At 32.5% G+C, this 72089-nt stretch overlaps 5 protein-coding genes across 7 annotated transcripts; all 5 read right to left on the bottom strand.

The window, feature by feature from the left end:
• Positions 1-92: 92 nt before the first annotated feature.
• LOC135130009 (phospholipase A2-like) lies at positions 93-1342 on the bottom strand. Its single transcript, XM_064057299.1, has 4 exons — positions 1028-1342; positions 691-966; positions 316-628; positions 93-262 (listed from the first exon to the last, which is right to left on the bottom strand). The coding sequence occupies exons 1-4, from the start codon at positions 1116-1118 to the stop codon at positions 187-189; spliced, it is 756 nt and encodes a 251-aa protein (XP_063913369.1). The 5' UTR covers positions 1119-1342; the 3' UTR covers positions 93-186.
• An 11474-nt stretch (positions 1343-12816) lies between these two features.
• Positions 12817-14106, bottom strand: LOC135130010 (phospholipase A2-like). Its single transcript, XM_064057300.1, has 4 exons — positions 13753-14106; positions 13423-13692; positions 13057-13369; positions 12817-13004 (listed from the first exon to the last, which is right to left on the bottom strand). The coding sequence occupies exons 1-4, from the start codon at positions 13841-13843 to the stop codon at positions 12929-12931; spliced, it is 750 nt and encodes a 249-aa protein (XP_063913370.1). The 5' UTR covers positions 13844-14106; the 3' UTR covers positions 12817-12928.
• A 6536-nt stretch (positions 14107-20642) lies between these two features.
• Positions 20643-21485, bottom strand: LOC135130625 (phospholipase A2-like). The gene is made up of 4 exons (XM_064058026.1): positions 21411-21485; positions 21144-21359; positions 20784-21096; positions 20643-20732 (listed from the first exon to the last, which is right to left on the bottom strand). The coding sequence occupies exons 2-4, from the start codon at positions 21181-21183 to the stop codon at positions 20657-20659; spliced, it is 429 nt and encodes a 142-aa protein (XP_063914096.1). The 5' UTR covers positions 21184-21359; positions 21411-21485; the 3' UTR covers positions 20643-20656.
• A 6222-nt stretch (positions 21486-27707) lies between these two features.
• Positions 27708-29002, bottom strand: LOC135130385 (phospholipase A2-like). Of its 3 annotated transcripts, XM_064057757.1 has the most exons (5): positions 28900-29002; positions 28500-28633; positions 28228-28443; positions 27865-28177; positions 27708-27812 (listed from the first exon to the last, which is right to left on the bottom strand). In XM_064057757.1, the coding sequence occupies exons 2-5, from the start codon at positions 28567-28569 to the stop codon at positions 27737-27739; spliced, it is 675 nt and encodes a 224-aa protein (XP_063913827.1). In that variant the 5' UTR covers positions 28570-28633; positions 28900-29002; the 3' UTR covers positions 27708-27736. The 3 variants fall into 3 exon arrangements, with proteins under 3 accessions (XP_063913827.1, XP_063913829.1, XP_063913828.1); XM_064057759.1 differs by having other exon boundaries at positions 28228-28532; positions 28896-29002; XM_064057758.1 differs by having other exon boundaries at positions 28228-28532.
• A 4869-nt stretch (positions 29003-33871) lies between these two features.
• On the bottom strand, positions 33872-65921 carry LOC135130621 (uncharacterized). Its single transcript, XM_064058022.1, has 3 exons — positions 65813-65921; positions 34375-35149; positions 33872-34315 (listed from the first exon to the last, which is right to left on the bottom strand). Exons 1-3 carry the CDS (start codon positions 65822-65824, stop codon positions 34170-34172), a joined length of 933 nt encoding a protein of 310 aa, XP_063914092.1. The 5' UTR covers positions 65825-65921; the 3' UTR covers positions 33872-34169.
• Positions 65922-72089: the final 6168 nt, after the last annotated feature.

Genomic DNA, 72089 nt, shown 5'->3' with positions numbered 1-72089 from the left:
TTAGAGATTAAATTTAAAAAATTTTTCAAGATAGGAGTACCGATTTCAGGTATAGAAGTATATTCATTCAATAAATATATATCACTATCACATCTTTATTTATAAAATAAAAACAATCACAAAATGTCAATGTTCACTGTACACAAATTATAATCGAACACATATCTATATACATTTTAACAAATATTAATATACAGGGCTGTCAAACCACTGATAGATTTTCTCTCCATCGGTATCTGTCAAATATTCTTCACACTTCCCTCTACAAATTAAACATAAATACCACAGACTAAATGTATTCATGATATTACTTACCGCCTTTCTTCCAGGCAGTCGATTACAGGATAATCTTGCTTAAAACACTGCGGCCCCAAAATCGTAAAATACGTATACCCAATACTATTAGCAACAAAACTATCGGCATTTTTCAAACACTCGTAAAACCTCTTATCACAATCACAGTGTGATCTTGTAAAAAGCCCCGTATTCATTAAACCGTATTTGGTCGAATCAGCATCCATATTTTCCGGACAGATATCATGCTCCCTGCAACAACTATCAGCTTTGGAATGCTTCCCCAAATCGTCGAAAGATTTTGAAATGTTGCCATCACCACACCATTTTGTACCTACACAGAAATATTGCTTTAGCAACGCAAATTTACGAACCCGAATTGTATATAATACACACCTGGATATATGGCAGCGATGTTAGTTTTAAAACTTTGGGTACTTCCACCGGCCAGAGTTTTGTTACAATCAAGTCCTTTAGTTTCACTCGAAAACGTTTTTCGAATTTTTTCTTTAATTTTTTTGTATGTTCTAGACACCCCTCGTACTATATCGCGACCTATGAAATCGAGAGTTCCGTGTTCTTTTTGTTCCGACGTAGGGTTGTTGTTGTCATTTTCGGTATCACGAAAGCTGTGCTCTGCCGGTACTTCGGGTTCGCCCCAGTCTTCAGAAGCTATAGTAGACACCCATAATTAATTACATTAAGACAACTAAAATGGTTCAAGCTAACATACCTCGAATTTCAAAGCAATGGTACTGATGAACCAGAAACGCTAAAGCACACACAATTAGCAGCGTAGCTGAGGAAATACGACAAGTCTTCATTGTTAGTTAATTAAAATTTGTGTTTGAATAAGTGCCACTGTTGACCACAAACGTATGAATAAAAATGATTGTGTTTACTATAATTCGCGACGTTTTAAATACAAAGCGTTTCGTTGAGAGTTTTCCCCATTTTATCAGATTATTAACCGGTTTTGGGAAACGTTTTTATCTATTAATTGTTCTAAATGGAAATCGCAAGAATTCAAACCGCAAAACCTGTTGGTTACTCGCTACGTTAATGGCAAATTTAACCTTCAAAGAAATATATAAATGATATGGGAACCTTGGCGTTAAATCCGCCCACTCTGATGATACATAATCGGGGATCTTGTGGTGGGAAATACTGTCGCCTTGTCTAAAAGAAAAAAGCCACTTCCGTTAGTTCAATTTTCATAAAATTTTAACTTATTTTTTTTATTATTATCTGTAATTAGCACAAAGCAACAGAATCGTGTAACATTCAACGATCATTGACATTTAAAAGATCAACTGGTAAATGAAAAAGGTAAACAATCCGATTATTAGAATTAAATGTTAATTAGCGTATAAATTGTCACAATGGATTAAGTTGAAAATGAAAACAAGGCAAGCAGATGCATGTCATGAAATCGTATTAATTGATGAAAATATGATTAAAACGACTATTAAATCATGATACAAAAAAATGTAGCATAAAGAAACTCGTCAGTCGTGTATTAATTACGGTAATAATATTGTCTGTTTAACTTGAGCTTTAACCATCCTTCGGTCAACTAAAGAAATCAGAATAATTAGACGCAATTTTTTAATAAAGCAAACAAATGTTTTAATTTTGTCAGCATAGATAATTAATTTGTCATTGTGACAGATTCACAAATCATTGCGACATTATTTAAAAAGAAAATGCCTAAAATATATAATATAATAATAATAATAAATCTTTATTTGTGCTAATAAAAAATTTTACACACGTCAGAAGAAGCTAGTAAATACATCGAACATAATTTTGTAAAAATAAATAACAATTTTTAAAAGAAACAAATTAGAATTAACTCTATAAATATATATGATCTACTATATAATAAATTAAGCACCACTAGATAGTAACACCAGGTCTTTAAAATTATTATTTAGGTATTCATCTAATGAATAAAATGCCCTTCGTATCGAAGGGCACATTTTTTAGAAAATCATGACTGTTGTATCTACGTACTTCGTCAGGCAAAGTGTTCAAAAATTGTATGCAAAAATAATTAATAGCATCCCTCGATTTAGTGAGACGCAAGTTTCTGAAACAAATATCCTCGTGTCTAGTCCTGTAGTTGTGATAGAGGTTGACTTCGGGATATAATTCTGTATGCCGAGTAATAAATTCCAAACATCGATAAATATAAAGCGAAGGAAGTGTAAGTATTTTTAGTGACTTGAAGTACGCTCTACAATCTTCTCTGTATCCTATATTAGCTATTATTCTGATTGATCTTCGTTGTAGTTTAAAGAGTCGTGATAAAGATGATGAGTGCCCCCAGACTAAAATGGAATAATTGACAAGAGGGTGTATCAGAGCATAATAGGCCATACATAAACAGTGTAAAGAAAGATTATTAGCCAAATTTCTTAAAAGGAAGGTATTTTTTGAAATTTTATCTGACATATAATTACCGTGTTGACACCAAGTAAGTTCCTTATCGATAATGACTCCTAAGTACTTTGTATATTCCGCACATTCGATGGAACATTCGCAGGGTCTTAATGTGAAGAGCATTGAGACACATTTTGTTTTATTTAAATGGAGTCTATTTGCACTGAACCACTCTGCGGCTTTCTTCATAGAATTTTGATTGGCGTTGAAGGCAAGGTCGGCAGTTACTCCTGCTGTACCAATGCAAGTATCATCAGCGTAGAGAGTTACATCAACTTCTTTAAGGTAGTCTGGAAGATCATTTGTATATAGCAAGAACAATATTGGTCCCAAAATGGACCCTTGAGGAACCCCATAATTAACAGAATAAGTACAAGATGATCTGTTTTCAATGGATACGCTTTGCGTTCTATTTTTAAGGTAACTCATAATCAGATTTATACTCGGTGGTTGGAAATTATAGTAATATAATTTTCTTAACAGAATATCATGAGTTACGCAATCAAAAGCCTTACTGAGATCTAAGAAATGGGTTGAGTAATATTCTTTACGTTCAAAGCTCTGGATTATCTTATCGACTAGTGCACTGATGGCTGTAGAAGTAGAGAGGCCTTTACGGAAACCAAATTGTTGTAATGTCAGAAGGTTATATTGGTTTAGATATTCCGTAATCTGCTGTAGCATTAGTTTCTCAAAAATTTTCGAAAAAATTGGTAATAATGATATTGGCCTGTAATTGCCAATGTCATCAAGATCGCCTTTTTTGTATATAGGAACCACACTGGCTCGTTTGAGACAATCAGGGAATAAATTCACTTCAATGCAGGAGTTTATCAGATTGGTAAGCGGTTGTATTAATATGTCTTTAAGGGATTTAATAAGTGGTACTGTAAATCCATAAATGTCTTTCGAATTATTATTTCGTAAGCTAACAAAAGCATCTCGTACTTGGATATAAGTTACTTGTTGAAAATTAAATGAGGTATTTATATTAGGTATATTTGTCATTAAGCTAATGGGATCAAATTTTGGGGGAGCCAAGGTTGAAATGATGTCTGTAGCAATATTTGTAAAAAAGGCATTCAATTCATCAGGTGTTATGGCAAAAGTTTGTTTAGGTTGTTTTTTGGGATTTTTACATTTGATCAATTTCCACATTGCTTTAGGACTATTTTTGTTTAATCCAATATATCTATCATTAGCTTGTATTTTTGAATTTTTAATAGCTATATTGTATTTACGTCTAAATTCCAGTAACAACGATTTGAGTTCTAAAGTTCCATGCAATTTATAAGCTTCGGAAAGCAATTTTAATGTTTCTCTCATCTTTTGAAGTTCTGTTGAAAATCAATTATTACTTGGAATTTTGCTTCTATTATAACAGACTATAGTTTTTACAGGAAATGCAGTATAATAGTTATATAAGATGGTATTAATGAACATGTTAAACTTATTGTTAATATAAATATCAGATTTTACAAAGTCCCAATTAACTGCACTTAATAGATTGAAAAAAATTAATTTACCATGATTCGTGAGGGGTCTTGTAAGTTTGAATTGTTTTTCTTGTGTTTTAAAAATTTGAGAAATATTAATAGCTACTCCTCTATGATCTGACAGATGGGTCTCAAAAGCACTCACCTTAATGTTTTCACTTGAGAAATTGCAAAAGACATTGTCAATACAGGAACTTCCCCTTGTTGGAAAAGTCACTAAAGGTTGGAAACCATAACTAAGTAAGAAATCACAAAATATTTGCGCCTTTACGTCGTTTACATTAAAATGAAGGTTAAAGTCACCCCCAATTAGTATATGTTTCTGTTTATAATTAATGATATTAAGTAACTTAACTAAAGTTTCAATAAAGACATCATAATCACCACTGGGTGATCTATACAATGATATTAACAATACATCAAATTTATGTACATATATGCCGATTAATTCACAATTAATTTCTTTGGATATATTATGTAGTTGTGGTAGGTCTTCATACTGTAGGGAAGGATCTATGCATTGAACCACGCCACCATGAGTGTGAATCACTCTCGAAAAGGAATCAGCCACTCTAAAATTATTAATTGTAACGCATTCTGTTTCATCACTGGTTAACCAGTGCTCACTTATGCACAAGACACTAAAATTATGATTATGTAAAATAGCTTCTAGCAGATTAATTTTATTCCTGATGGACTGTATATTTAAAGACAAAATTCTCAAGTCAGATATTTCTTGATTTTGGTGTGATTGCTATATATTGTTATATTTTGTTTTAGCCTGGGCGCGTTGCACTTGTTTTTTAAGTACTTCACATTTTGGGTCAAAACGTGAGTGATTAATGTCTAAGTCTAATTTCAAATTCTTATTTGCTCTGATGCAATTAATACACGACGTTTCTCCCTTTTCACATTCAATTTCGACGTGTTCACGACTGTCACAGTTTAGACAAATCTTTGTCCCTTCTTTACAATATTTCGCTGTATGATTGTAACCACCGCAATTGTAGCATCGATTTATTCCAAAATGCTCAAAAATTCGACATTCATCCCAATGTATAAGAACTGTTTTTAATTTGATAAATTCTAAAAATGACTTTGGATCGACTTCTACTATCGCCATATATTTTTTTTTCATTTTCTTGCAGATAACAAGTTTCCATGTGTTTATAAGATCCTTCAAAGTACTGTTTTGTCTAGTTATGCATCTTTTTAGAGACTCTTCATTATATGATTCGCTTAAACCAACAATTTTTATCATGGGATTTCTTAACCCAGATTTTCGAATTGTGTAATCCTCGCCGAGTTTTTGCGTACTAATGTTATGTAGTTTAGTAATATCTTCTTTCTTATTGCACACCTCCATTTCTCAGTTGTTTAACGTGGTTTACTCCTATGTCTTCAGCAACGGGGTCAATTGTTTGTTGTATTGATTCCAGAGTAACTTTGGTGGTTTGATTAGTTTTTGGTTTTATAATAACTACATCCTGTTTCTTTACTATATCGCTGAATTTTGGCTTAGCTTGCAAGTTTTCCATTATAGAGTGGATCTCGCTAAATTTGTGCTCAATGGTTTTATTAATTTCATTCTTAAATTTGGTGAAGTGCTGAAAAAGTTCATTTTTCAATTCGTCGACTAGACTTTTTGTGTCACTATCACTGGTATTAGTTTTTACAAAGCGTTCACCTCCTAATTGCTGATTAATGGAAGATTCCAATTGTCGTAGTTCGTTTTTTAGGTACGATATTTCTGTTCGTAGGGCCTCATTTTCCGTTCGTAGTTTTGTTATAATTACCTCCTGGGATTCCGCACCATTTTCAGACATGCCAATAGACATTTCATCCTCCGATAGTGGTAGTGGTGTGTAATGTTTAAAACACATCATTTCGTTCTCACCTAATAGTTCACATTTTTGCCCTCGATTTGATAGTACGTGGACACAACTTTTATGGTAAACCTCTTTACACTTTACACAAGTTATAATAGCATTTACGGCTTTTAAGTTACATCTTTTACAAATTTTATCACCATTTGCTGTTGGAGCGACATCGGACACAACTTTCTGCTGCAACATCACACAGCTATTGAAAAAATAGTTTTACTGCAACAAAAAATTGCAATAAAAAGATGTTTTTTTTGCAGTTTCGAAAAGACAGGCCCGATCTTTCTTTCGAAGAAGCAACTATGAGGGTCTCGAACATATTTTCTGTAATGTAAAAATATGCTGTAAAATATTTTTTATTTTTTTTTCTCATAGGGGGAAACATCAACTGTGGCGAAAATTTTATCAACAGGGGACCAAAATTTAAAAACATCTCTATCTGGCAAGCGAAAACCAACGGATTTATTTACAAATTATATGTTTCGGAAAGACCTGCAACGACAAATTTGGCAACTTAATGAAAAAAACGAATATTTCACTGTAGATATTCTTTTGGCATGTTCTAGGGAACAGTTAGAATTTAAAGAGGGGCGAACCACATTATATAAAATTCTTAAGTCAATGGGTTATAAACACAGGGAGTAAATGGTCGCAAAATTCTATGTGAACAAAAACATGTTGTTGCAGCCAAAATTACTTTTTTGAGAGCATATTTACAGTTTCTAAATTCTTGTGAATATTTGACTTTCGTGTATTTGGATGAAATATGGATCTATCAAAATGGTTCGTCCATTCGCCACTGGGTGCACGATACTGATCTAAAAAGCAATCCCACCATAATTAAAATTGAAGGATCAAGGTTTACTATTCTCCACGCGGGTTGTTCAACGGGGTTCTTGGATGGTTGTAATAATTTTTTAAATTCAAGAAATAACGATAGAGACTATCATAAAACGATGGACGGGACAATTTTTCAAAATTGGGTTTAATCAGCTCACTCCTGCTTTGGCAAATTTGAACCAAAAATGTGTGGTGGTTTTAGACAATGCACCGTATCATTCGGTTCAGTTGGATAAACCACCCACTTTTTCTAGTAAAAAATGTGAAATACAGGAATGGCTCTTTCAACATAGTGTTGAATTTGAGAAAAAATTTTCGAAGAAACAGTTGTGGGATTTAATTAAACCCTTCAGAAACAATAGAAAAAAAAGATGTTTGGTAGACGAGGCATTAAGAGAAAGTGGCCATGAAGTTCTTAGATTACCTCCGTACCATTGTCAATATAACCCAATTGAAATGGCGTGGGGATTTTGTAAGAACTATTACAAGAAGCATATAAATTCTCAACCTTCATTAAAAAATAGGGTGGAGAATTTATGGCTTGAGGTGCTTTCTAATTGTACTCCAAGCATGTGGCAAAATTTTTGTAAACATTGTGAAAAACTTATTTTGGCAGATTGGGAAAAAAATATGGGAAATCTTTCGTACGAATCTATACCTCCTTTCATTATTTCGCTAGGTGAATCTGATTCAGAATCTGAATTTGAAAATGACGGTGATGATACATATTTTCATAGCGAAATAATGGAAATGGAGTGAATTGTAGCTTGTCGGGGGGGTGATATTTGTACGCATCTTTCGTTCTAAATTTACCAAGGTAGTATGTGAAAAACTACCTGACGTACAACAAAATAAGTATAATTTTAGTTAGATCATCCATGCTGTTACTTTACACCAAATTTTAAGCATTTTCATTTTTTTTGTAACTCTTCATGGAGTTACAAAAGAAGGCGTATAGTAACGTTCTTATTAATAAGCGTTTGGAAGTACTTAGTAAAAGCAAATAAAGAGCACTTACGTAAGGATTAGTAATAACTATATAGATAAATCATTTAATTTAAGGCCGGAAAAATGTTTCAGAAGAGCTAAACCCATCAAAGCACTAGAGCAAGGTTGTTGTCTTTTAGGTCGAAATTTCCATTTCTAAGAAGAGTGGGCGAGCAGAACGAACTGATGATTGAGAACTAAAGATGAGATGCTAAATGTGGCATGCGACAATAGTCGTATGTAGAACCCCCATTCATATAAAAAATTGAAATTTTAGTGTTTGTTCCTTACATATGAAATAAACACTTACAAAAAGCCGAATAACTGTTTCAAATAGCGTAAAGTTTTATGCTTTCTAAGAAATGGATACCGTTAACTTGATCAGTGCTACTGAAAACTGAAAGTATCGGCAACAATGTCTATATTTCTGGCATATTTTTTAACCTTTAATGTAATAATACATAACCTAACGAAAAAAGTTCAGGGAATTTTTATTCTTCCGGTAAATGTATTTTAGCAACACTGACTGTACTGGTTTTTTTCTAACTTAATAAAATTTGAAATCTGTTTTTTTTTAATACAAAATACAAAATATTTTTGAAGTAAATTTTATTCGTAAGTACTTATAGCAATTTTAAAATATGAATTTCCATTAAAACTCTGAAAAACTATCACCTGCAAAAATGGAATGTTTCTGTTGTTTCTGCCCCCAACACTACAAAATTTTCAACTTCTTGTATTTTTAGTAACTGCTGCACGCCTAAAACAATGTTCTGTGTACTTCTCAGAACTGTATAATAGCCCATTAACTCTAACATATTGCACTTGAACTCTAATAATGTCCAAAATGAACAAAAATGCCACATTTACCCACAGCTGTATGAAAAAAAGGCAGGAAGTTTTCATTTAAATTTACTTATCAACGTAACGGAAGCCACCAAGTTTGGTAAATATTGTTCTTTTCTAACTAATCTAAATAGAAACATTTAAACCGCAAAACCGATGGGTTACTACTCTTTATGCTTATGGAAATTTAATCCCTGAATGATCTAGGAAATTCGCTGTATTTCCACCCACATTGATGATAAATAACTGAGGATTTTGTGGTAGATGCTACAATCGACGTCTCTAAAAACGAAACAAACCACACTTTATCATGGGTGTTACCTGTTATCTATTTAAATTTAGTTAAAAAAATGTTCAGTTGTTGTTACAAATTTTAAATAAAAGACACGGAACGTTTTCAATTTGTTTAAATGTCCATTTCAAAAAACAAAAAGAAACTAGCAAAAAATATTACGTTGTCCTGGCCAACAGTTTTTTAAAATAATTACAGTTTTATTCGTGGAAACAAATAGCGTAAAATACAAGAAAATGTATTGGGTTAAATTTCGAAAATTATCTAAAATGTGTTGAAAGGGGAGTGATGGTGATGAGCAGAAAATTTCACTTTTGAGAAAGTCGTCTAAAAATTCCCAAAAAATTCAGGGTTATAGATATAGACATGCTGGGTCCAAAAATATAGCGCGTTTATGGTAACCGAGCAATATTTTCGGAAAATTCGGTGTGAAATTCGGATTATTTGAAATTTTTTAAAATTACGAAATTTTAATGCACGGTTCTGGAAAAACAGTTCGAGTTATCGAAGAGACGAGGCCGAAAGTGACTTCTGCGGCCCAAAATCTACAAGAAAATGTATTTAGTTAAATTTAGAAAATCGAGAAAAATGGGTCGAAATTTGCGTAATCCATTGTGGAAAATTTAATTTTTGAAAAAATCGTCTAAAAATCCTCAAAATATTCAGGATTATATATCTTGACGTGCTGATTCCAAAAATATAGCGTGTTTATTTTTATTTAATATAATTAAGATTTATTTCTTGAAGCTTATTTCTAGCACTGTATGAAGTTGTTATTCAATTTTCTGTCAGATTTTTGGGAAATTCGCTGATAGGAACAAATCGCTAATTCAAATACGCTTTTCCTCAATTAATTCTGGTTATCGAGTGTTTTGTATTTTGGTCACAAAACATACTCATTCTTTACACTTAATTGCATAGAGTGATTTTTTAAATGTTTGCTCTAGTTGACCATAACGCTTATGGCAGCCGTTCGAATTTCACAGTCAACAAATTTAAATAATCACAGGATACAAACCAAATTTTATAACAGTATGTTGGTCTAATTGATCAAAAGTTCTAAAATTTGCAACCACAACAAATATATACATACTTTTTTTTTTATTCAAGAATTTTATAAACATTGTTATATAATAAAGATAATTCATTAAAGCTAAAGTGAAAAATAAAAAATTGCATACAAATTAAATTATTCTAAAGTTATTTAAAAAGCCTTGGACAGTTAAAAATTGGTCGAAGGTTATTTAGGCAGGACTTCCCTCCCTCTGAAATACAATAAATTCAGTTTTTTTCGAAAAATTATAAAATTTCATTATGCTAATTTTATTTTTGTATGAGAACCCTTATAAGTTAAAATAAAGATATCTATGTAAGGTTAAATTAAACATAAAGAAGCGTGCTGGGCGTACGTTCCAAATTTTTTTCCCTTGATAAAATTTTGTGATGACGTCACCATTTTTGTAAAGATACGTATATCACTTTGGATAGGTACCGTGTAATACTAATAATATCAGTACTGTGAGAACTTTTAATGCAATGATAAATCACAAGTATAGATTCATCACATTTGACATATTTTGGATAGGATTTATTCGGCAAAATTTTGAGGTAGCGTAATCAATTTTTTGGGAGAAGATAAACGAATAAATTTTGCTTAACGATTTACCATGATTACAATGACCTTAAAATATTTACAAGATTTCCGAGAAATCGATTCTATAGGTTCAAAATTATATTGTTGCACAGTTTTGAATTTTTTTCAAAAATTGGGGTGAACACTCGACACGGATTCACACACCGCCAGTTGCAGGAGTATCTTATTTTAAGAATTTAAAAAAAAACTTTTTATTATAAATTTTGGAAATGACGTCATTCCATAAGTGGTGGGGATGATAAGGCAAATTTTTGTTAGTATTTAACCATCTACATGATATTCCTAATATACATACAAAATATGAGCACAATCGGTCCAGTAGTTTCGAAGATTACTTGTCTAATAACAATGGATACAGACGGACAGACGGAAACGGGAGAACACTTTTTCGTACTCTTGAGATTATGACATGTCGTGAAAACAGTGAAGTGGCAATCATGAAACTTGATACTGGAAATTTTTGTTTATCTTATGACGTCATATATTTTGTGATGGGGACCTACATATAGTAATTGCTAAGATAAGACTGAGTTTGGCAAATAACATATCCTCTAAGATAATAGAGGGTGGGTGGGCGGGGCTTAAAATTTGATAAGATAAGACTGTTTTTGGCATTTTTGACATATCCAGAAATCATTTTCGGCTTCTATTATTAGTTTTCCCTCCCACTCGACCGAAGAACATAATTAGCCCCGCCCACCCACCCTGTCGCCTTTTCAGGGATTGATTTTCTGCAATCTGAATGAAATGAATGACCTTAAACTGAACAGAAATAAAATTTGTCATTAGAATGAAAAGAGGGTGGGTGGGTGTAGCTAGTACTTGCTAAGATAAGACTGAGTTTGGCAAATAACATATCCTCTAAGATAATAGAGGGTGGGTGGGCGGGGCTTAAAATTTGATAAGATAAGACTGTTTTTGGCTTTTTTGACATATCCAGAAATCATTTTCGGCTTCTATTATTAGTACATAGGGTGAGTCACGCTCGCGCTCTTGGTTATCCCATTAATTATTAGAAATTGAAAAAAATTAAACAAAAGTTGTACAGTTCTTTGAGAACCATAAATAAAATTATTTTTTAACTATACAAAGTGTCTTTTTAAAGCGTAGTTTTTTTCTATTTCTACATATGCTGATACTTCTCTTCTTAAGGTTTATAGCCAGAGTTTATCTTTGAATTTCGGATTCGATATCCCAATTTTCTTGATTTTTTTTTTTAGAACGGTTCACAAAAACACGGTTATTTTTAAAACTTGTTATATTTTATGGAAATATTTGTATTTTTTTTATTATTATAATTTATTATTTACTCTATTTAAACCCATACTTCTGCGATCGAGGTCTTTTTCGAATATCCATTGCGACTGGCGCTTCGAGACTTCCGGTATACGGCTCCAGACTTGTGTTTATGCGACCGCCGCTCGGCCGTCGCTGAGTCACCCATCATCGACACACATACTAGAAAAACCCATAGGCGTCGTACCAGGGCGGCGTATGGGTTTATTTCGTAACAATATTCTCAAAGTAAACTAAGTAGACCAAACACTGATATATAGAGATTAATTTTAATTTTTTATTCCATTTTGACAATTTAAATTGCCTTTGTTAACTCCATAGTAACTTTCATAAGAAGTTCGTGATTCATTTCAGTGAAATCAAAGCGTTTAGTGAATTCAAAAACTTCAGTAAACAGATTTTTATTTCTTCTGCAAAAATACTAACATTGAATTAGTTTTTGTATTTGCGGCGAATGGACAAAATAATGTTTTGATGATTAGTTTCTTGTTTCGACACGGAATTTGACGCAGAGGAGCGTACTGCAGGATTTAAGCAGATCTATGTGATGATTGTTCAATGATTCTTCTCGAAATTTCGACTTTATTATTCAGAGAATCCTTTATGTATTCTTCCACGACACTATTCGAACGCTAGCCATCGTGTCCCTTTACAACTGTCAAATTTGCCCCAGAGTCTGCTAGTAGAGTTGTACTCGAACGCCTAAAACTATGATCCGTATATTCTTCTGGATTTTGAAGGACTAGAAATTGTGCAATTTTTTTGGGAATTATTGAAAAAGTGTTCACTTCTACAGGTTATACCGTGCATTTATTAAGAAATTAAAAACCGTCTAAAATCTCCATGTACACTGTACACAAATTACAATTGCATTAACAATATTTTAAGACAAACGTTAAAATATCGGACTGTCGAACCACTGATAGACTTTTTCTGCATCAAGATCCGTCAGGTACCCTTCGCACTTTCCTCTGAAAATTAAAAATAAGACTACACGTTTCAAAATTTAAATAGAGTACGTACCCTTTTTCTTCAAGACATTCAATAATAGGATAATCTTGTTTAAAACACTGAGGCCCCAAAATCGTAAAGTACGTGTACCCGACACTATCAGCCACAATACTGTTAGCTTCTTTCAAACACTGATAGAATCGCGTATCACAATCACAGTGTGACCTGGTAAAAAGACCAGTATTGACTAACCCATACTTGGTCGAATCGGCCGCCATATTGTCGGGACAAACGTCATGTTCCCTGCAGCAACTATCAGTTCTGGAATATCTCCCCAAATCGTCGAACGAGTTGGAAATGTTACCATCGCCACACCATTTGGTACCTACATAGAAGCAATTTTTTATAAACATTCAAAAATCGAACTAAAAAGCATACCTGGATATATCGCCTGTATGTTAGACTTAAAAGTTTCCATGTTACCACCAGACAGGGTTTTATTACAATCGAGCCCTTTAGTGTCGCTACTTGAAAACGTTCGCTTAATTGCTTTGAAGGTTTTGGATGCCCCTCGTATTAACTCGCGCCCTACAGAGTCAAAACTGCCACGTTCTCTTTCGTCGTAGATGCGATTGATATTGTCGTTGTCTCTGGCAGGAAGAATGTACTTTGCAGGCCGGAAAAGTTTATTTTTGAAATATTCATAAGCTGAAAAAACAATAAGACTGTGTTAGTACTGAAATGTACTAAAGCCGGAATTACACATACCTCCAAATTCAAAGCAATGATGCTGGTGGACCAGAAACACTAAAACACAAGTCGCCAGAAGCGTTAATGATGGAACTGAAGGAGTCTTCATTTTTCCGGAATCAGTTAATTTTCTTTAAGTCGATTACCGTTCACCACAGAAGTGTTAAAGGAACTGGATGTATTTGCCATAAATCGCCGACACTTAAATAGGGAATGTAACATCCGAAATTTTCCCAATTTTATCAAGTTGTGCACCAGTTTTGCGAAACGCCGCTCTTTCCGGTTTGATATATTTAGATGACAGTTTGAGGAAACTAAACCACAGAGCGTGTTTTAGTAGACTTGGGGTACTACTCGTTTTCTAATGGAAAATTTAAGGCCTGGAAAAACATAAACCTCGGGAACTTCGAGTGTATTTTTCCCACACTGATAAGAGTCTGGAGTCTTGTGGCGGGAACTAGATTCGAGGTATCTGAAAAAGAAATTAACCACATTTTATCGTGAAAAATTAATTGAAATATCAACAATATAACGAACAATTTAATCACGTCTGCCGTATGTAATAACTAGGCATTTTTAAGTCCCAAAATTGACGAATTAGGTTATAAAAATCTTACATCAAAAAAATATATATTAAAAAAAAACATTAAACAAAACATTATAGAAACAAATATTTTGTGTAACCAACAAAAAAATGATTAAATAAATAAACGATCTATAGTTACGTCCACTAATTCTAAGTTATCGCAAAAAAATGCTGATCAAATTAAAGCAAGTCGTATTTAACAAAAAATAAAATATTAATTCAGGTATTTAAAATAAGTTACAAAAACAAATTATATATTTATCTAAATTTTCGATTGTAAATTTACACCTTTGATCGCTTAGAACACTTTTAAGTTTTGAAAACGTGCGTTCTATATCACAAGAAGTGATGGGTGCAAAATTAATTATTGAACAATCTACGTTGTCATTTATGTATGTATTGTTGGTAGCATTTCCATTACAGCAAATTACGTTATTTACGGAAAATATAAAATCGTATCCTGGATTTTTTTTTAATAGAGAACATAATTTTTGGAACGCCATTTCCCCCACCTTTCCTGGGTGTTTTTTAAAGATGTATACACTTTTTCCACAATTTCCATACTTTGGTTTAATTTTAAACCTATAGTTTCTAATTGTTCTATTGCATCAGCAATAATTTTAAAGTGAGTTTTAATGTACAAGAGTTCATTTTTAATGTTTGCTTTATTCAGGAATTCTTGAGCTTTTTTAATGATTTGTGCATCTGTGGCTTCAAATGACGTTACAACTTAAAAATATTCAATCTAAGAATATGTTAAACTTTCTTTGTATTTCAAGTCAGAAAATGTTAAGTTTTCTTTGGGTTTTTTATTGAACAAAAAGGCGTCTTATAACTAAAAAAACATTCCTGACAATTCACATACTAATAATAAAATGACGGACCCTCACAGACTTTGCTTTCAATACCTTCAATAAATATCATACTATAACCACTAGATGTATAAAATAATTAATTTCAACACTCCTCCTTAATTATTTTAGAACAAAGTGATTCAAACAATTTTTTTGGGAGAGATTTTGTAAATATATCAGCAAGTTGGTTACCACTATCAACATGTTTGAATGTGACGGTCTTGCCAACATGTTCTTGAATGAACCTCCGTGGGATTTCTATATGCTTCTTTCCTTTTGTAGTTTTACCTTCATGAGCGTTGTACATCATATGAATTGCCGCTTGATTATCGATAAGTAATTCGATGGGTTTATCTTCCTTTACAATTTCAAGTTCCAGACAAATTCTTTTGATCCAACAAACATCGTCAATTGCAGACACGGCTGCTAGGTACTCTGCTTCAGCAGTGGATGTTGCTACCAAACGTTGTTTCTGTGTGTACCAAACGATTGGTCCTCCTCTCATCACAAGTACACCATAGTCGGAATCCGAGTAAGCAACGAGTGTGTCGCTTCCGTCAAAGAAGGTACCATGATTTGGTGTTCCTTTGAGATATTGAAAAATCCTTTTTACCATTCGCCAGTGACTCATCATTGCCTTTCCGTTAAAGCGACTTAGAAAGTTAACAGCAAAACTGATATCCGGTCGAGAAATTATGGCCAGGTACAACAGGCTTCCAATCGCTTCTCTGTATGGGATAAATGGCGATATGGGTTGATCGTTCTTCTTGTCCCCTTCTCCTGTTACCATGCCTTTCTCAATGGGAGTTGACTTTGCATTGCACGTATCGAATTTAAAGCCTCGAATGATCTTCTCTGTATACTTTGGTTGACCTACAAAGATGCCTTATTTGTCAAGGTGAATTTCTATTCCGAGGTGTGCGACCTTGTTTTGAACTTGACGGCTGTATGTGATTTCGAATTTTGAGTTGATGATGTCGAGTATCTTGTAGATTTCCTTATCATCATAGCCAGCGATAAGTCCGTCGTCGACGAACAAAGTTATTAGGATAGCCTTATCCTTATTATAATACAAACAGAGATCATCATCGGTGTTCATTAATCCTATTTTCTTCTCAAGAAATTTTGAAATCGTATCATGCCAGTTCCTCGGAGCCTGTTTCAGTCCATATAATCCTTTCTGTAATTTGCAGACATAGTTGGTGCCATCTTCAAGTCCTTCCCGTTGATGCATGTAAATTTCCTCCTCCAGATTACCATATAGAAAAGCTGTCTTGACATCAAAGGGAACAAGTTTCATCTTCTGGGTAGCTGCATGACTCAGCATAAGACGAATTGAAGTATGACGAGCTACTGGACTGAACGTTTCCGTATAATCAATCCCTTCTTTTTGTTCAAAACCGCGTGCTACCAAACGTGCTTTCAATCTTCCATCTGCCTTCTCACGTAACACCAATCTGCATGTCAACGGTTGAACTCCTTCGGGGCATTTCACAAGTCTCCAAGTTTTCATTTGTGTCAAAGAATTAAGTTCTTCTTGCATCGCACGTTTCCATCTAGCATCCTTCAGTGCCTCATTGACAGTGATATCCTGGAGTTCTCCTATCAAACCCACATTTGCACTTTTGTTCGATGTGAGATCGTCGAGTACATAATCTTTCAGTCGGTGTGACATTGTTATCGCTGATCGATCACGAAGTCCTCGCCTTGTCTGAGGTGTTGTCTCTTCATCTTCATCTTCAGTAATTTCGCCTTCAAGATTTTCTTGTTCTTGATCTTCATCCTTCAGACTTGTATCAGACTCGCATTCTTCATCTTCATGACCTAGATCAGTCTTTTCAGATATTATTGGCACACTTCCTATAATGTCTCGATATCTCGTTATCTCTTCATCAAAAATCACATTGTCAGAGCAAATGACTTCTCTTTCTCCAGGTGTGTATATTCGATAGCTTGATGACTCGGTGTCATATCCAACAAAGATTCCCTTCCTAGACTTCTTGTCGAGTTTCTTCCTTCTATGGTCAGTTTTCAGAACGTAGCAGTCACATCCGAAACTCCTCAGTTTGTTGATATCAATACGACGACCGAACCATAAGTCTGCTGGACTCTTGACGTTGACTGAGCTGGTGCCAGTCTGATTCAAGGTGAACACGACGTAGTTGACAGCTTCTGCCCATAGATTTTCTTTCAAATTTCGCGCATGTACGACCGACCTCGCATATTCCACCACGGTTCGCATTTCCCTTTCAACTCTGCCATTCTGTTGTGGTGTGTGAACGATTGAGAACGTATGCCTGATTCCTCGCTCCTCCAAAAGTCGACATGTGGTTTTGTTCTTTATTTCAGTTCCATGATCCGACCTCAGTTCTTTCACCTTCCTTCCAAATTGATTTTCAACTTGTGTCAGAAATATCTTCAGCTTGTCTGGAGCTTCATCTTTCGACTTCAGATAGTAAACGGTTCGAAAGTGCGAATAATCATCTTTAAAGATCAGGAAATACTTCGCTCCTCCGATCGACGTGACATTCATTTCCCCAAGATCTACATGAACTAGATCCAATGATTGAGCTGCTACCTTCTCATTTTTGGGATGTGAAATTCGATGTTGTTTCCCATAAATGCATCCTTCACAGACTCGATTGTTCCAGTCATCTATGTACTTGATGTTATTCCTGTCTAGGATGTCCTTGACGTACTTCAGGTTCTGATGTGCAAGTCTCTCATGCCAGGCGACAATTGAAGTTGCAATTACGCTGGTGTTCATACTGGGTAGTCGGAGCATCACTCTATACAAATTTCCTTCTCGTTGAGCCATGGTAAGAACAGTTTGGTTGTCACTTGACTTGATAATTGATACATCTTTGTTGCACGTCTCAATGTGTCCTCTGTCCATCACTTGACTGAGTGAAATCAAGTTAAAGTTCAAACCTGGTACATAGAGTACGTCTTCCAGAATGACTAGTCTCCAGTTGTTACCATTGTAGGCTTGAAGTTCTATGTTTCCAACCGCTGATGCCTTGAGTTGATTTGAGTCTCCCATAATGACTGTTACAGGTTGCTTCAGTTGTCTCAAATTCACAAACCAGCTTTTGTTGGAAGTCATATGTTGTGTGGCTCCACTGTCTTGGTACCAGTTAGCATTGACATCTTCCACTCGTTGTTGTTTTGGGAGCTCAGTACTCGACAAACCGACGGCTACATAAAGTTTGTTCGAACGACCTCCGAATCTTCTCTCATTCCTTTCCGACCTCTCATTATCCAATTTGTCATCATTCTTCTTTGGGCACTCCTTGGCAAAATGACCTATTTGACTACAGAGATGACAGAGGTAATTTTCTTTACAGTAGACCAAATACTTTCCACAAGGTTTGTTTCTGCAGTACTTCTTTATATGTCCCTTCTGTCCACATTTGAAACAAATGCTGGCAGCACTTCCACCTTGTTTGTTTTGTTTTTGATTGTCTTGTTGGCTTTTCTTCTTGTGCTGCATCACGAGTGCGTTGTTGCTTGTAGATTCACTTGATCCTTCAGCTGCTTTAATTCTGTCCTCTTCTAATCTCAACTTCTCAATCAGGTTTGAGATGGTTCTCTGATTTCCAGTGACATTGTCCCATGATGTGAGAAAATGGTAGAGACGTTGTGGCAATATGGTGAGCATTCGAGTCATTGCCCACTGTTCATAGTCGTTTCCACCCTATGCACTGAGATCTTGAGCTAGTTGTTGTATCTTATTGCAGTTTTCAACAGCTGATTTTGTGCTGTCAAACAGAAAGCCGAAAAATTTTGGCTGCAGACCTTCAATTTCATAATCTGACTTTTTGCCATACAAATTCTCTAACTTTTCGAACATTTGTTGCGACGTTTTACAACACATGATGTGTTTCGCAATTTTCTTACTAACATTTAAGCCAATAATTTTCTGAGCCTCTACGTCTTTGTCTAACCACTCTTCTACTTCTTTTTGGTTTGGATCACCAGATGGTTTTGGCTCTTCAAAGCTAGTAGAAATGGACGGCCAGCTTCTTCAGAAGATAACTTTCCAATTACTAAATGGGCTATGTATCTTCCTAATCTGTCCGTCGTCTCATCGACGCTAATCCGAATATTATTATTGCCAACAGAATTTCTAATTTGTTTAATTACCTATAAATTATAAAATTTATGTTAAAAAGTTTTTAAATAAAAATTCTAGTGCTCACCATATCGTAATCTTTTGGTAAATATTTTTGTCTCAGAGTGTTTTCTGACGGTAAATGCCTTCCTGTATATGTATGCACAAAATTTTTAAACTCAGGACAACTAACTTTATTCCATGGAATATTTGCTGCTGCAAATGCCCTACATAAATCGGTGCAAAATTGCGTAAAATCATTGTCGGAACTAATGTTTAATAAAGTCTGCTTAATGGATTTATTCTCGTTCTTTTTATGTGCATCGCCACTGCAGTGTTGTTAAAGTGTGATTTTTTTTCGCACTTAAACTAGGAAACAAAAATGTGAACATAATTCAAGCTTCAGTATTTTAAATGTTTACTTACAACTTTTCCACACACTTTGCAGAATAACTCATTGTCTTTGGCTGAAGAAGGAAATTGAAAATTAGTGTCCAAATTATTCCCTAACCATAATTTGATTTTATCTTTCGTGGATGATTTTACCTTAGGCATTTTGAGGATTCCTTTCTGTATGCACAAAAATCAAAACCGGCCCCAGCACACTCACAAAACACGCGAAGACACTCAGTATCACTAATAGTGTTAATAGTAATAAATGGGCGTTAAATAAACAGAATTTTTTAAATTCGGATAAATATATAAATTTCGCTGCAATGCCCGAAGTAGATATAAAAATGCAAAAAACCCAAGATCCGAAGCCTACTTAAGACAAACAGCGATAACACTCATCAACCTGTAGACGTGAGAGTAAAACAGAAACTAACCTAAACGATGTTTTCTACGAATTGCAATAATCACAATGCCGACGGTCCAGACTTTTTTATTGCACTGACTTCCTCTTATTGAATAAAACACTACATTTTATTTTGATTTTCGATGTTGTAATTCACATTTAGTTAATTACCAAACTGTCAGTCAGATTATCACTGACTTTAAAAGACACTAACTGTTTCTAGAATTTCACGACTGAACTTTCACAAATTCAAAGTATAGCAGTTAAATGTACATAAACCCTGCAGCTTTAATTGACTAGAATAATTCTAAGTCATTTGTGTAGGTAATAAAACTTACTCATCTATTTAGTAATTTCAGTATGATGTACAGTGCTTTTAAGACAAAAATAATGCAACATTTCATGATGAAAAATACTACAATAATGATTATAAAACAAATTAGAAATATTTACAAAAATACTGATAACGTTGAGACATCACAAAGTAAATAATCTAAACCGAGCTCTGAATTTACTTGAATCGAAAATAAAACGTCAGTCATAATCAATAAATTAAAACCATCACGATATTCTCAGAAACAAGGTGAGTCAAACCACTGATACATCTTTGGTTTAGTACGATCTACAACGTACTTTTCGCATCTCCCCCTACAACAAACTCAACATAAACATCACACATTTAAGCACTTCTTTACGTACTTTCTCCACTTCTCACAAGCGACTATCGGATAATCATTCCTGAAACACTGAGGCCCCAAAATCGTAAAAAACGTGAACCCAATTTTACTAGCAACCACGCTTTTGGCGTTTTTCAGACAATCGTAAAACTCCTTATCACAATCACAGTGTGATCGCGTAAACAAACCAGTGTTCACTAAGCCGTATTTTTCAGAATCGACTGGTATACCTTCCGGACAACCATCATGGGCTCTGCAACAACTATCAGTTCTGGAAAATAAGCCCAAGTCTTGACGGGACTGCGCAATGTCGCCGTCACCACACCATTTGGTACCTGAAACACGCTTTCCAGGTGACCATAACACAAATTTGGGAACGCACCGGGGTATATGGCCCTAATTCCTTTCTTAAAACCTTCCATCGTGGTATTTTTTGTCGAATCGGGTCCTTGGGTGCGCTTTGAAAAAGTGGATATAATTCGGTCGCCTAATTTTAAGAGGGTTTTAGATGTGTTTCGTACTACATCGCGACCTAAAGTGGCTAAATTTCCATGCTCAGCTGGGCTATGATTAACTTGATTTTTTGTTAAGTTGAGAGCTATTAAAAATTGTATTTAAAAGAAAATGGGGAACTAAATAACAGGCGTACCTTTAAGTATAAAGCACTCTTGTTGATGACTCAGTAGTACCAGAACACAAGCTATTGTAATCAAGATTTTAGACATTTTTGTTGTGTACATATATAAATGAGAAAATTTTTCAACGTAGACGTTTCTTAACCAAGAACTTGTAAAACTACATCGATACGAGTAAATGATTAGGTTTTTGCAGCAAAACTGTTAGATATATAGAAATACAAAAACTTAACCTTGGCAATACCACAGTTTTATTTAATTATAAAACAATTATGACAAACATTGTTCTGCTCTTTCCCACTTCGATTAAGTAACTTGAAGCTATAATTGACTGTGTAAACAAGTGTGTTAAAATAATACAATCTCATAAAATTCGCACTTTTCGCGGATAAAATGGTGCGATTGTTGTGGGGAAAATTATTTCCGTGTATGTCAGGCAGACAAACCGCTACATTTATCACCGGTGACCACAACACCAGTAGTTAGCCTTTACGTTGTGGATTTTCCGGTTAATGCCCAAATGCAGACAGACGAGTAAAATCACAATGCAACAAAGATAACATAATTAGTAAATAATTAGTTGGTATAATGTAAAGAGCAAATGTAGTTCGTGGACAGTAAGTTTAAAAATTCCCCCTGTGACTCATGGTCGAAAAAGTAACGGTACTAATGCGCACAATCATGTTAACAACTGTATTTACTCCATTAAGATTTATGAATTCCATTAGGAAATCAGAATTTCCCAGCGTAAATTACTGTAATGTTTCATTTTTTGAAAAAGCAAAAGCACATTTACTAAGAATAGGATATACAGAGTCGTGGCGAAGAGTACAGCGAAAAAAATCATTTTAAAATATTATATATATTATAAAACTAAAACAAATGGAAAAAAATGTACATATGCGTAAAATTTATTCAGGCATGTTTTTGTATTTCCTGCATTTTATTTATTCTAGGTCATTTTTTGTCTGACTCTGAATAAATTTAATATGTCTACTGACTATTAACACATGTAAGTGCATACAGTGTGTCCGATTTATGTTAACTTCTTCTGTGCACTATATTTTGTATACACAAACTCTAGAAATTCACGTATGACTTCCTACTCTTATGTTTTCTCGACTGACTGTTTGTCTGTCCGGATTTTTATAAGCAGATAGTCTCCGAAACTACTGGACCGATTGTTGTCAAATTTTGTATGTATATTAGAAATACTATAACCAAAATTTGTACTCGTGATGCTTCTCACCCAAATGTAAAGAAAATAAAAATAAATGGTAAAACACTCACCAAAATTTGTCTTCTCATCCCCACCAACAATGAAATGACGTATTCTCCAAATTTTACAATCGTTAATGTAAATTTTATATTCTTCGTTTATGGTTTATGAAACCGTGTTGAGTGTTTACCTTAGGCATTAAGATTTTTGGAAAAAAAAATATCATAAAGATTTTACAATTGAAACATGTTATATGGTTAATCAAAATTTATCCGTTTATGTCCCCAGGAATTGATGATCTTATCTTACAAGTTTGTCAAATAGCATACTCCTGAACTTGTGGTTTATGAATACGTGTTGAATTTTTATTCTCGATATTGGTATTTTTCGGCTTTTCGATTTGTCTATTTTTAAAAATTTCAATTTTGGACTTCTGCAATTCTTTCATTCTTCAAATTTTCGATATCTCGATTTTTTTATTTTTGTTTGCCGATATCCTCCCATTTCACAATTTTTAAATATTTCAATTTTTTGCAATTTTGACGTTTCTAAAGTGTCAGTTTCTCCATTTTTTGGATTTTTTTTGTTTTTCGATTTTTTAAGATTCCGATTTTTCGAAAATGCTTTGTGCTTCTTCGATTTCTAGATTTTCACTTTTTTAATTTCTCAATTTTTGGACTTCTTTTAATTTTGGGATTTTTAAATTTTTCTATTTTCCAATTTTTTTTCTATTTTCCAATTTTTCAATACATCCGCTTTGGGATTTTTCAGTATTTCGATTCTTCGACTTCTTCTTTAGTTTTTTGGAATTAGAGTTTTTCGTTTTTCTAATTTTAAATTTTTTAGTTTTTCGACTTTTTAAAATTTCGATTTCTCAATTTTTCAACTTTTCGATACTTCAATTTTTCAATTTTGAAAATTCCAGATTTTTTGATTTCTCGACTTTTCAGTTCGTCTAAATATGTATTTCCAATTTTTCAATTTTCCGAATTTTTTATTTTTCGACTTTCCAATTTTTCTTTTTTAAAATATTTCGATTTTTGGGATTTCTCAAATTTTCGATATTTTAATTTTTTAACTTTTAAAATTCTATTCGTTTTTTTGATGTTTCGATTTATCGAGATTCGAACATTTAGATGTTTTCAATATTTAACTTTTCGATTTTTCGATTTTGGCCTATTTCGGTTTCTTAATTATTTGCTTTCTCGAATCGTCGACTCCTCTATTCCTCCCCTTTGATTTTTCGTTTCCTTGATGTCTCAATTTTTGAATTTTTCGACGTTTCGATTTTTCGATTTCTCGGTTTTTTGATTTTTTATTTTTCGGCTTACTTATCGATTTTTCAGTTTTTTAAATGTTGGAGTTTCAATTTCTTGATTTAGTGTTTAAAGGACATATCCTCCACTCTGTAACTTTTATTTAAATAAAAACAAATAAATAATAAAATTTTCGATTTTTCAGTTTTCCGATTTCAAAATGTTTGGGGATTCGAATTTGTATTTTTTTGTTGTTGTTTGGATTTCTTGATTTTTCAATTGCTTGACATTTTAATTTTTCAATGTTTTAAATTTTAGATTTTTCGATTTTTCAATTTTTCGGTTCTTCAATATTTCTATTTTTCAATTTTTCAATTTTTCCATATCGCGGTTTTACGATTTTTTTATCTCGATTTTTTGCTGTCTTGGTTTTTCGATTTTTAAAGTATAATTCAACTTTTCAATTTTTTAATTTCTCAACTTTTCAGTTCTTCTATTTTTCAATGTTCCGAATTTTTAACTTTTTGATTTTCCAATTTTTCTTTCTTAAAATATCTAGAACTTCCAGTTTTTTAATTTCTCAATTTTTGGATATTTTTCCAGTTTTGGGATTTTTCAATTTTTCGATTCTTCAATTTTTCCTATATTTTTTAATTTTTGGATATTTCAGTCTTGAGATATGTATATATTTCAGTTTATCGATTCTTCAACTTTTCAATTGTTCGTTTCTGAAACTTTAGATTTTTCAATGTTTCAACTGTTTTATACTTCGATTTCTTAATTTTTCAACTTTTCGATATTTTAATTTTTCAAATTTTAAAATTCTGGATTTTTCGTTTTTTTTTTTTGATGTCTCGATTTATCGAGATTCGGACATTTAGACGTTTTGATTGTTCAATTTCTCAATTTTTCAATACATATTTAACTTTTCGATTTTTCGATTTTGGCCTATTTCGGTTTCATAATTTTTCGCCTTCTCGACTTGTCGACTCCTCTATTTCCCGATCCTCTAATTTTTCGATTTCTCGGTGTCTCAGTTTTTCAATTTTTCGATGTTTCGATTTCTCGTTTTTTTGATTTTTTGTTTTTCGGCTTATCAATTTTTCAGTTATCCGAGTTTCAAATTTTTCAATTTTTTAAATTTTGGAGTTTCAATTTCTCGATTTAGGGTTTGAAGGACATATCCTCCACTATGTAACTTTTATTTAAATTAAAAAAAATAAAAATAAAACTTTTCGACATTTCAGTTTTTCTTTTAGGTATCAGAATTTGTATTTTTTTATGTTTGAATTTCTTGATTTTTCAATTTTTTGACATTTTAATTTCCAAATGTTTTAAATTTTAGATTTTTCGATTTTTCAATTTTTCAATTTTTTGATTTTTCCATATTGCGGTTTTACGATTTTTTTATCTCGATTTTTTGATGTATTGATTTTTCGATTTTTAAAGTATAATTCAACTTTTCAATTTTGCGATTTCTTCAGTTTTCAGTTCTTCTATATTCCAAATTTTCAATTTTCCAAATTTTTAAATTTTCGATTTTCCAATTTTTCTTTTTTTCAATATTTGGCTTATTAATTTTTTTTAGTTTTTCAATTTTTGGATATTTCTTCCAGTTTTGGGATTTTTCAGTTTTTCGATTTTTTAAGTTTTCGATTTTTTTTGGATTTCTTTCAATTCTGGAATTTTTTCAATTTTTCGAGTCTTCAATTTTTCTTCTATTTTTCAATATTTCGATACTTCCGCTTTGGGATTTTTCAGTATTTCGATTCTTCGACTTTCCGATTATTCGACTTCTGGATTTTTACTTTTTTGGATTTGCAGTTTTTCGTTTCAAATTTTAGATTTTTCAATTTTTCGACTGATTAATATTTCGATTTCTCAATTTCTGAACTTTCCGATACTTTAATTTTTCGATTTTTAAAATTCTAGACTTTTTGATTTCTCGACTTTTCAGTTTTTCTATATTTCAAATTTTCAATTTTTTTCCAGTTTTAGGAGTTTCCAGTTTTTCAGTTCTTCAATTTTTCTTATATATTTTAATTTTTAGATATTTCAGTTCTAAGATATTTCAGCATATATCGATTCTTCGACTTTTCGACTTTTTGACTTTTGGATTTTTTTATTCCTCGATTTTGTACATTTTGAATTTTCAATTTTTCGTTTTGAATCATTAGATTTTTCAATTTTTCGACTGTTTTATACTTCAATTTCTCAATTTTGCAACTGTTCGATGTTTTAGTTTTTCAACTTTTAAAATTCTGGATTTCGAAGTTTTGGTTGTTGAATTTCTCGGTTAATTTTTTTTTTAATTTTGGAGTTTGAATTTCTCGATTTTTCAATTTTACACTTTTTCGATTTCTAAATTTTAGATGTCCGAATTTGTATTTTTTTTTTTGATGTTTGGATTTCTGGATTTTTCAATTTTTTAATATTTTGATTTTTCATTGTTTTAAATTGTAGATTCTTCGATTTTTCGATTTTTCAGTTCTTCAATATGTAGTTCTATATTTCAGCTTTTCAATTTTTTGATTTCTGGATTTTCCAACGTCTTTTTCAAATTCTGGATTTCACGATTTCTCGAGTTCTCAGTTCCTCTATATTTCAATTTTTTAATTTTCCGAATTCTTAAATTTTCCATTTTCTAATTTTTCTTTTTTAAAATTTTTCGATTTTTCAATTTTTTGATTTTTCGCTTTATCGAGATTCGGACGTTCCAATTAAATTTCTCAATTTATCAATTTTGGCCTATTTCGGTTTCTGTTTTTCGATGTTTCGACTTCTTAAGTTTTCGACTCCTCGATTTCTCGATCCTGTTATTTTTAGATTTTTCGATTAACCCGGTTTTTTGATTTTTTACTTTTCGGCTTTTCGATTTTCCTATTTTTCAATTCTTCCATTTTTGGGTTATTCAATTTTGCGCTTTTACGATTTTTTATATTTCGATTTGTTGCCATCTTGGTTTTTCAATTTAAAAAATTTTCCGACTTTCCGTTTTTTTCAAGCTTTATGTTTCTCAATTTTTTCAACATGATCATTTTTGGGAACTTTTCAATTTCTGGTTTTTTCAATTTTTCGATTTTTAAAATTTTTGGTTCTTAATGAATATATAAAAAATCTATTACATGATTATTGTTCCAATTCAGGAGGTTTTGGTAGTATCAAACACAATAACTAAAGAAATAATTCTTAGTTAAACAAAAAAATAGTTGCATGTATATCCCGCAGAAATTCTTAATGCTGTTAGAGTTGACATTGGCCTGAGCGCGCTCTGGTCTGTAGATCAAACAAGTTCTCATGCGACGTAATGTAAAAAATCCGATTCGAACAGTTTAAGAGATTGCTCATTTAAAAGCCGTTCCAATTTTGCTAACTTCCGAAATCAACCACTAAGTATCTTTAACAATAAACTTAACAGTTTTTTTACAACTAATAAGTGTTTATATACCTTTGATGAATACCTAAAATGTAAGGATTTCGATTGTTTAAATCTGTAAGTAGGTAGCCGAAGCAATTAATGACCTGTGTAAAACAATCTGTTTTTAACAAGAATAAGGGCCGGTTGCATAAACGCAAATCAAATTTAATCTCTGATTAACTCCATAGTAACGATTGTTATTATCATAGTTACAATTGTTCTTAATCAGAGATTAAATTTGATTTGCGTTTATGCAACCGGCCCTAAATGATTTTATCTTATCTTAAATAATGGCATTGTCTTTTGTAGCATTTTTTCATTTTACTTAGGAAAAAATATAGTTATCCAAACTCGGAGTAGTACTGAAAAACTTATAATGAGTTTCGAAATATTTTAATCAAAAATCAAAAAATTTGTCACGAATAAATTACAACTGTTACAATTTTCTTAAAAATAAAGATTGTCAAACCACTGGTACTTCACTTCTCCATGGTAGTCATATATGTATCTTTCGCATCTCCGCCTGTAACAAATTCAAATAGATATTCCCAACGTACTAGGACTTCTTTACGCACAATCCCCACTTCCCACAACCGATTATAGGATAATCCTCTCTGAAGCACTGAGGCCCGAAAAGCGTAAAGTACGTGAATCCGAGTTGACCAGAGATAACACTTTTGGAGTCTTTCAAACAGAGGTAAAACTTTCGTTCACAGTCACAATGCGATCTCGTAAACAAGCCTGTGTTCCATAAACCGTATTTCTGAGACCTGCCAGGTATAGTATGGGGACAGTGATCGTGGCCTCTGCAACATTTATCAGTGGTGTAAAAATTGCCCAAGTCTTCATAAGACTCCGGATTGTCGTTTGGACCACACCACTTGGTACCTAAAAAAAACACACTTTAGTGACGGTTGTAACTATAAACTAAAACACACCAGGGAATATGACACTCATTCCGGTGATAAATTCTTTCGCCGTGGTTTGTCTTTTGGAATCTATTCCATAAGTACTATTTGGGAAATTGAACATAATTCGGTTGTCTGGTTTTTTAGTTGGCTTAGACGTTATTAGTACACCATCACTGGTTAAGGCTTTAAAATGTGGAGGTTCAGCGGGGATATGGTAAAATTGATACTTTTTAGGGTCGAAAACTACCAACAATAATTTTTAGACGTAATTGTACCACTAAATAATAGTACACCTTTACCGTTAGAAGTTCGATTTTGACAATTCAGTGGTACTAAAAGACAGATTATTGGAATCAATATTTTAAACATTCTTGTTGCCTGCAGATGACGAAAATATTCTGCATAAATGTTTGATAACCAAGGACTTGGGGGACTGCATAGATAAAAGTATAGTATACTTAGAACTAGATGATACAGAAGTGGAAAACAACACCTAAACCTTTACACCTAATCGTTTTTAAATTACAACAAATAGAAGAGTTCCGCAAGGGTCTGCACTTGGAATCTGATTATTTTTAATTTACATGAATGACGTCTCGGCATATTTGCGAAACCACCTCCTGAAGGCAATGAAGTAGTATTTGATACAAAGTTCAAATCTTTTGATAAGAATGTAAATAGGGAGAAGATAATACCTACGTCACTTCGCTTTTTAACCAAAGAATAATTAGTGTAGATGATAGAGGTACTTCACGAGAATTTAGAATTTTAACACTGATGGTTTACTTTCAAGTCATGACCATGATGCTAAAAATGACAAAAATGTGTTAATGTCAACGTCGTCCAATAAAAAATCTGCTGAATTGATAATCTTGCCTCGGTAACTATGACTGATAAAATTATGATCAACTATAAAAAAGTCGAATTACAAAATACCGAAAAATCAAAAATTCACGATCGTATATTCGAAAAATCGAAAAGTGGAAAAACCTTCCGGAAAGTCAAAAAGTCGGAAAATTGAAAAATCGAAAAGTAGAAACACTGTAAAATCGAGAAATAAAAAAATTGAAAATTGAATGTGGAAACATCGAAAAGTAAAAATACTGAAAAATCGAAAACCAAAAAATCGAAAATCGAAAAATCAGAAATCAAAGAATCGTGGATCCACCAAGTGGAAATCAAAAACACGGAAAACTGAAACATCGAAAATAAAAAAAATCGAGAAATCGAAAATTGTAAAAATCAAAACTTCGAAAACGTGATAAATTAAAAAATCGAAAGACTTGAAATTCGGAAACTCGAAAGGTCGTGGATACAATATCCGAAAAATGAAAATTCGATAAATCGGATAATCAAGAAATCGCAAAATAGAAAATTCTTCCGGTAAGTCAAAAAGTCGGAAAATTGAAAAATTGGGAAACTGAAAAATCGAAAATTAAAAAAATTGTAAAATCGAGAAATAAGAAAATTCAGAATTAGAATTTCGAAAAATGAAAAGCAGAACAATTGAACTCTTAAAATGAAGAATCGGAAAGTCGAAAAATCGAAAAATAGAAAAGCGGAAAATTCGATCAATCACATAATATTCGAAAAAATTGAAGAACTGAAAAATGGGACATCAAAAAAACGGAAATCAAAAAATCGGAAATCAAAAAATCGACAACTGGAAAAATCGAAAATCAAAAAATGGAAAATTCGAAATTGAAAACTCGGATAATTGAAAAATCTAAAATCGCGAACCTGAAAATTCGAAAAATCGCAAACTAAAATAATATAAATTCGAAAACTCGATAAATAAAAAATCAAATAATCGAAAATACAAAGTACCGAAAAATAAAGTCCACGAACCGTATATTCGAAAAATCTAAAATCGAAAAATGGTAAATCGAAAGGTAGAAACACTATAAAATCAAGAAATAAAAAAATTGAAAATGCGAATGTGGAAACATCGAAAAATAAAAAAACTGAAACTCGAATATCACAACATAGACAAGTCGAAAAATTCGATGAATTAAATATTCGATAAAACGAAAAGACGAAAAATTGAAAATCAAAAAGCGGAAAACTGAAAAACCGAAAATTCGAAAAAGCAAATATTCGAAAAAACGAAATACATATCGAAAATCAAGGAATCGAATCGAAAAGTTGAAAATAAAAAAACGGAAATCCGAAAAATCGCAAAGCAAAAAATTATGAATTCAAAAACTGGAAAAATTAAAAAATTGAACAATCAAAAATCTAAAGGTCGAAAAAGTGAAATAATGCAAAATAGAGACTTGAAAAGCCGAAAATTCAAAATACCGAAAAATTAAATTTCGATGAATCGTATATCCGAAAAATCGAAAGATGGAAAAATCGAAAAATTTTCCGGAAAGTCTAAAAGTCGGAACTGAAAAATCGAAAAGTAAATATGTAAAATCGAGGAAAATTCGAATGGCGAAACATCGAGGAGTAAGAAAATTCGAAATACGAATATTGAAAAATGAAAAGTGAAACAACTGAACTCTAAAAATGGAGAATGGAAACACTGAAAATTCAAAAAATCAAAATCGAAAGTCGAAACATCAAAACCGAAAATCGAAGAACTGAAAAATCGAAAAATTGAAAGATCGAGAAGTCGATAAGTCGAAAAGAAAAAAATTTGAAACTCGAATATCGAACAGAAGACTCGGAAATTCCATGAATCAAAATTCGATAAAACTAAAAATCGAAAATCAAAAACCGGAAATCGAAAAATCGGAAAACTGAAAAATCGAAAAATTAAAAAATCCAATAATCGAAAACCCAAGAAATCGACTAAAAAAACCGAATGAAAAATCTGAAAATCGAAAATTCCAACAATTGAGATATCGAAAAGTCAAAAATCATATATTCGAAAAATGGAAAATCAAAATATGAAAAATTCAAAATTGAAAAATCGGAAAAATGAATAATTGAAAATAAAAACGTCGAAAATCGAGAAATTGAAAATTCAGAAAATCCCAAACCAAAAAATCATAAATTCGAAAACGCGATAAATAAAAAAATCGAATAAGCGAAAATTCAAAGTACCGAAAAATCAAGTTCACGAATCGTCTATTCGAAAAATCGAAAATCGGCAAATTGGAAATCGGAAAGTAGAAACACTCGCGAAATAAAAAAATTGAAAAATCGAATATCGAAAAATCGAAAAATCAAAACACCGGAAAACTGAAAAATCGAAAATTCAAACAATCGATAAATCGAAAATCCTAAAAATCAAAACTTCGAAAACTAGATAAATTAAAAAAATTGAAGAATTAAATTTCGGAAAATCGAAAGGTCGTAAATTTAAACTATCGCATAATAGAAAAAACAAAAATTCGAATATACAAAATACCGAAAAATCAAAAATTCCGGAAAGTCAAAGTCTTGGAAAATTGAAAAATCGAAAAGTAGAAAATTGAAAATTGAATGTGGAAACGTCGGAAAGTAAAAAAACTGAAAAATCGGATTTCGAAAAATCGAAAATGGAAAAATCGAAGATTCAAAACGTGAAAATCAAAAACATGGAAAACTGAAACATCGAAAATTAAAAAAATCGAGAAATCGAAAATTGTAAAAATCAAAACTTCGAAAACGTGATAAATTAAAAAATCGAAAGACTTAAAATTCGGAAACTCGAAAGGTCGAAGATACAAAATACCGAAAAATGAAAATTCGATAAATCGGATAAAAAAAATCGAAAAATAGAAAATTCTTCCGGTAAGTCGAAAAGTCGGAAAACTGAAAAATCGAAAAGTAAAAAAATTGTAAAATCGAGAGATAAGAAAATTCAAAATTAGAATTTCGAAAAATGAAAAGCAAAACAATTGAACTCTTAAAATGAAGAACCGGAAAGTCGAAAATCGAAAAATAGAAAAGTCGAAAATTCGATCAATCACATATTCGAAAAAATTGAAAAACTGAAAAATGGGAAATCAAAAAACCGGAAATCAAAAAAATCGGAAATCAAAAACTCGACAATTGGAAAAATCGAGAAATCGAAAATCGTAAAAATCAAAACTTCGAAAGTTCGATAAATTAAAAAATCGAATCGAATAATCGAAAAACTGAGAAGTCGACAATTAAAAACATCGAATGAAAAATAAAAATTCTTTCGGTAAGTCGAATAGTGAGAAAATTGAAGAATCGAAAAGTAAAAAAATTGTAAAAGCGAGAAATAAGAAAATTCAAAATTAGAATTTGGAAAAATGAAAAGCAAAACAATTGAACTCTTAAAATGAAGAATCGGAAAGTGGAAAAATCGAGAAATTGAAACATCGAAAAGTGAAAAAATGGAAAATTCGAATATCGAAAAATAGAAAAGTCGAAAATTCGAAGAATCACATATTCGACACAATTGAAAAACCGAAAAATCGAAAATCAAAAAACCGGAAATATCGAAGTATATATGTTTTGTAGATTTTTTTGTGCCATTTAAGTTAAGTAAGATTAACTTTTTTCTACAGTCTTATGAACAAGCAGTAACCCCGCCCATCTACTTCGTTCTAGTAACTACTGTTAATATTGTTCAGTCTTATCTTTGAAAGTACTAGCCCCGCCCACCCGCCCTCTACTATTCTCAGAAGGTGACATTTACCAAAATCAATTATATTTTAGCAGGTACTATCCCCGCCCACCCGCCCTTTTCTTAATTTTATTTCTATTCAGTATGAGATGCCTTTTTCATTCTGAGCAGATAAAATTAATCAGTGAAATAGAGGTGGGGTGGATGGGCGGGGTTAATTATATATGTTCTGTAGCTTTTTTGTGCCATTTAAGTTAAATAAGATTAACATATTTCTACAGTCTTATGAGCAAGCAGTAACCCCGCCCATCCACTTCATTCTAGTAACTAATAAGTGAGAATGGGAACTAATAGAAGAATAGAAGGTAGGCTTTAAAAAAAGCGTTATTCGTAATTTTTTTGTTATACTGCCTATTTGCTATAACATGTATTTATTATTTCTGAAGAAAACAATTAGAGAAGGGGTGGGTGGGCGGGGCTAAGTTCAACTTTTTCCTACAGAATCTTTTATAAGCAAGCAACAGCCCCGCCCACCCACCCCCTCTTCATTCCAGTGATTACTCTTAATGTTGTACAGTCCTTTATCAAAATCATTCTTCTCTTTACAAGTACTTTTATCACAAAATTGTGTAAAGTAAAAACTCAACTGAAATATGTGTCATTGTATTTCCGGTGTGAGGGAAGTTCTGTCGAAACAACTTTCGACCAATTATTTTAAATTCATTGTGATTATGAGTTACTAGAATTCTCTAATTATTTCCTTCCTTTCCTAGTTAATAATATCTCCATATTTTAGTTTATCTTTTCAGTCATTTCTTTTCCACTCTCTTTCATCTTTTCAATCTTCATAACAACTCTTCATTTTCTTCCCAGCAGTTTTCTACCAAATCTTTCTACACTTCTACCCAGCATTCTTGCAGTCTCAATTATTCAATTTTCTCTGGTTATTTCATTTCTTATTCTTTAGCTGATAAATAGAAAAATACCAAAAAATTCTTGAGAATTTTCAAAAAGTGTATGATTTTGTCAAAATTTTATACAACTTTCAACTTCTTCGGCGAAAACTTTTACAAAAAAAATATTTCTTTAGTTTTCATCATTTTTGTCAATATTCAGTTTACCGTGTGGAAAAAAACTCTGGTATATACTATCATATTTTTATTATACTGACTACACTTCGTACTGAAAGTCTATTGTCACAATGTAAAATTTTAGTATGGCAGTGTATTATTAATACAACAAAAATACATCTCACACAAAATTATCCTATAGCAATGAAACTGTTAAGACATCAATTTTTGATACGTAGTACCTACAAGGAAAATTATTTATTAAATAAAAACCTAGCCTCTAACTTATTGACAATTTGGGAAGAACTCTCACGACACCGTGAAATCCTCATCAGAAATTCATTAAACCTTCTTTAATCAAAACAAAATCTTTAAATCCGCTTCTTCAAAGCCTCTTCCCTTAGGGCTATCAGCACCGGGGACTCCTTGGAGTTTGTGAACTGCTCGATGTGAGTGAAGGGCTGCGTGGACTGCACAATACCAGCAGGAGCCAACAAGATGGGCGGGTTGCGATTAACTAAACAAACAAAAGTAAAACAAACCCTCCAAAAACAAACTCATCAAACAAATTATTACCCAACTCATCATCCGATTCGTCGATGGTCAAAACGGGCTCGGCCTCCTTATCCGGGAAATCAATAATAGTGACATTCTTGGGCGGCAAAAACGGTTCGCTTTCCACCACCACGGCCTGGTTGTCGGGTAAATCAAGAACTCCGTCATGGTTGACGTAGTCGAAGTTGATGGGTCTGGTAGGTACGGCGTACACCACATTGATAGCAACCGGGGTATCCACAGAAATGAACGTGTCGTATCTAACTGGAGCAATGACAGCGCCGACCCTGATCGGGAGTCTCAGCCCTTCGTGCACGATCTGGATCTCCGAAGGGAAGAGAACGCTGGTTTTCAAAGTGTACACAGTGATGGGTTTCTCTAGGACGATTTTGACAGCCGGGGTGCATTGGAGGAGCTGATTCCTGTCTGTTTTGATGGTCACTACGGGTTTCTTCTTGGACACACCCATGATGTGCCCTTTTGATACCGTGTTCATGTTGTTTTTGGATACTACGAACATGGGTACCACTGTGAATTTGTTGGTGATGGAGTATGGTACTTCGGCTAGGACATTCAAGTTTGGGAGGATGTCGGGGGTTGAGAGGTATGCGGAAAGGGCTGAATCTTCAGCGATGTCTGAGAATGTGGGGACGAGGGGTGAGTAGTGTGGTAGTTGGCTGGCATAGTTGGAGACGCTGTTGTAGTACGGGGCTCGGAGAAGCTTCAGGTATGTGTTATAGAGATGCGGATGGCTGGAGACAGACGACAAGGCTATGCATAAAATTTGAGATATAATCTGAAAAACAAAAAAACATAATTAGTATACAAATATTTGAGGAAAAGTACTAACAAAGTTGGCGTTGCGTGACCGGAAGGAAGATGGTAATTATGTGCTTAGGAACCAAAGGCACCTACATGGGTTATTATGTAATTGAAAAATTCATTGCTATTTCGTGACTTTAAACAAAATCATTGAACTCATTGCCATCTTTGCGTCAGGTTTAAGGTTATGTCAACACAAACTGCTTTGTTTCTTAAAATAAAAAAGTTGTAGCTTCTACTGGTCACTGCTTTTACAGTTCATTGCAATAAAGAATACTCGTACTTTTTTGGCAGTTTTAAACATTAAACAAAATAATGTTATGGTAAAATCGATTATTTGTGTACATCAATATTATTATTCGTTACAATGACAACGCAGTATTTAATATCGGTTAATAAATGTAATGCAAGGTTAACATTGCAAGGTAGTGAATATTATTACGTATAATTACGTTTTTTTAGTTTTTACCCAGAGCGGTATTTACAAATACGTTTAAAGGTTTTCTGTGGTAGTTGTTATTTATATTTTCCATTTTTTAATGACTTAGTTTGTATTTATCATAGTAAGATAGACACCAAAATATTTATTGAGATAAACTCGAAAACCCCCAAATTTAAGTTTTTAGTTCGGCAACCAGACATACACACGTTAATGGAATTACTACAAGATATTTGCCTAATTGAACGAAAGAATAACTAAAGTTTGCCATAGGACGAACATTCCTATTTCAAGGAGAGAACGATAAATTATAAACAAATTGTGTTACATAAAATTCAAGGACATATATCCCAAAAAGTGGTCGAGATTTTAAAATTCTGTAAACGTCACTGTTACTAGTTTAAAGAGGAAACTCCAATAAAACATATTTGCATTATAAAAAACTATATAAAAATTCTATGCATTATTCAAAGTACTTGTTAGTAAATTAAAATTAGAATAACAGTTAAACTTGTTTTTGTTCGAAATTTCGTGAATAGTTGTCTCTTTCAAAAACTAGCAAGGTTAGAAATTAATTTATTTGTAATTACTAATCGCGGATTAAAATTGATAAAAAATAAAACAACATTGGTTGAAGTTTAAAAGAGATATCCCAAATTCTAAAATAACCAAGTTTTGACAACAAATTTACCTTATTCTTTGACTATCTTTTTCTAAATTACGTAGTCTTCTTTCAACAATAAAAATAGTAAATGGTAAACTTGAGGTTGGAATCATGTTTTAAATGTCGTACTGTTGAAAATAGGTATATATTAAGAAAAATAAACCGATAATTATTTAAGCCCCACCCACCCACCCCTATCTCAGTCGCGATGAATTTTTCATTCGTTGTCAGATAGAGGGGTGGAGTTTCACTGCAAAATCCATATTTTTCTACATAATATACATATGATTTAAGTTCCTCTTTTTCTCTTCAATTAGGGGTAGTACATTTTTTATAAAATTAATCACCGAAATGGAGGCGGATGGGTGGGCGGGGTCAATTATATGTTCTTTTGCAGGGTGGGAGAGGTAAGTAACTAGGCTGTAAAAACAAACGTCAATAGTAACTTTTTTGTTGTACTATTTGTTATAAGATTTATTTCTTATTTCAAAAGAAAAATAAATGAGAGGACGGGTGGGTGGGCGGGGCTAAGTGTAACTTTTTCCGAGAGAGTCGTTTATAGGCAAGCAGTAGGCCCGCCCACCCACCCCCTCTTCATTCTGGTGACTACTCTTAATACTGTTAATTATTGACAATATTATTGTCCTATTAGAATCTTCGACGAATCTACTAAATGTTGGTGAGAAAACAGTTAAATTGTTCTTTCCTACTATAAATTGTTCGATCTAAACCTTATATTTCAAGTTTTTTTTTTCTTCGTTTATAGTGATAATAATAATGATGTTTTAATCGCCATATTATAGGTACAACTTACGTTAATGCCATATCAGATAAAAATTCAAAAAATGGAATGTTTGATAAAGAAAATATACAATAAAAAAGTAAATAATCTAAACATTCCAAAATTTTGGACACTGTCATTAATTTTTAAATTCTCTAAATATAAAGTGTTAATTTTTTCTTTTAAACAATAAATTTCGTCTTCTTTCTGCTGTAATAAATTTTGGTAGTACTATTTTTTTATAAAATTAATCAGCGAAATGGAGGTGGCTGCGTGGGCGGGGTTTATTTTTTGTTCTTCTGTAGAGTGGGAGTGGTAATTAATTGATAGAAACGAGGTTGTAAAAAAAGCGCTAATCGTAACTATTTTGTTGTACTATTTGTTGTAAGATCTGTTTCTTATTTCAGAAGAAAAATAAATCAGAAGACGGATAAGTGGGCGGGGCTAAGTTTAACTTTTTCCGAGAGAGTCGTTTATAGGCAAGCAGTAGGCCCGCCCACCCATCCCCTCTTCATTCTGGTGACTCCTCTTTATGCTGTTAATGATTCACAAAATTATTGTCCTATTAGAATCTTCGACAAATCTAATAACTGTTGGTAGGAAAACAGTTAAATTGTTATTTCCTTCTATAAATTGTGCGATCTACACCTTATATTTCAACGGTTTTTTCTTCGTTTATAGTGATAGTGATAACGAGATTTTAATCGCCATATTACATATACAACATACGTTAATGGCATGTTAGATAAAAATTCAAAAAATGGAATGTTTGTTAAGGAAAATATAAAATACAAATGTAAATAAACTGAACATTCCAAAATTTTGGAAAGCTTGTCTTTAATTTTTAAATTCTGTAAATATAAAGTGTCAATTTTTTCTTTTGAACAATAAATTTCGTCTTCTTTCAGCTGTAATAAAGTTTGGTAGTACTATTTTTTTATTAAATTAATCAGCGAAATGGAGGTGGGTGGGTGGGCGGGGTTTATTTTTTGCTCCTCTGTCGAGTGGGAGGGGTAATTAACTGATAGAAACTAGGCTGTAAAAAAGCGCTAGTCGTAACTATATTGTTGTACTATTTGTTATAAGAATTGTTACTTATTTGGGAAGAAAAATAAATGAGACAACGGGGTGGGTGGGCGGGGCTAAGTTTAGCTTTTTCCGAGAGAGTCGTTTATAAGCAAGCAGTAGGCCCGCCCACCCACCCGCTCTTCATTCTGGTGAGTACTCTTAATATTTTTAATTATTGACAAAATTATTGTCCTATTAGAATCTTCGACAAATCTAATAACTGCTAGTGAGAAAACAGTTAAATTGTTATTTCCTTGTAAAAATTGTTCGATCAACACCTTTTTCAAATTGTTTTTGTTCTTTTGTAGTAATAGTGGTAATAATGTTGTATACGCCTTATTACATATAAGTACAACATACGTTAATGGCATGTCAGATAAAAATTCAAAAAATGGAATGTTTGATAAGGAAAATATAAAATACAAATGTAAATAATCTAAACATTCCTAAATTTTGGACAGCTTATCATTAATTTTTAAACTCTCTGAATATAAAGTGTCAATTTTTTCTTTTAAACAATAAATTTCGTCTTCTTTCTGCTGTTATAAACTTTGGTAGTACTATTGTTTTATAAAATTAAAAAGCGAAATGGAGGTGGGTGGGTGGGCGGGGTTTATTTTATGTTCTTCTGCAGAGTGGGAGTGGTAATTAACTGATAGAAACTAGCCTGTAAAAAAAAGCGCCAATCGTAACTATTTTGTTGTACCATTTGTTATAAGATTTGTTTCTTATTTCAGAAGAAAAATAAATGAGAGGACGGGTGGGTGGGCGGTGCTAAGTTTAATTTTTTCCGAGAGAGTCGTTTATAGGCAAGCAGTAAGCCCGCCCACCCACCCCCTCTTCATTCTGGTGACTACTCTTAATACAGTTAATTATTGACAATATTATTGTCCTATTAGAATCTTCGACAAATCTAGTAACTGTTGGTGAGAAAACAGTTAAATTGTTATTTCCTTCTATAAATTGTGCGACCTACACCTTATATTTCAAGGGTTTTTCTTCGTTTATACTGATAGTGATAATGATGTTGTATACGCCATGGTACATATAAGTATAACATACGTTAATGTCATGTCAGATAAAAATTCAAACAATGGTATGTTTGATAAGGAAAATATAAAACACAAATATAAATAATCTAAACATTACAAAATTTTGGAAAGCTTGTCATTAATTTTTAAATTCTGTAAATATAAAGTGTTAATTTTTTCTCTTAAACAATAAATTTCGTCTTCTTTCTGCTATAATAAATTTTGGTAGTACTATTTTTTTATAAAATTAATCAGCGAAATGGAGGTGGGTAGGTGGGGGGTTATAAGTTCTTATTCAGAATGGGAGTGGTAATTAACTGATAGACTCTAGCCTGTAAAAAAAAGCGCCAATCGTAATTATTTTGTTGTTCTGTTTTTCATAAGACTTGTTTCTTATTTCAGAAGAAAAATAAATGAGAGAACGGGTGGGTGGGCGGGGTTAAGTTTAACTTTTTCCGAGAGAGTCGTTTATAGGCAAGCAGTAGGCCCGCCCACCCACCCCCTCTTCATTCTGGTGACCACTCTTAATAGTGTTAATTATTGACAATATTATTATCCTATTAGAATCTTCAACGAATCTAATAACTGTTGGTGAGAAAACAGTTAAATTGTTATTTCCTTCTATAAGTTGTTTGATCTATTACTTATATTTCAAGGGTTTTTTTTTCGTTTATAGCTATAGTGATGTTGTATTCGGCATGTTACATATAGGTACAATATACGTTAATGCCATATCTGATAAAAATTCAAAAAAATAGAATGTTTGATAAGGAAAATATTAAATACAAATGTAAATAATCTAAACATTCCTAAATTTTGGACAGCTTGTCATTAATTTTTAAATTCTCTAAATATTAAAGTGTTATTTTTTTTAAACAATAAATTTCGTCTTCTTTCTGCTGTAATAAATTTTGGTAGTACTATTTTTTTATAAAATTAATCATCGAAATGGAGATGGGTGGGTGGGCGGGGTTTATTCTATGTTCTTATGCAGATTGGGAGTGTTAAATAACTGCGCCAATCGTAACTTTATTGTTGTACTATTTGTTATAAGATTTATTTCTTATTTCAGAAGTAAAAAAATGAGAGAACGGGTGGATGGGCGGGGCTAAGTTTAATTTTTTCGTAGAGAGTCTTTTATAGCCAATAAATTATTTCTTTCTGATTTCAATGGCAAAATAAATTATTAAACAATAAATTAATTAATCAATAACAACCGAAATCAAAATTAAACTTCTACTTTCTAAAAAAGATGCTCAAAATGGTCTCCATTTACTTCCTGACATATATGGCGTTTATATTTTGTCTTTTTTTCTTAATATGGATTGTATTTTTTGAACAACGCGATACTCAAAAACATGTTTAATTTCTTATAAAGAAATAAGTATTTTGCAGTTAAGCTCCGCCCTTGGTTCACGGCGAATAAAAAAATCATCACAATTGAGCTAGGGTGGGTGGGCGGCCTTACATTTTGCCTTTTTGTTTTAAGTTTCTTGTTGTAAAAAGAAAAAACGACAAAATATAAGCCCCACCCACCCGCCCTATCTTAATTCTAATGATTTTTTTTATTCGTCGTGAACCAAGGGGGCGGAGCTTAATTGCAAAATCCTTATTTCTCTACAAGAAATAAAGAACATGTAGGTATGTGAGTAGCGTGTTGTTCAAAGAATAATATGTACCTATATTAAAAAAAAACAAACCCATATAAAATTTTTGGGGCGAACAATTAGAGCACAACTTCTTATAGCCCTACGCCTAATTTCAGAGGATTTGTACAATTGGTTCTCAAGATATTTAACCGTTTCCATAGATTATAGCGACCTGCAAACTAAGTCAACTAAAAGCAAAAGCGTCTACAGAAGTGCGATACCTGTAGACACATATATCATATAACTAACGACTTTATAAAATCATTTATTTAATTCAAACCATAATCGTTATTTCGATTTAACATGAGTGTTCTTGTATTTGCTTAATCTTTATCTAAGTCAGCGAGACAGCTTTAATGTAAAACATTTATACACCAAGTTACCCGATTTGGTTCGCCAAGTCAAAAAAAAGACATAACATATACATATTGTGTACCTTAAACGTATACACTTTCCAGCAAGCCCCCTAACCTCAGAGGCGTACCTCCCAAAAATTGTACCACTCACCAAATTAATTAAAAATGAGCAAAAAAAAACCCACTTTATCAATCTCCCCGGTAGGATGGGCGTCGAGAGCCAAATACAACAATAATATTTATGATGAGTATGTCGAGAGCTACCTACAAGCAAGCGTTCAGCTCCAGGCCTCTCCAACAACAACAACCGTTTGGATAAGAGTATTACATCAAATGATCTAAGATGTTATCGCTGAATATAAAACGCCAGCAGGACCGCAAGATCGCCCACAATGGCGCCCACTTTCACTCGCCGGACTTGCAAACCCAGTCAAATAAATGCACAGACCAGGTTCAGGGCTCTCGCCAATGTCATTGCCGAACGTCAACCTCTGTGTTATTATTTACGATTATTCGGTGGTTTTATAGAGGAACTGGGTTGGGTCAATGGGAGAGCGTCGGTTTTGGATTTTTTGGGCTGTTAAGTTTTGACACTTTTACTTTTTGCGGGGACCAAAACGAGTCCATTGAGAAGAATGAACGGATTGTGGACGGAAATTTGGGCTCCGTACGGGGTGTCGCTGAAAGGAACGGCGTCATGCTGGGGGATTTTTATCATGGCTGGTTGGTAATCAGAAACTGTCATTGTGGATGCGATGGAGTCCCGGGAGATTAATGGTGGTGTGCATGACCTTATACAGGTAATTGGGAAACCCATAATTGGTGGATCTACCCGAGTCGATGGTCGTAAATATTTTATTTAAACTTATTGTGAGAAGTACTACGGTACTTCTAATATACACGGTTGCTGAAAAGTATGGAAACAGTTGAATATTTTGGGAACGGTTAGTTGGATCTTCTTAAAATTTGGGCTATCGTTCAAAACACTATTCAAGCTCTATTTTCTGTCATTTTTTAAGCTTTAAAGTTCACTGGTTTTTGAGATGCAAGGCTAATTATTATCCATTCACGATCTTCATACAGTAAAGTAGGCTTTGAAGAAGTAACTATGAGGGTCTCGAACATATTTTCTGTAATGTAGAAATACGCTGTAAAATATTTTTTAATTTTTTTTCTCATAGGGGAACATCAACTGTGGCGAAAATTTTATCAACAGGGGACCAAAATTTAAAAACATCACTATCTAGCAAGCGAAAACTAACGGATTTACTTACAAATGATATGTTTCGGAAAGACCTGCAACGACAAATTTGGCAACTTAATGAAAAAAACGAATATTTCACTGTAGATACTCTTTTGGCATATTCTAGGGAACAGTTGGAATTTAAAGGGGAGCGAACCACATTATACAAAATTCTCAATGGGTTATAAACACAGGGAAGTAAATGGTCGCAAAATTCTATGTGAACAAAAACATGTCGTTGCAGACAAAATTAACTTTTTTGAGAACATATTTACAGTTTCTAAATTGTTGTGAAAACTTGACTTTCGTGTATTTGGATGAAACATGGATCTATCAAAATGGTTCGTCCATTCGTCGCTGGGTGCACGATACTGATCTAAAAAGCAATCCCACCAAAATTAAAAGTGAACTTCAACGGGGTTCTTGAATGGTTGTAACAGTTTTTTAAATTCAAAAAATAACGATAGAGACTATCATAAAACGATGGACGGGACAATTTTTCAAAATTGGGTGGTTAATCAGCTCATTCCTGCTTTGGCAAAGTTGAACCAAAAATGTGTGGTGGTTTTAAACAATGCACCGTATCATTCGGTTCAGTTGGATAAACCACCCACTTTTTCTAGTAAAAAATGTGAAATGCAGGAATGGCTCTTTAAACATAGTGTTGAATTTGCCAAAAAATTTTCGAAGAAACAGTTGTGGGATTGAATTAAACCCTTCAGAAACAATAGAAAAAAAATATTTGGTAGACGAGACATTAAGAGAAAGTGGCCATGAAGTTCTTAGATTACCTCCGTACCATTGTCAATATAATCCAATTGAAATGGCGTGGGGATTTTGTAAGAACTATTACAACAAGCATATAAATTCTCAACCTTCATTAAGAAATAGGGTGGAGAATTTATGGCTTGAGGCGCTTTCTAAATGTACTCCAAGCATGTGGCAAAATTTTTGTAAACATTGTGAAAAACTTATTTTGGCAGATTGGGAAAAAATATGGGAAATCTTTCGTACGAATCTACATCTCCTCTCATTATTTCGCTGGGTGAATCTGATTCAGAATCTGAATTTGAAAATGACGGTGATGATACAGATTTTCATAGCGAAATAATGGAAATGGACTGAATTGTAGCTTGTCGGGGGGTGATATTTCTACGCATCTTTCGTTCTAAATTTACCAAGGTAGTATGTGAAAAACTACCTGACGTACAACAAAATAAGTATAATTTTGGTTAGATCATTCACGTTGTTACTTTGCACCAAATTTTAAGCATTTTTATTTTTTTCTGTAACTTTTCGTGGACCTGAAGAAGGCGTATAGTAACGTTCTTATTAATAAGCGTTTGGAAGTACTTAGTAAAAGCAAATAAAAAGCACTTACGTAAGCATTAGTAATAGCTATATAGATAAATCATACAATTTAAGGCCGGAAAAATGTTTCAGAAGAGCTAAACCCATCAAAGCACTAGAGCAAGATTGTTGTCTTTTACCAACCCTTTTAGTAATCTTAGAAAAGTGAAAAAAAAAGTTGGAAGATATGGAAATAGGTTATTCACAAAGGTCGAAATTTCCATTTCTAAGAAGAGTAGACGAGCAGAACGAACTGATGATTGAGAATTAAAGATGAGATGCTAAATGTGGCATGTAACAATAGTCGTATGCAGAACCCCCATTCATATAAAAACAATGTTTAAGCGAAATTTTGGTGTTTGTTAGTTACATATGAAATAAACACTTACAAAAAGCCGAATAACTGTTTTAAATAGCGTAAAGTTTTATACTTTCTAAGAAAAGGATACCATTAACTTAGTCATTGCTACTGAAAACTGAAAGTATCGGCAACAATGTTTATATTTCTGGCACATTTTTTAACCTTTAATTTAATAAAACATAACCTAACGAAAAAAGTTCAGGGAATTTTTATTCTTCTGCATCGAATACCAACAAACTCACTGCATGAAGTATAAAATTTGAAAAAATTGCAGTCAATAGAACTTGAGTATTCCTAAGGACAGACCAAATTTCAAAAAGATTCAACAAACCGTTCTCGCGATATTCAACTGCTGCCATACTTTTTAGCAACACTGTATACGAAAGGCTTCATGTGGTAGATAGTTTGGTTACACATCCAAGATCCAGGGCGTGATATTTCTGATCGAGACGAAGTCGAGTACTAACATAGTACATATTTTAAAATTAATGACACTAAATATGGAGCAACATCATTAATAAATCAATATTCCCAACACAAAAAATAAAACCTCAACAACATCAGTAGTTGACAGTAACCAAGGCAGTATAAATATACGTGGTTTATAAGGTAAATTACCTGGTCTTCGTACTTCCCATATCAATCATCGTTGACTTTTTAATCTATAAAAGGTAGCAGTACCGTACAATCAACTGGGAAGAACAGGTTTGGAGAACTACCGAGAATGGTAGTCACCTTCTTGGATTTACCCACCGCAAACTCATACACCGGTCACTGCCTACGTAGATCTTCTGCAATACTTTTATCGGATACGTGTTCAAATATTGCAAGGAGATTGGTAATGGATAGCTACTACAGGTAGTACTGAGAAAACTGTTAATATAAGTTGAAATAACGTATATAAACATTAATATAATTGTGAAAATGAACAGGCCAGTAAATTGCAGCACCCAGTGGTACTAACGTGTCATAAATATGAAATTTCCATACGAGTGCTTCGTGTGACTTGCATGCATGTTTATTCAGTTTAAGTAATAAAATCAGTGAAAGGTTATCGAATTATTTTAATTACATACTGATGTTTTTTGTAATTTCAGGAAATTGTAATATGTACTATTTTAACCTTGCCATTTTGCGGTAAGAGTATAAAATCACTCACTTCTTATGAGCAGTACAATTTTCGAGAATGTCAAATTTAATACTTTGTTGAAGATTGGCAGTCGTTTGTGACCGATGATTTCCCAAATATTTTTTTATTTCACGCCATACCTTCTCTGCTAGATTAAAATCTGGGCTATTAGATGGCCAGAACAGTACATTTATGCTGTTATTCTTTACAGAACGTTTTGTAGTTATATGACTTGAAGCATCATCCTGTTGCAAAAAAAATAAATAAGGGAAAGGTGCCTAAAATGATCCCCGTAAGGGAGAAATTCTTTAAAAAATACAAATTATTATTATTCATGTAAAACTGTAGCATTATTTGTAAGAACATTGATTTATCTAGGTAACAGTATAAGCCAATTGGTGATTCGATAATTATAAAAAAAGTGATTAACGTTTTTCCAGGACTTTACAAAAGGATCATTTTAGGCATCCCCATAGGTAAAATGATCCCTCGGCATGGGCATAATGATCCCTTTGAATTTTGACCATAAGGGGACAGCATCAACAAGAAAAATCAAATCATGACATAACTGATAAATATTTTATTTCAAAAATTAACAAAAAAATAAATTCTTAAAAAAAAATAAACAAAAAAAGTTTGAAAATCACCGAAAACACGGGGTGTATAATTTCTGGAAGAGTTTGAGACAATACTTTAGTCATCAGTACGTGCTAAGATAAGACTAATTTTGCCAAATGGGATACCCTCCAAGAAAAGAGAGGGCGGGTGGGCGGGCCTACTACCTGCTAAGATAAAACTGAATTTAGCAAATGATATACCCTCTAAGAAAAGAGAGGGTGGGTGGGTGGGGCTAGTAACTGCTAGGATAAGACTGAATTTGGCAAATGATATACCCTCTAAGCAAAGAGAGGGTGGGTGGGTGGGACTAGTAACTGCTAAGATAAAACTGAATTTGGCAAATGACATACACTCTAAGAAAAAAGAGGGTGGGTGGGTGGGGTTAGTAAGTGCTAAGATAAGACTGAATTTGGCAAATGATATAGCCTTTAAGAAAAGAGAGGGCGGGTGGGCGGGTCTACTAACTGCTAAGATAAAACTGAATTTGTCAAATGATATACCCTCTAAGAAAAGAGAGGGTGGGTGGGTGGGGCTAATACTTGCTAATATAAAACTGATTTTGGCAAATGAGATACCCTTTAAGAAAAGTGACGGCGGGTGACTGGGATTAGTACCTCTTAAGACTGAGAATTTCCCAAAAATAGAACACGAAAATCCCTAAAATTCTTTTAAATTATTTAAATTTCCCCGTCTTAAGAGGTACTAGCTCCACCCACCCTCCCTCTCCTCTCTTAGAGGGTATTTCATTTGCGAAAATCAGTTTTATTTTAGCAGGTAGTAGGTGGGTGGGGCTAGTAACTGCTAAGATAAAACTGGTATTGGCAAATGGTATTCCCTCGAAGAAACTAAAGGGTGGGTGGGCGGGGTTAGAGGATATGTCATCTGCAAAAATCAGTCTTTTCTTAGCAGGTAGTAGCCCCGCCCACCCACCCTCTCTTTTCTTGGAGGATATGTCATTTGCGAAAATCAGTCTTATCTTATTAGGTACTAGCCCTCTAACAAGATAAAGGGCGGATGGGCCGAGCTAGTGCTTGGCAAGATAAGGCTGATATTGGCAAATAACATACATTCTAAGAAAATAACGGGCGGGCGGGTGGGGTTAGTACTTGCTAAGATAAAACTGATATTGGCAAATGCTATTCCCTCAAAGAAAATAAAGAGTAGGTGGACGGGGTTAGAGGATATGTTATCTGCAAAAATCAGTCTTATCTAGTACTAGCCCCGCCCACCCACCCTCTCTTTTCTTAGAGGGTATATGATTTGCAAAAATCAGTCTTATCTTAGCAGGTACTAGCCCCGCCCAATGATCCGGGATCATTTTGCCTCAAGAAAAAGGGATCATTTCGCCTTAGGTAGCATATCCGCATTCAAAAATTGTAAACTAACCTTCAATTTTTACATGCGGTAAAAAGATCATAACTAACCTACGACTGAAATGTATCTAATTCTATCAAAACAACTACCACCGCTATAAGACCTTTCAAATGGAAGTAATGGACTTTTAAAATACATCTTACCTTAGATCAGAGGTGCTTATTTTACATATTTTGGCACAAAACTGTGCAGAATACACAGAACGCCATCAAACTTTCAGAAGGTACTAATTACAGAGTGCTTAATCAAATGACAGTTATGTTTGGTAGATGGACCCACAAATTTTCTTACAATTGATGGGGATCATTTGACCTGAGGGGATCATTTTAGGCACTTTTCCCCTACCAACAGGACAGACTACTTCAAATTAATAATAATTTTTCGTACAAAGTATCTTGATATTTGTGTGCATTATTTCTATTCCCTTGAATGAACTTCGTTAATTGGCCTATACCGGGTGTTTGGAAAATGGCTGATTAACTCTTCGGTACGTTGTGTACGGAGGTTTCGGGAATACCAAAAAAATAATTTAAAAAAATCTTTATGATGTAGATTAGGAAAAAAACGGCACTACCCCCGCCCACCCGCCCTCTATTTTCTTAAAAAATTCCTCATTAGCCAAAAACAGTCACCCACCCTCGGTATATCATTTGCCAAAATCAGTTTTATTTTAGCAGCTACTAGCTAGGATAAGACTGATTTTGGCAAATAACATATCCTCTAAGAAAACAGAGGGTGGGTGGGCGGGGTTAGTACCTGATAGGATAAGACTGATTTTGGCAAATGAGATCTCTAAGAAAATAGAGGGCGGGTGGACACGATCAGTACCTGTTAATCGAAGATCGATTTTAGCAAATGAGACACCCTTTAAGAAAAGAGAGGGCGGGTGGGCGGGGCAAGTACCTGATAAGTTAAGCCTGATTTTAGCAAATGACGTATCCTCTAAGAAATTTTATTAAATTATTGTATGAAAAGACACTTGAGACTCCAAAGCCCTTTTAAAAGAACCTCAAGATTATTTTAAATTTTCCAAAAAAAAACGGGTTCTCAAAATTAACCCAAAAATAGGTCAGGTCAATATTTTCCAAAAGCAGAACACCAAAGTCCCTCAAAATTGTTTTAAATACTTTGCAAAAAAAATTTCCATGGCTCCCAAAATAATATATGATGGGTACCTGAGGGTCTCCCGAATTAAAAAAAAACACTGTGGCACTGAAAACTTTTTCAAATTCATAAAAAATAAAACACTTAAAAGCTTAAAAGATTTTTTCAAGTTCATTCAGCAACAAAACATCAGATTCCTTTAAATTTATCCGAAAATAAAACACCAGGGGACCTAAAATTAACTGCTTACTCGATTTTTGCTGCTTTGTACTGTCGCTTTATATCAGGCAAACATTGTTGTCAAGTGGAATTTTATCAAATTATTACAAAAACAACACAACCATATGTTTGTACATTCTAACTGAAAAGGTAATGGTAAATATTAACTAAAAGTTTTATTACTAGTTATTGTGATAATGAATGTTTTGTTTAGTTGTTTTAAACGTAGCAAAAGAACCAATTTTAAAATAATTATAACTCCACCAAAATGTGAGAACGATTTTTTTACTATTTTTCTCAGACTCACCAGGTGATTGTTAAGAGCGTAGCGAAGAGTTAATTCGCCATTTTCCAGACACCCGGTATATTCCGTTAGTGGAACCATTTTTCTTTAATAATTTAGCTTCTTAGGGACACCAATCAAAAATTGTTTAAATTATACCTGAACGTGCTCGCTGCGCTCGCATTCTAGACGTTCTTATTTTTTGATTTAACTCTATAGATTTAAAAAACACACTCTTAGAATACGAGTGCAGCAAGCACCTTCAGGTAGCTGGAGTCTCTCCAACTTATTCACAAACATTTTCAAGATTTCCATTTTTTAGACACTAAAAAATTTTCACGTAAATAATAGAACATAGATCAATATTTCTCGCTGCGCTCGCATTCTGAACGTTTCTAAAATTTTTAAGAGTAACTTTTTTTTATTAGACAGTAAAAATGCCTTCATTAATAATACTTAATCCCAGAGACATGACAGAATCACACATAAATGTGCTTGCTTTTAAATATTCGATGTGTTTCACTTTTTTTATTTTTTTGCCAACTTTAAGAATGTTGACGTCTTGATATTTTTGACAATTTTGAAATATTTGATGTGTTTGACATATCTGACGTTTTCACGTACATTTGACATCATTCTTGGTGATTTTTTAAAGAATATTCGACACTTGTAACCTTGAACTTTGACATTCTTACACATTCTCGATATTCTGTAAGGTTATGTAATATTTTTGACAGTTAATCTTTTTTACATTTTTTTTTTCTTCATATTCTTGACAACTATGACGTGTTTGATGTTTTGAACATTTGTAACATTTTTTATTTTTTCTATAAATTATATTTCTTGCAGTCTGGATGTCTTTAGAATAATTGATATCATTCATAATTCTACTATTTTTGCCAGAGTCTGATTTTAGCAAGTACTAGCCCCGCCCACCCGCCCCCTATTTTCTTAAAGGGTATGTCATTCAAATCAGCATTACCTTAGCAAGTACTATCCCCGCCCACCCGCCCCTTGTTTTCTTAGAAGGTATTTCATTTGCCAAAATCAGTCTTATCTTAGCAAGTACTAACCCCGCCCACCCGGCCTTTATTTTCTTAGACGGTTTTTCATTTGCCAAAATCAGTCTTATCTTAGCAGGTACTGGCTCCACCCACCCGCCCTTTATTTTCTTAAAAGGTATGTCATTCGTCAAAATCAGTCTTACCTTAGCAAGTACTAGCCCCGCCCACCCGTCCTTTATTTTCTTAGAGAGTATGTCATTTGCCAAAATCAGTCTTATCTTAGCAAGTACTCGCCCCACCCACCCGTCCTTTATTTTCTTAGAGGGTATGTCATTCACCAAAATCAGCATTACCTTAGCAACTACTATCCCCGCCCATCCGCCCCTTGTTTTCTTAGAAGGTATTTCATTTGCCAAAATCAGTCTTATCTTAGCAAGTACTAACCCCGCCCACCCGCCCTTTATTTTCTTAGACGGTATTTCATTTGCCAAAATCAGTCTTATCTTAGCAAGTATTAAATGAGTGTTAAAAAGTTTCATTTTTACTCTTAATGCATATTTTTTTTTATTATTATCACTCAACCTATTCACGAATTGAACTGTGTTTTCTATTTTCTGTTTTATTCAGATTTATGTTTTATTTTGGACATTTGTCTGTTGGAAAATAAATTTACATTTATTAAAATTTTTTATTATACACAATTAAGAAACATAGTCCAGAAAATTCAAAATCCGGTGTTATTATAAGTTATATATATATAAGTTATATATATATAAGTTCCCTTTGGTCACCGTTGCGTTCCCAGAAGCACAACAATTCAATTCAATTATTCCGAAGATGTTGGCAAAACGTGTCGGTATTTTATATCAAGTTTAACGTTTTCAGGGTGTTTATCATTGTCGTGATTGCCATTTATTCCGTGATGCCCACTTATGTGTAAGTTTCACACGTATTTCAGAAAAATCAAGAGTACCAGAGTAAAATGCAGTAATAAAATGGAGTGTCCTGTAAAAAAACTGAAATATCTATATTTAAAAACTTTCGACTTTTAGAACTTTGTTTATCTCTTCACAAAATATTTTAACGTAGATTTTAAAAATAACCCTCTTACGATTTGCTAAAAATGTTCAAGAAAATTGGAATAACATGGCAACGTCGCTTCAGAAATACAAAAATAAACTCATCCTATATATACAAAATGAATTGGTGTATTTATTATATTCATTTAAGTTAAAATAGTAAAAATAATAAATTTTCTAAAAATAATACAAAAAAATTATCAGTTTCTTTACCTTCAGTTTTTTTTTTAATTCAGAAATAAAAGAACCACACAAGTCGCGGTTATTTGCATAGAAATCTGAGATTTTTGTTAATTTGCAAAACAAATATTTTCTTCATTTCATACTCATAAATATCAGACTATAGTCGGCTAAATTGGTGATAAACACTTAAACAATTCAAAAAATTTCAGACGACTAGAATGAAAATATCTCAATCCGTCAGTTTAATTTTATGTATTTGCCCTCAAAACCACTAGATTTCTATGCGATTAAAGTCCGGCAAATACAGTGGCCACTCAGTGCATACAAACACCGCCGCCTTTATCGCCGCATAATTAAGCAATGAATTAATTACCATACGACCGCGAATTACAGTTATTACATCGATGTAGTGCGCCCACCGAAACGTATAATCCAGTGAGAATCCCGGTGCCACTGTTATTATCTCACCTAGAATAGATTTTCGATAAAAGCAATAATTAGTTGCTTTAATACGTTTTTTACGACATTTCGGCATAAATAACAAGGCCGCCGTATCAACCAGACGAATTTCCTGAATCGAGCAAGGTCAACTCTCAGGCATGCAATTATACCTGAAAACTTAAGACGGATTGAAAAAACTTGAAATGGAAAAATTCAGTGCGTTCAACTTAAAATGTCGTTAATTATTCAAGTCGAATGAAATGTCAGAAAGCAGTGGCGCTGTTTTTTGTTTTGATGGAGTTTGTGTGAAGGATTTAGAAATGGGTTTGCTTTTTTGCTGGTTGCGCTACTGATTAGTCGGTTAATTAAGTGATTGATATCAGGGTTACGTAGAAATATTTTTATTTTGTTGGGAGACAGACTGGTGATGAGGTAATTATTAGGTAGCTATAAGTTGATTTAAAATTAATAGAAAAAGGAGAAAAAGTTTAAAACGCGGTGTCAAGATCCTTTGAAACCCGAAAGAGGAATCTATTTATAAATGTGGAGAAATGCGACAGGAACGCAATAATTGGAAAAGAGGTAAAACAAGTCCAAAATTATGACGCAAAAAAATTGATGATGAAAGAGGATAATGATCGCGGAGACGAAATTTAAAATTTTAAACTAACTACAAAAACATCAAAAATAAATCAGGAAAAATTATGTATATATATATTAAAGAAGAAAGATCACAAACCACAGTATATATTTTATCTCATACTATAAGAAATTTTGAATGATTGTTCAAAATTATGGAGAATCCTGCAAATTATGGAAAACAACTAGTCAATGGCTTGAATGTGAGGCTACGTTATTAATTTGTTAAAAGAAATGAATAAGTAAATTTTTAATTTCAGTGTTTTAGCAAAAAAATTTAACTTAGTTGTAGTTTCTTCGACAAGCATAATTTTTGATTCTGCAGACTTAATTCTCTGTTAAATTAAACATATATATGTATTTTCATTCTTACAACTTAATATTAAAAATACCATTGAATTCTACTAGTTTCAAGAAAACTAAATAAGCCGTTTTTGATTTGGTCAATTTAATAAATCATTTCATTCGTTAATTTTTCATTCCTGTATATATGCGTTTCTAAGAAATAAAAATATCATCATACGTTTTATTTATTTTCTTATTTTCTTAACTCACCATATAAGTTTTTGATTATTGTGACTATAAACAGGATTGCTATTTAAAATATATCGATGACGTCATAACTTCACAGCACTGAAAGAAACTTTGGAGTTTGCTTAATATCGAGATTTTTGACTTGCTTGACTTTTTCGTTGTGTTCTTTTCTAGAATTTTTACAATAAATATTATTTATGGTCATTTCTTTTTATTTTCAGAACGAGAATTAACCAAGAAAATATTGTAACAAGATTACTTCACCTTTTATTGGCGTTTTGAGGTTCGTAGAGTACAAAAATGCAGCTTTCCTGTGATTGCCTCTTTGACTTTAAAAATCTTAACGAGTCTTGATGAATAAATGGCTACTGAAAAACTTCACTGTTATTTCAAAATTTTCTTAACTAAATGAACTTGCTTAAAATCACAAAAATCCAAAATATCATTTTACGCACTATTTACATATATAATTAAAAACAATCAAAATTATTTGTTCTTCTAATACGATTTGTAAGTAAAATTCAAAAAATTTTAAACAGAAGAAAATATATGAAAACTTGGCTTTTTTACGAAGTTTGCTTGTGCTAGTCTCCAAAACTACTAGTTTATTTCGTATTTACTTTGAAATTTCTTTATAATTGTTTATTTGCTTTTTTTTTCTACCTTCTAATGGAGTTCGTATTATTCAAAAGAATTTTGCCGCCTTTCTTTCATAATTTCACTTTTTAATAATTTAATACTTATTTTATTTAAATAAGTTTTTTTTATTTTATTTTAATACATACAATTTTTAATGACAGTCTTCATTCTCGTTAACAATTTTCTTTTTTTTTTTATTAATACTTATAACTATTTTTCTGCTCTTTTTGAATTCATTTTTTTATAAAATCATTTTAAAGTATTGTTATGTTTGTAGTATTTTATGTCAAACAGGTCGCCAAACTATAAATCTAAGGTCGTTTTATTATTAAACTAACTTATTTTTCGTCTTTTATAGGCAACCATTTTTATTTAGTCAATTATATTTTATGTTTGTTTTGTTAATGTAGTTTTCAATCATTTCTTCCTATATTTTTTTAATGTTGTTCAACTCATTTTTTTGGGAAAATATCTTATTTCTATCCGTAATTTTGCCAGCTTTATTCCAATTCCTTCCTTGTAATTTTACTTTGAAACATACTTTATGTTCTTCTGCTTTTGAATTCTATATTTCCTTAGATATGAATATAGCAACAATCAATTTCTATTTTTAATTTTTGGTTTAATTAAATTTTCCATTAAATTCGGCCCTTATTTTATATTTATCAGTTATTTGCACCCACTCATTTCGATTGTATGTTTTTTTCAACTTTTCATGGCTCTTTTAGTATGAAAAATTAGGTCTCCCGTTTCCGTCTGTCTGTCGTCTGTCTATCTGTCGTCTTTCGGTTGTCTGTCTGTTTTCTATCCGTTTTTCTCGGTCTGTGGGCAGTTGGTGTCGATTTTATTAGACCATCAGTCTCCGAAACTACTGGTATATTTCGTATTTATTTTGAGATTTCTTTATAACTGTTTATTTGTTTTTTTTTACGTTCTAATAGTGTTCGTATTATTCAAGAAAATTTTGCCGCCTTTATTTGATAATTTCACTTTTTAATAACTTAGTACGTATTTTATTTAAATAAGTGTTTTTTCCTATTTTATTTTAATACACATAATTTTTAATCACAATCTTCATTCTCGTTAACAATTTTCTTTTTTTTTTCTTAATACTTATAACTATTTTTCTGCTCTTTTTAAATTCAATATTTTATAAAATTATTTTGAAGTATTTTTATGTTTCTAGTATTTTATGTCAAACAGGTTCTCAAACTATAAATTTAAGGCCGTTTTATTATTACTAACTTATTTTTCCTCTTTTATGAGCAACTGTTATTGTTTATTCAGTTTTATTTTAGGTTTGTTTTGTTAATGTTGTTTTCAATCATTTCTTCCTATATTTTTTTAATGTTGTTCAACTCATTTTTTTTCGAAAAATATTTTATTTCCATTCGTAATTTTGCCAGCTTTATTCTAATTCCTTCTTTGTAATTTTACTTTGAAACATACTTTATGTTCTTCTGCTTTTGAATCCTATATTTCCTAGATATTAATGTAGCAACAATCAATTTCTGTTTTTAATTTTTGGTTTAATTAAATTTTTCATTAAATTCGGCCCTTATTTTATATTTATCATTTATTTGCACCCATTCATTTCGATTGTATGTTTTTCTCAACGTTTCATGGCTCCTTTCGTATGAAAAATGAGGTCTCCCGTTTCCGTCTGTCTGTCGTCTGTCTGTCTGTCGTCCTTGGGTGTCTGTCTGTTCTCTGTCTCCGAAACTACTGGTTTATTTCGTATTTATTTGGAGATTTCCTTATAATTGTTTACTTGTTTTTTTTTATGTTCTAATAGTGTTCGTATTATTCAAGAGAATTTTGGCGCCTTTATTTGATAATTTACTTTTTAATAACTTAGTGGGTATTTTATTTTAAAAAAATGTGTTTTTTTCCTATTTTATTTTAATACATACAATTTTTAATCACAATCTTCATTAACAATTTTTTTTTTCTTAATACTTATAACTACTTTTCTGCTCTTTTTGAATTCATTTTTTTATAAAATTATTTTAAAGTATAAATCTGAAGTCGTTTTATTATCAAACTAACAAATTTTTCGTCTTTTATAAGCAACTGTTTTTATTTCTTCAGTTTTATTTTATGTTTTTTCCTTAACGTCGTTTTCAATCATTTCTTCCTAGCTTTATTCTAATTCTTTATTTGTAAGTTTACTTTGAAATATTCTTCTGCTTTTGAATTTTATATTTCTTTACATATGAATGCAGTAACAATAAATTTTTGTTTTTTTAATTTTTGGTTTAATTTAATTTTTCATTAAATTCGGCCCTTATTTTACATTTACCGTTTATTTGCACCCATTCATTTCCATTGTATATTTTTGCAACTTTTCATGGTTCCTACAGTATGAAAAAATAGATCTGCCTTTTCCGGCTGTCCGTCGTCTGTCTTTTTGTTCTCAGTTTTTTTAAACAATTCCTAATTTGTTCAATTAGATTAGTTTTCATTCTCGTTTAGTAATTTCTTATTTATTTTTTTGTTAATACTTTTAATTATTGTTTATATACTCTTTCTGGTTTTTTTTATTTAAATATTTTTTCATTAAATATTTTTAAATGTATAGTCTTTTATATCAAACAGATTCTTAAAATATAGTAATTCTGGTATCATTTTATTGTTAAAGTAACTTATTGTTTATTTTTCACAAGTTTTTGTTTATTCCTATTCAGTTTTATATTATGTTTTTAATTAATGTAGTTCTCGTTCATTTCTTTTTAAATATCTTTCAACTTTTTCGTTCCTTTTTTAGATTTATCGTTTTTTGCACTCTTCAACATTTATTTCTACTGTATGTTCATAGTTTTCATTTCCCGACAATAACATAAGAGGATTATTAATAAGGTTTTGATGTGTGTGTCATCCGTTGCCGTCTGTCTGTCCATTGTCGGTCTGTTAACGATTTTATTACACATAATCAAACCGAATGATCTAAAATTAAAATCTTAATGATTTATTAAATCAATGCAGATAATACAAAGACAAGATAAGATACAAAAAATTGAATGAATATTTAGAATTTCGCTTTCAACACCTTAAAATATGTATACAGCGTGTTATTGAAAGGTACGTACAAAATAAAATCGGCAATTGGTCGCGAAGTATGGGTGCTAAAATTAAAAAAAAGTTCAGATAAAAGTGTTCTCGTTTTAGAGACAAAAATTATTAAAATTTATGTCAAAATTCGCTGTACGCCTCTGATAAAAAGGTCATCTTTCGTTTCTATAGCAACAAAAGGGTCTCTTATTTTTTTATTATTGTTACAGTTGCTAGAATTTATTAAAATAAATTAATTTTACCTATTTATACTCCAGTAGCGTCTAAAAAGGTTGAATAGGGGTTAATTTTCCCCTTATAATTTTGATAACTAAAATTAAGTTTTTCAGGCTTCTTACTCTTCGCGCAGAACTGTCAATTTTGTTGTACGTACCTTTCAATAACACCCTGTATATACACAGAATTTTTTTAATGTCAAGAAAATTGCCAATATTTTTCGAAGAGATAAGGGGGATTTTTGATTTTCGAGTTCCCTCTACTGAATCTAAATGTAAATTTTATTTCAGTTAACCATAATTATCATACAATGAAATACTATACCTTAAATAATTTACAAAAAATATATATCTAGGAACCCAATTTTGGAATCGTTTACCCTTCCGGTTTCACCGGAAATGCCTTAAAATTGTATCAGACTACATTAAAAAATGACAACTTGTTGAAGTATACTGTCGTAAAATCTACACCCAGATTCCAAATCTTGTTTTCCCACGTATCACCGCACAAAAAACCGTATCCACCAATAAATTCACTAACTGTATCGGCCTCAACTCCCCAACAATGACAATCCAGTTTTCCGAAATGCTCGTGCAAACAATTCGAAAAACTGGTTTTTCAGGTCGCATGCAAATCAGTTCCGACAAAGCCGATTTTTAACACCTTATTACCAACACCACGTCGAGAAAATTACATCTGGGGCTCAGCCAGGCGACACGCAACATCCATTACGACTTTTATCTCCTTCATCAAGTCGGGCTCGAAGCGCTGCCAAAACGGCATTTTTTCCGAAAAAAAAACATACATGCCTAGAATTAGCCCGAAATTAGTATTCCTCCTATAATTATTCTCTCGTTAATGTTTTCAGGCTGTTTAGCATTCCTAGAACGTAACTGAAATTAAACAGGACACGACATGGCTCTGCATAATCATCCGCTAACAGTTCTCCGATTTTTATTCTCCGGCTTTAAAAAATTGAATTTACATTAATTTAGCTTTACAACGTCGACGAAAAAATGTAATTAATTATCGGCGTTTATTTAGCTACAGAGGATGTTGTGATTACGGTGCAGGATTAAGAATCCGGTTGGATCAATGCCGAATTCCTGGCTGGTTTTCAGGTTCTCACAGCGATACAGCGGTTGTATTAAAAGCGATAAGTGATAATTATTGGTGGCGATGAAAAAGGTGTGAAGCAGATGGTCAAAATGAGTTTACACAAGTGGACTTGGTAAATCCCGGCGGAAATGAATTCTTTGTGTGATGTGCGTAATGGAGCGTTTTATGGTTTTTGATTTATGTATTTTATAGGTTATGAATGATGTATTTGGGTTTGTTTTATTGCCTTGTCCTAGAATCAATAACAATACACTCAACACTATTATGTAGGTGGCTATGATTACCAGTAATATTATTTAAAATATGATTTATTGTTGGCGGTTTATGGCTACAAAATGGTGTAAGTGAAAGCCAGTTGTAAAATCATAAACTATACAGGGTGTTTTATCTCAACTGGTCCCCAACTTTATAGCAAACAAATCATGCGAAGAAACTACATAAAATGGTACCAAAATAATGACGAGGCGCTAGCCGAGTCAAAAATCCTCAAAATCTGAATTACATATTTTTAAGTAATAATTTCAAAATTATTTTGAATTATGCAAGTCCGATCGAATTCATGTCCAGAGCAGTAAAAGTACGAATTAAAATGGCGAAATATAGAAAAGATAAGTTAAACTTTAAACTAAAAAGTTTTTTTTTCCTGAATAAACAGTCCTTAACAACATCTCATCCAGTTAGGGTGCAATTTTTTGATCATCCTGTATACAGTATGTCCCCTTATTGGGTTTACAAGAGAAAAGAAAATGTTGCCAAATTAATACCATATTTTTGACTTTTTTAAATACATGATTTCACAAAAAAAAAACATAATAACCTTCGTGTGGAGAATATTCATAAAAAAATCTACATACAATAATTTGCAAATATCATATCTCAGTGTATGTAAAAAGAACACCATATATTTTATAACTGCATTTTATTATTTTTTTATTATTATTATTTTTTGATTTCAAAAAACTGAGTTAACTACATAGCTTACGCTTAAAGCGATCAATCCAGGAATATAAAAATAGATAGGGTATTCCATTTAACAAAACCAAGTAGTAAATTGCACCTCAGAAACGTACTCATTCTAAATGATAATTAATTTTAGGTTGTGCGAAGGAAAAATTCGGACAAATTTGGTCACTGACCAGTTCCTATATCTAAAGTTTGTTATACAATTTGAATTTTTTTGTAAAAATCTGAATGAATAGGGTAAAAATCAAAGCAGACTCATAAACCACAAGTAGACGAGTATGTTATTTTATCTAACTTAAATAGCATTTACCCTGCAAACTTTTGCGATGAAATCACCCAATTGGTTAGCATTTCACCACCTTCACAACATACCTACATTTAGAGTTTAACAACAATCCGTCCAGTAGTTTTGGAGATTATCTATCTAATATAAATCGACACACAGAGATAGACGGACGAGCGGAAACGATAAACCTATTATTTCCAACACTAGGGGTCATGAAACGTCAAGAAAAACATGAAAGCATTTATTTGCCAAATGGATCCTATTGAAGGTTTTTTAGACTAAACCAAATGTAGGCAAGTTCATAATCCACTTATTTCCCTGAAAAATCATCAAATGAATGTGGTGATGATTGCACTATTTTTTTTTATTCCAAAATACATACAAATCCATCAATGGCAGTATTTTTAACATATACAGGGTGAGCCACTAAGATGTCTCAAATAATTTGAAAAAGAAAAAAGTCAATGATCAAAGTGGTCCGGTTCTTTGGGGAGTATAGTCTAAAATTATTTGTAACTATACAGAGTGTTCTATTTTTAGGATGCAACGCATACCTTAGTTTTTTTATGAAACACCATATGTTCATATATTTTGATTCACCTTCTTTTAGGATTTACCATCACAATTAATTTTTAAAATTCCACTGCGACGTTGCCACATTATTGCAACATTCTTGAATTTTTTTTACAAAAAAACACAATATATGACAAAGGTATGTATTTTGTTGTGGTATAGATAAATTTGAATCCCAAAAATATTGCGTGTTCATGGTGCAACATTTTGAAAATGTTCGATTTTAAATTCAAATTTTGTAAAAATTCCAAAAATTTCGACATTTCAAAGAGCAATTCTGGAAAAGCTGTTGGGATCATCAAAGAAAGGAGACCGGAAGTGAGTTCTAGAACTCTAAATCTACAAGAAAATGTGTTTAGATAAATTTCGAAAATGGTCAAAAATGGCTCGAAATTTGCATAAGCGGGAAAATTTCATTTTTGAAAAAAATTTTCTAAAAATTCTCAAAAAATTCATGTTGATCTCGACGTACTGATTCCAAAAATATAAGTATATTCATCGCGCAACATTTTCAAAAGTTTGATTTTAAAGTCAAATTTTGTAAAAATTTCAAAAATTTCCATATTTCAACGGCCTATTCTGGAAAAACGGTTGCATTATCAAAGAAACGAGGCCGGAAGTGCGTTCTAGAGTTCGAAATTTACAAGAAATTTTGTAAATAATATTTGGTTAAGTTTCGAAAATGGTCAAAAATAGCTCGAAATTTGGAAAAATTTCACTTTTACAAAAGTTTTCTAAAAATTCTCAAAACATTCAAGGATGTTGATCTCGACGTGCTGATTCCAAAAATATAGTGTGTGTATGTTCATCAGACAACATTTTCAAAATGTTCGATTTTAAAGTCAAATTTTGTAAAAATTCCAAAAATTTCGATATTTCAACGGCCTATTCTGGAAAAACTGTTGGGAGTTATCAAAGAAACGAGGCCGGGAATGAGTTCTAAAGTTCGAAATTTACAAGAAAATGTATTTAGTTCAGTTTCGAAGATGGTCAAAAATGGCTCGAAATTTGGAAAAATTTCACTTTTACAAAAATTTTCTAAAAATTCTCAAAAAATTCGGAGATGTTGATCTCGACGTGCTGATTCCAAAAATATAGTTTGTGTATGTTCATCAGGCAACATTTTCAAAATGTTCGATTTTAAAGTCAAATTTTGTAAACATTCTAAAAATTTTGATATTTCAACGGCCTATTCTGGAAAAACTGTTAGGAGTTATCAAAGAAACGAGGCCGGAAGTGAGTTCTAGAGTTCGAAATTTACAAGAAAATTTATTTAGTTAAGTTTCGAAAATGGTCAGAAAAAGCTCGAAATTTGGAAAAAATTCACTTTTACAAAAGTTTTCTAAAAAGTCTCAAAAAATTCAGAGATGTTGATCTCGACGTGGTGATTCCAAAAATATAGTGTGTGTATGTTCATCAGGCAACATTTACAAAATGTTCGATTTTAAAGTCAAATTTTGTAAAAATTCGAAAAATTTCGATATTTCAAAGGCCGATTCTAGAAAAACTGTTGGAGTTAACAAAGAAACGAACCCGGAAGTGAGTTCCAGAGTTCGAAATCTATAAGAAAATGTGTTTAGTTAACTTTTGAAATGGTCTAAAATGGCTCGAAATTTGAAGATTTGGAAAAATTTCACTTTTAAAAGGTTTTCTAAAAATGTTCAAAACATTCAGGGATGTAAATTTCAATGTGCAGATTCCAAAAATACAGCGTGTGTATGTTCATCAGGCAACATTTTCAAAATGTTCGGTTTTAAAACAAAATATTTTTAAAATTCCAAAAATTTCGATATTTCGAAGACGGATTCTGGAAAAACTGTTCGAATTATCAAAGAAACGAAGCCGAAAGTAACTTCTAGAGGTCGAATCCAGGAAAAATGTTTTTGGTTAAGTTTTGTAATGCTCAAAAATGGCTCGAAATTTGAAGATTTGGAAAAATTTCACTTTTAAAAAAGTTTTCTAAAATTTTCAAAAAATTCAATAATGTAAATTTCAACGTGCAGATTCCAAAAATATAGCATGTGTATGTTCACCACGCAACATTTACAGAATATCCATTTGAAAACCAAATTTTATCAAAATTCCAAAAATTTCTATATTTCACCGGCCGATTTTGGAAAAATTGTTGGAGTTATCAAAGAAACGAGGTCGGAAGCAATTCAAGACCTCGAAATCTACAAGAAAATGTATTTAGTTAAGTTTCGAAAATGGTCAAAAATGGCTCGAAATTTGAATATTTGGAAAAATTTAAATTTTAAAAAAGTGTTCTTAAAATTTTCAAAAAATTCAATGATGTAGATTTCAAACGTGCAGATTCCAAAAATACAGCGTGTGTGTGTTCATCAGGAAACATTCACAAAATGTTCAGTTTTAAAGTCAAATTTTGTAAAAATTCCAAAAATTTCGATATTTCAAAAACCGATTCTGGAAAAACTGTTGGAGTTATCAAAGAAACGAAGCCGGAAGTGAGCTCTAGATCTCGAAATCTAGAAGAAAATGTGTTTAGTTAAATTTTGAAAATGGTCAAAAATGGCCCAAAATTGGAAGATTTGGAAAAATTTAAATTTTAAAAAGTTTTGTAAAAATTTTCAAAAAATTCAGGGATCTAAATTTCCACGTGCATATTCCAAAAATATAGCGTGTATATGTTCATCGGGCAATATTTTCAAAATCTTCGTTTCAAAACCAAATTTTATAAAAATTCCAAAAATTTCGATATTTCACCGGCCGATTCTGGAAAAACTGTTTGAGTTATCAAAGAAACGAAGCCGGAAGTGAGTTCTAAAGCTCGAAATCTAGAAGAAAATGTATTTGGTTAAATTTTGAAAATGGTTAAAAATGGCCGAAAACATTTGTAAATTTTCCATTCTAAATCGTTTTCTAAATATTTTCAGGCAACATTTTTAAAAATTTTCGGTTTTGAAGTCAAATTTTGTAAAAATTACAAAAATTTCGAAATTTCAACGGTCTATTCTAGAAAAATTGTTGGAATTATCAAAGAAACGAGGCCGGAAGTGAGTTCTAGAGCTGGATTCTAGAAGAAAATGTTTTTAGTTAAGTTTTGAAAATGGTCAAAAATGGCTGAAAATTTAAAGATTTTGAAAAAATTCACTTTTAAAAAAGTTTTCTAAATATTTTCAAAAAATTCAGGGATGTAGATTTCAACGTACAGATTCCAAAAATACAGCGTGTGTATGTTCATCAGGCAACATTTTCAAAAATTTCGGCTTTAAAACAATTTTTTTTTTAATTGCAAAACTTTCGATATTTCAAGGACCGATTCTGGAAAAATTGTTTGAACTATCAAATAAACGAGGTCGGAAGTGAGTTCTAGAGCTCGAAATCTACAAGAAAATGGTCAAAAATGGCTCGAAATTTGAAAAAGGGGGGAGTATTGGAAAATTTTCACTTTTAAAAAAGTTGTCTAGAAATTCTCAGATAATTCAGGGATGTTTATTTTGATTCACAATTAATTTTTAAAATCCCACGACGTTGCTACGTTTTTCCAACTTTCTTAAAATTTTTTAGCAATTCACAAAAAAACACATTATATAACTTTGTTGTGCTATAGATAAAATGGAATGTTCAAATATAACAATAATTCTTACAATTTTCAATTATCGATTTTTCGTTATTTTCAAATAGAACACCCTGTATTGTATTGCTGCATGTTCTTTTGTTTTTTATTCTCTCTTTTTTGATAAGTACTTTCTATATTTAAAGTTGATATTTCTTGTGATTTTTTACTTTTTTAAGAGAGAAAAAAAGGGAGGTAAATACAATAATAAAATACAGAATGTTGTGTTTGAAAAAACCGAAATAGCGATATTTGAATATTGTAAAGTTTTACATTCTTTTAAACACCCTGTAAATTAAAATTTGAAATTTCTAGAAAATTGACATAATGTGACAACGTCGCATAAAATTTCAAAAATAAACTGCAAAGTCTGGGAAACGGCTAGTGAGAATATATCAAAATATATAGGATGTTTTATTTAAAAAAACCAAATTGTGTGTTGTGCCTTAAAATCATTTTTCTGATCCAAGACATTAATAAATTAATTAATTTAATTAATTCGGAATAAACTATTTAACATTAATTAAATTGAAAATAGCTACATTTTTCTGAATAAATAACAAATATAAGTTTAAAGCATGCCTTCTTCGGCAGACTTTGTAAGTTTATGTTGTTTAACAGTAATAATAAAATTCAGTAATGAAATCGCTTATGAAATGTAATTAATTTTGCTATCCTATGAAAATCGAAATAAAAAAATTCGTTACGCATTGTTCCAAATAAACTATAAAAGTTGAAACCAGGTTAAAAAGAAGGGCATAAACCAAACATTATAAACGTCGTCAGTTTTTTGGAAGAAATGCGTTAACCAGACAGACAAAGACACGATTATGCAATTTTTAACAATTAGGTTTGAGAAGTTTATTGACATTTATACCAGTAAAACATCTGCACGTGTTGCCGTACTTGAACCACAGAACTATAAAATCGATATCTTGAAAGTCAATAATTGGAACACTCAAACTTGCAACTTATTAACATACTAATTTCAGTTAAAGTTCGATAGCGCTGTTCTTATCGGTCTCATAATTTCAAGAGAATTACGCAAGCCGTTTTTGAGACAGCTTCACACTTAATTCTCCAGAAAGATTTAATACTGATTATCTGAAATGACGTCGTCAACTTTCCGAAGGAGTTGAACGAACACGAATAACTAAATTAATGCTAGTGAGTTAGCAAAATTTCCGTAAGTTTGAGAAGTATTGGAGTGGGCGAAATTTTTTTTAACTTGAAATTTATTTATAATTGGAATTTATTAAAAAAAACCAATGCTGTATGATTATAAAATATTAAAAATAAAGCACCATCATTAATAATGTTAAGACTATTATTATTACAAGCAATATATGCATACACCGACCACAGTATAATAATAGAAACAAAAAACATAAACATTTATAAACAAAAGACTGACTCATCTCTGATCTTTGAACTTGATCTTGATTTACATTTCCCGAAATTTAAAGTCTCAGCATTGTTACTCAAAGGCCAGACTTTTAAGTAATAAAGTAACCACAATCTGATAACTAAGTAACCTCTTAATCCCATGCAAAAACTCGCAACAAAAATGCACATCTAAATATACCCACATTTGCATAAAGAGTAAATATTTACATTTTTATTAGCGGGCATAAAAATCCCGCAAAATTAATTATTGCGTGTGATTTAAGCCAAATAAAAAACGGCCTCTTCAAAGCATAAAATAAATAAAATACAGGCCTTTCAAAGGAGCGGGTTCGTCGCTTGACCGAACGTCGGAGTCTCCGACACACGTCGGAAATTTCAACTTCTTAGAAGTGAATCAAGTTTAATCAGGAAAGACTAATTGCTTCGTTAACGTGTTCTTTGACTAACAGAGGAAAAGTAACGACTTGTTATTATCTTTATCGCTGCTACCGAGACCAAAAAAAATATCACGACTTAATTACCCGTTCAAGACAAATATGCGTGAGTACAAGTTAGTATTCAAAACATATCATTAAAGCAGGAATAAAATTGGAAATTTATAATATCAGATATTTATTGCTTAATTAGTAAGCACGGGCATAAATCTAGTGAATTATTAACATTTAAATTAGTAAGTCAGTGTATGAAAATGTGCCAAAAATGATTCGGCCGATTTTTTATTGTGTTTGATGTATTAGGCTGTCACCGGTCAACCTCGCTTTCAGCGGTCCTGCCCCTCATTAGCCCGAAATGTTGTTTGGTCGAATTATCAAGTTTTATTTTTATAACAACGACACCAGTTATTTATTTATAATTTTTCCGTACAGCTAAAAGCGACCAGTTTGTTAATACGAAAATCTACTAAACTCGCTCACCGTAATAACCCAGTTTTTCTAATTTTAAAATCATATTTTCGAAAAAACTTAATTATTCATAGCGGTTACAAGTCGGTCTTCAAGGTCATTGTTCTTCGAATTCATTCATTTAAATTGCAATAACGAAGTAGATCACTTAATATTGGCTACATTACCATACAAATGGGTCTACAACACGCCTTTAAAAATTAAAAGTTCAAAAAACAATTTTAAAAAACTCACGAGAAAATGTTTGTTTTGTAATAATTTTTGTAATTCAACTTTTTTCGAAAAGGGTTAGCATTTGCGATCGCGTGGTCAAATAATCGAAGACGTTACTCACGATCAACTTCATGGTCCTCACTGACTAATTGTTGCGACACAAACACTTCAGCAAAGCAGCGGACTGAGAATATGAGATTCCATTTCTCAGGATTTATACCAAGCCCACACCCCACTAAATCCGAAATGCAGCAGGCTGGAAGTTCTTGTAGGTCAAGATTTGATAACGGTCGCTGCTGACATCTGGAATTAAAATTTTCTCGATTCGGTATTCCTGCTAATGCGTTTGAGTGGAAAAGTGCCAGCTTTTAGAATAATCGGCATATTTCGGAGCCGAAAAAGTCCGCCGTTGCAGGGTTAGCGACCAGTTTCGGCGCTAATGCACGGCTATCATTTGCATATTTTATTATAATTTTGTTTATGTTTGCGGTTAATGGATAGGTTGGAGGTTTGCCGAGATTTGGTGCATTTTTGGGATTTCTCGGGTGGGCCGGCGACGAAAATGATTCATGGCTTCCTTGAAGGAACAACAATTGAAAAATCTATAAATTTGTCTTCATTGCCATTAATATTCGCTTCCGTCAAGCTAGTCCGACGTGTTGCTATTGTAAGGAGTTTTTTATAAACCGCACTCTTATATGAATATAATGGGCAGCGATTGTGCATTAATAAGTATGGGCTATTGGTACCGAAATTTCCAGTAACCCATTGACACTTTATTTTATTCGTTCCTTTTTGCTGAAGCATGCCTGACATACAAAATATATTCAAATTTACTTATGCTTGAATAATTTTTTGTAAGAGGTGAGCTTTGTCTTCTTCACCAACTTTTCCATCGTCTGCTTTCCACCTAAACCTTCATCGTGATTTACTTTTTTATTTCCTGAGAGTTCAACCTTCAACTGCTGCTCTAAAAAATTTGATATTTTCAAAATTCGTGTTCCTCTTTAGTAATTGCTTTTTTATGTTTCAAGATTGCGTAACCACTCTAAAGTCTGCATACTATTTTCTTGCTGCTGTTTACTGCAGCTCCACATCTATCAATATCTACAGGGTGGACCAACGTTTAAGATTACGAAAATTTTGTCACCTCTTGAATAAAGATTGACGCATTTCGCAACATTCATTTTGTGCCGCCATCCTGTGAATCGAAGACATCTTTAAAATTATTGATGGCCATCAACCTACATTTTTTTTATTTATTTTATATTAAGTTAGACTTTAGTTTAATGAATTTTAATTAATTGACCTGTTGGAATCCGAAAATAGTTTTAACTTAACTGATTTATTAACTCAGCAATCGCATCTACGGAGTTAGGTACAAAAAATGAATACATGCATAAATAATAAAACATTATATTATGCAAATACAAATGGTTGTGGTTGGCTGAAAATTGTTCTGAAATTTATCCATGATTTATGAACCCAGCAAAGATTCTATAAATAAAAGAAACAGCATAACAAGTTGTTGTAATATTACTAGAGCAAACCGAAATAAAAACAAATGATTTATTTCAGTCGATACATATATGTTAACACATGCTGAAGTCCACCCAAAATATTTTTATTAGTGGCAAATTATACAAAACGTTTAGAAAATTCTCAAACATGATTCTTGAAGTACATCGCTTTCAAAACTAAAACATCAGGGTCCCAAAATATTTTCACATTCTTTCAAAGAAGAAACACCAGTTCAACTCTTCCCAAGATTTTTTTCAAATTCTTTAAAAATTAGAACACCGGAAGCCTTCAAAATTCTTTTAAAAAGGCACAAAGAACCACAAGTTTTTTATTTTTTGTGGAAGTCTTTAATATTTTTTTAAACCCTTAAAAAAGTATCATCCAAGATTTTTTTCTTTCAAAATTAAGACACCAAGTGCTTTCAACATTTTTTTAAATTCTTAAATAAGCAAGAACAAAATTTCAAGTTTTTTTATTTTTTTTGTGGAGAGAGTAGAGGTCTTCACTAATTTTTCTTTAAAAGACACAAGATCTTCCAAGATATTTTGAAATTCTCTCAAAAACAAAAAGAAACACCAACTCCAAACTCCAACAGTTTTTTTTTTGTGGAAAGAGTAGGGGTTTTCATATTTTCAAATTCTTTCTAAAAAAAACACAAAATAATCTGGCAAGATTTTTTCGAATTCTTTCTACCTCTTAAGATTTTTTCAAGTTCTTTCAAATCCAAAAGACCTGGAATCCCAACATTGTTTTAAATTCTTTCAAAGAGGAGCACCATCTCCCCTCCCCTAAGTTTTTGTTTAATTCTTTCAAAAAGTGAAAAATCCGATAAAAGATAACAATAGGAGTTTCAAAATTTTTGAAAAAATGCAAGGTTTTTCATGCTTTTTTCCAGATTCGTTCCAAAACGAAGCACCAGAAACCCCAATATTCTTTCAAAATCTTTCAAAAACCGAACACCCGAATCCCCAAAATTTTTCCAAATTCTTTCAAAATTGAAACACCAGCGGCCTCCAAGATTCTTTCAAGCTCTTTAAAATAAGACACTAGGACCTTAAGGTAGAAACAGAAGGGGCCTTTAAAATTTTTTCAATTTCTCAAAAAATTCAAGGTTTTCTATGCTTTTTTCAAACTCTTTCAAAAATGAAACATCAGGAACCGTGGGATTCTTTCAAATTTTTCAAAATTAAAACGCCAACCACATCCACATTTTTTTAAACTCCTTAAAAAAGATACTAAAAACCCAAGATTTTTTTCAATTGCTTCTGTGGAAACAGCAGGGGCCCTCAATATTTTTTCAAATTCTTTCTAAATAAAACACAAGGTCTTTGAAGGCTTTTTCAGATTATTTCAAAAACGAAATCAGCGGCCAGGATTGTTTTAGAAACTTTAAAAAAAGACACTGAAAACAACATGACTTTTCTTTTTTTTGTGAAAACAACATGTGTCCTAAATACTTATTTAAATTCTTTATAAATAAAGCCTAAGGTCCTTCTTTTCAAATTCATTCTAAAAAAAACACTAGCTTCCTCAAAATTGTTTCAGATCCCTTCATTGATAAAGCACCAGGAATCTCAACATTCTTTCAAATTCGTTTATAGATAAAACAGCAGCAATTAATTTCAAAATAAAACATTTTCAAATTCTTTCCAAAAAGAAATACTAGTAATTCCAAGGTTTCTTCCAATTCGTTTAAAGTTGAAACACCAGTGACCAACAAGATTCTGTAAAAGCCTTTAAAAGAAGACACTAGGAATCTTAAAAATTTTTCAATTATTTTTATAGAAACTGGAGGGGTTTTCACTATTTTTTCAAACTTTTTCTTAATAAAACACAAGGTATTTTTCATATTATTTCAAAAACGAAACACCAAGAATCCCAAGATTATTCCGAATTTGTTCTACTTTAAAACATCAGCGGCCACGTTTCTTCTAAAAATTAAAAAAAAAAAGACAATAGGAGCACTCAGAACACCATAATCCTGAAATCCTCAAAATACCAGAATTCTCAAATCCGCAGAACACCAGAATCCTCAAATCTTCAAAACACCAGAATCCTCAAATTCTCAGAACACCAGACTCCTCAAATTCTCAGAACACCAGACTCCTCAAATATTCAAAATACCAGAATCTTCAAATCCTCAGAAACCATAATCCTCAAATCCTCAGAAGGTCAGAATTCTCAGATCATCAGAACACCATAATCCTGCAATCCTCAAAACATCAGAATCCTCAAATCCTCACAACACCAAAATCCTCAAATCAACAAAACACCAGAGTCCTCAAATCCTCAGAAAACCAAATCCTCAAATCTTCAGAACACTGTAATCCTCAAATCCTCAGAGCATCAGAATCCTCAGAACACCATAATCCTCAAATCCTCAGAGCATCAGAATCCTCAGATACTCAGAACACCAAAATCCTCAAATCCTCAAACACACCAGAATCCTCAAATCCTCAGGATACCATAATCCTGAGATCCTTAGAACACCAGAATTCCTCAAATATTCAAAACACCAGGATTTTCTAATCCTCATAAAACCATAATCCTCAAATCCTCAGGGCAACAGAATCCTCAGATCCTCAGAACATCATAATCCTGATATCCTAAAAACACCAGAATCCTCAAATCCTCAAATCCTCAGAACAGCAGAATCCTCAAATCCTAAGAACAACAGAATCCTCAAATCCTCAGAACACCAAAATCCTCAAATTCTCAGAACATCAGAATCCTTAGATCCTCAGAACACCGTAATCCTGAAATCCTCAAAACACCAGAATCCTCAAATCCTCAAAACACCAGAATCCTCAAATCCTCAGAACACCAGAATCCTCAAATTCTCAGAACACCAGACTCCTCAAATATTCAAAATACCAGAATCTTCAAATCCTCAGAAACCATAATCCTCAAATCCTCAGAAGGTCAGAATTCTCAGATCATCAGAACACCATAATCCTGCAATCCTCAAAACATCAGAATCCTCAAATCCTCACAACACCAAAATCCTCAAATCAACAAAACACCAGAGTCCTCAAATCCTCAGAAAACCAAATCCTCAAATCTTCAGAACACTGTAATCCTCAAATCCTCAGAGCATCAGAATCCTCAGAACACCATAATCCTCAAATCCTCAGAGCATCAGAATCCTCAGATACTCAGAACACCAAAATCCTCAAATCCTCAAACACACCAGAATCCTCAAATCCTCAGGATACCATAATCCTGAGATCCTTAGAACACCAGAATTCCTCAAATATTCAAAACACCAGGATTTTCTAATCCTCATAAAACCATAATCCTCAAATCCTCAGGGCAACAGAATCCTCAGATCCTCAGAACATCATAATCCTGATATCCTAAAAACACCAGAATCCTCAAATCCTCAAATCCTCAGAACAGCAGAATCCTCAAATCCTAAGAACAACAGAATCCTCAAATCCTCAGAACACCAAAATCCTCAAATCTTCAGAACACTGTAATCCTCAAATCCTCAGAGCATCAGAATCCTCAGAACACTATAATCCTCAAATCCTCAGATCATCAAAACCCTCAAATCCTCAGAAAAACATAATCCTCAAATCCTCAGAGCATCAGAATCCTCAGATCCTCAGAACATCAAAATCCTCAAATCCTCAAAACACCAGAATCCTCAAATCCTCAGAATATCATAATCCTCAGATCCTCAGAACACCAGAATTCCTCAAATATTCAAAACACCAGAATCTTCTAATCCTCATAACACCATAATCCTCAAATCCTGAAGGCATCAGAATCCTCAGATCCTCAGAACATCACAATCTTGAAATCCTAAAAACATCAGAATCCTCAAATCCTCAGAACACTAGAATTCTCAAATCCTCAGAACAGCAGAATCCTCAAATCCTAAGAACAACAGAATCCTCAAACCCTCAGAACACCAAAATCCTCAAATCCTCAGGGCATCAGAATCCTCAGATCCTCAGAACATCATAATCCTGAAATCCTAAAAACATCAGAATCCTCAAATCCTCAGAACACTAGAATCCTCAAATCCTCAGATCAGCAGAATCCTCAAATCCTAAGAACAACAGAATCCTCAAATCCTCAGAACACCAAAATCCTCAAATCTTCAGAACATTGTAATCCTCAAATACTCAGAGCATCAGAATCCTCAGAACACCATAATACTCAAATTCTCAGATCATCAGAATCCTCAAATTCTCAGAACACCATAATCCTCAGAGCATCAGAATCCTCAGATACTCAGAACATCAAAATCCTCAAAACACCAGAATCCTCAAATCCTCAAAATACCATAATCCTCAGATCCTCAGAACACCAGAATTCCTCAAATATTCTAAACACCAGAATCTTCTAATCCTCATAGCACCATATTCCTGAAATCCTCAGGGCATCAAAATCCTCATATCCTCAGAATATCATAATCCTAAAATACTAAAAACATCAGAATCCTCAAATCCTCAGAACACTAGAATCCTCAAATCCTCAGAACAGCAGAATCCTCAAATCCTAAGAACAACAGAATCCTCAGAACACAAAATCCTCAAATCAACAAAACACCAGAATCCTCAAATCCTCAAAACACCAAAATCCTCAAATCTTCAGAACACTGTAATCCTCAGATCCTCAAAATACAATAATCTTCAAATCCTCAGAACGCAAAAATCCGCAAATCCTCAGAACACTAGAATCCTCAAATATTCAAAACACCGGTATCTACAAATCTTGCGCACACCATAATCCTCAAATCCCCAGAACATCAGAATCCTCAGAACCCCATAATTCTCAGATCCTCAGATCATCAGAATCCTCAGATCCTCAAAACATCATAATCCTCAAATCCTCAGAGCATCAGAATCCTCAGATCCTCAGAACAC

The sequence above is a fragment of the Zophobas morio genome, unplaced genomic scaffold (assembly GCF_036711695.1).
Source record: "Zophobas morio isolate AGI-343-1 ecotype UQ-CSIRO unplaced genomic scaffold, CSIRO_AGI_Zmor_V1 ptg000017l, whole genome shotgun sequence".
Lineage (NCBI taxonomy): Eukaryota > Metazoa > Arthropoda > Insecta > Coleoptera > Tenebrionidae > Zophobas > Zophobas morio.
Note: the sequence above shows the minus strand (reverse complement) of the source record. Positions and strands in the feature narration are given on the sequence as shown.

Coding starts and splice junctions, on each gene's coding strand:
- LOC135130621 (XM_064058022.1), bottom strand. Junction 34,316..34,374: donor CGAATCGGATGATGAGTTGG/GTAATAATTTGT, acceptor TTGTTTGTTTAG/TTAATCGCAACCCGCCCATC.
- LOC135130009 (XM_064057299.1), bottom strand. CDS start 1,118: ATGAAGACTTGTCGTATTTCCTCAGCTACGCTGCTAATTGTGTGTGCT. Junction 967..1,027: donor CCATTGCTTTGAAATTCGAG/GTATGTTAGCTT, acceptor TGTCTACTATAG/CTTCTGAAGACTGGGGCGAA. Junction 263..315: donor GACTGCCTGGAAGAAAGGCG/GTAAGTAATATC, acceptor TTTAATTTGTAG/AGGGAAGTGTGAAGAATATT.
- LOC135130625 (XM_064058026.1), bottom strand. CDS start 21,183: ATGGAAGGTTTTAAGAAAGGAATTAGGGCCATATACCCCG. Junction 21,097..21,143: donor AATTAGGGCCATATACCCCG/GTGCGTTCCCAA, acceptor AGCGTGTTTCAG/GTACCAAATGGTGTGGTGAC. Junction 20,733..20,783: donor GCTTGTGAGAAGTGGAGAAA/GTACGTAAAGAA, acceptor AGTTTGTTGTAG/GGGGAGATGCGAAAAGTACG.
- LOC135130010 (XM_064057300.1), bottom strand. CDS start 13,843: ATGAAGACTCCTTCAGTTCCATCATTAACGCTTCTGGCGACTTGTGTT. Junction 13,693..13,752: donor TCATTGCTTTGAATTTGGAG/GTATGTGTAATT, acceptor TTGTTTTTTCAG/CTTATGAATATTTCAAAAAT. Junction 13,005..13,056: donor GAATGTCTTGAAGAAAAAGG/GTACGTACTCTA, acceptor TTTAATTTTCAG/AGGAAAGTGCGAAGGGTACC.
- LOC135130385 (XM_064057757.1), bottom strand. CDS start 28,569: ATGTTTAAAATATTGATTCCAATAATCTGTCTTTTAGTACCACTGAAT. Junction 28,444..28,499: donor TCAAAATCGAACTTCTAACG/GTAAAGGTGTAC, acceptor TATTGTTGGTAG/TTTTCGACCCTAAAAAGTAT. Junction 28,178..28,227: donor AATGAGTGTCATATTCCCTG/GTGTGTTTTAGT, acceptor TGTTTTTTTTAG/GTACCAAGTGGTGTGGTCCA.